This window comes from Microchirus variegatus (genome assembly GCF_963457635.1).
Source record: "Microchirus variegatus genome assembly, chromosome: 1".
In the NCBI taxonomy this organism is placed as follows: Eukaryota; Metazoa; Chordata; class Actinopteri; order Pleuronectiformes; family Soleidae; genus Microchirus; species Microchirus variegatus.
The window spans coordinates 46,491,481-46,563,569 of NC_139802.1; the positions used below are offsets into that span (position 1 = coordinate 46,491,481).

At 40.7% G+C, this 72,089-nt stretch overlaps 3 protein-coding genes across 3 annotated transcripts; 1 reads left to right on the forward strand and 2 right to left on the reverse strand.

Annotated features, from left to right (window-relative positions):
- Positions 1 to 2,397: 2,397 nt before the first annotated feature.
- gtf3c5 (general transcription factor IIIC, polypeptide 5) lies at positions 2,398 to 12,782 on the reverse strand. The gene is made up of 11 exons (XM_083900481.1): positions 12,423 to 12,782; positions 11,519 to 11,717; positions 10,418 to 10,613; positions 9,629 to 9,812; positions 9,428 to 9,532; positions 8,205 to 8,319; positions 7,959 to 8,039; positions 7,371 to 7,450; positions 7,187 to 7,269; positions 2,857 to 2,999; positions 2,398 to 2,627 (listed from the first exon to the last, which is right to left on the reverse strand). The coding sequence occupies exons 1-11, from the start codon at positions 12,627 to 12,629 to the stop codon at positions 2,443 to 2,445; spliced, it is 1,578 nt and encodes a 525-aa protein (XP_083756607.1). The 5' UTR covers positions 12,630 to 12,782; the 3' UTR covers positions 2,398 to 2,442.
- A 10,715-nt stretch (positions 12,783 to 23,497) lies between these two features.
- On the reverse strand, positions 23,498 to 27,656 carry gfi1b (growth factor independent 1B transcription repressor; the record flags this gene model as incomplete). Its single annotated transcript, XM_083910399.1, has 7 exons — positions 23,498 to 23,676; positions 23,979 to 24,144; positions 25,412 to 25,549; positions 25,673 to 25,902; positions 27,094 to 27,199; positions 27,305 to 27,321; positions 27,560 to 27,656. 7 exons carry the CDS (start codon positions 27,654 to 27,656, stop codon positions 23,498 to 23,500), a joined length of 933 nt encoding a protein of 310 aa, XP_083766525.1.
- Positions 27,657 to 35,037: 7,381 nt separating this feature from the next.
- Positions 35,038 to 57,448, forward strand: LOC310936057 (hamartin-like). The gene is given in 21 exon segments (XM_083900084.1): positions 35,038 to 35,147; positions 35,247 to 35,350; positions 37,925 to 38,077; positions 39,519 to 39,663; positions 39,761 to 39,915; positions 40,835 to 40,908; positions 40,993 to 41,171; positions 41,276 to 41,394; positions 42,507 to 42,672; positions 42,773 to 42,894; positions 43,805 to 43,898; positions 43,981 to 44,088; positions 45,430 to 46,063; positions 48,138 to 48,181; positions 48,313 to 48,479; positions 49,827 to 50,009; positions 50,087 to 50,197; positions 52,098 to 52,220; positions 53,681 to 53,915; positions 53,918 to 54,131; positions 55,036 to 57,448. Coding segments are annotated over 21 exon segments (3,990 nt in total). The 5' UTR covers position 35,038; the 3' UTR covers positions 55,787 to 57,448.
- The last annotated feature ends 14,641 nt before the right edge of the window (positions 57,449 to 72,089 follow it).

The window sequence follows — 72,089 nt, forward strand, 5'->3', positions numbered from 1 at the left end:
ACACGCGTTTTAGCTCAGTGGTTCTCAAAGAGTGGGGCGGGGACCCACACATGGGTCACGGGAGGTTTGTTTTTAGGGGTCTGCAAAACACATACGCTGTATTTTGCCATTTTAGTTCAGAATTTTGTGATAAATGTTTGTACAGATACAGTTTTATGTGCAAACAAAACAAACTATAATTAGTTTTACTCATTTAATTTCTTGTTATTTGTTAACACAAACTTGCACTGTATATTGTATATATATATTCAAGATATTTTTGCTGTGCACTCCTGGAGAAATTTCAAGTTAAATATCAAACAAACAACTCATCCATTAACTCACACAATAACAAAGCACTTAAAGACTGGAATTGTTAAAAAAAACAAAAAAACAGTTGAAAAGTCTCAGTACTGCTCTGAAAAACATCTGAACCAGAAAATGAGTTAAAAATGTACACTACTATTCAAAAGTTTGGGGTCACTTAGAAATGTCCTTAGTTTTGAAGGAAAAGCACTTTAGTTCAATGATTATCACAAATTTTGAGAAAGAAATTAAAATTTAGATTAAAAAAATACATTTTGAGAAAGAAATTCAATTTTTGGAAATATTTTTTTTTACAATTTTTGGGGAAAAAAAAATTTAGAAGAAAAAAATTAAAAATTTTAGAAAAAATTAAAAAAAAATAAGAAAAAAAAAAATTGTGAGAAAGAAAACATTTTTTTTTTAATTTAAATTAATTTATTTAAATTTAATTCAAAATTAAATTAATTGTGCAAAAAAATTAGAGATCATTTGAGAATGAAAAAGATCGTTTTCCTGATCTCCACTCTAGTATTGTACTTTATTATTGTATTATTTTATTGAATATTTTTTATTTCATTTCATTTAATTGCCCATTTATTGTTTTATTTATATCTGTATCTTCAGCTCTTGTTTCCTCGTGGTGTATTTGTGACCTACTTTGCATCTGGAACAAAAACAATCTCCCCCGGGGATTAATAAAATATTCTGATTCTGAAAATACCACGTATATCAGACTCAGACACTCACTCACCAACACTTTCACTTTCTCAGGGCGGTGGGCGTCGGCGGCGGCGGCGGCATGGGCGCTGACCCTCGCGGCGTTCCATCACCAGCTGGACCGGCTCTCAAACATGTTTGGCGTCAGATAAGATAAAAAATTCAGAAAAGAGACCAGAGTGAGATGATGATGAAACAGCAACATTTTTTCCCAGACAGAAGCAGTTGCTATTTGTGGAGTAAAAAAATCAGGCGATAACATGAAATCTGTTCCAATTTTTTTTTTTTTTTTGCCAAATTCCGCTTTATTTACTTATTATTTATCTATATTTTTGAATTTCTTCACTATTTACAGCGACGCATTGGTCTCAGGTGGCTGCCCTGACATTTTTGCGAAGAGTTGACGCCAAGAAAACTTTAATATATTAAAGAATATTTTAGTAGGGATGATTTTTGCAGTGTTGACAGGATTGGCTCTGCCTCTGTAATGTTGATACTGCAGTTTACAAAAGAGCCACAGGAGGGCAACTTTGAGCCAAATATAAGATTTGACAAGTTAAATGTTCAGGATATGGCCACAGACACTTCTAATGAAGAAAAATAATAATAATAATAATTCATTTTATTTATAAAGCACTTTTTTTAAATCTCAAAGTGCTACAAAGGCAGGTAAAATGCACACATACATTAAAAAATTAAAAATACAGAGCCTTAAGTGTATGATTTTCTAAAAAGGGATGGGGGATGGTATTTAAATATAAACATACATATATACATATATATATATACATACCCTGCTCCACACTCCGACTCTGGCCGGTCAGCTGCTGCTGTAGACAAAAGAAAAAAACAAAATTAAAGTATATCTGTATATGAATGAGCACAAAACAACATTTGTAAAGTAAAAGTTAAAGTAAATGTACACGTAATACCTCAGTGTTTGGTCTCCGTGACGTTTGCAGCAGCTGTAATGAAATTCCCTTCATGCATATCGTACATTTCATACATACACCTATTTATAACTTGAATAAAAAGCACATAAAAAACACACACACATAAACAAAGTCGCACAAACCTGTAGAAAAACTTCAGCATCGAAGATTTAATTCACATTTGACCAAAACGAATGATACAATAATATTACAGAACGGTGCTTTGTTAAAGGTGCCATATGTAAGAATGTGGCCAAAAACGGTTACTACATTCAAATTCAAACTGGCAACCCGTGGTTGCTCGGCAGCTGAGACTCTACCGACTGCAATGATTGGTAGACGGCGGTAGGTGGCGCCACATGACGGCAAAACATGATTTCAAGTCTGCAAAATATATTTTTTTAATGCAAATATTGTCTGTACTGTTGTTGTTGGTGAGTTCAGTTTGTTATATGAACATTATTCCTGAGTCTCTTTGAGATTTTATGATTTATTACATAATGCACCTTTAAATATAATCCAGGATTTCTGTCTCCATCTCATTTTCACTGCCCTCCGATGGCTGAAAATCTGCATCGTCAACATCGTTGTCTTCGTTCCCCTCTTCCTCGTCCTCGTCCTCATCGCCTTCCTCTTTATACGCATTCAAAGTTGTGCGTTTGCGTGTGCTTCTCCTCGGGGCTACGGGCAACACTGAGGGACAAAAGTATCATCAGATGACAGAACAAAAGCCTGAAAACTGAATTTCGTCTCTCCCACACCAAAGCCCATAGAGAAAACCAGTGATTTTAGCTCACAGGGACATTGTTACTTAGTGATGGAGGCAGCAGTGGATCAACAACTCCTGTGAACTCCTGTGTGCTGTGATGTTAACATCACTGATCACTGCAGCAGGTGGCGCCACACTGTCTGCGTGACTCACCTGGTCTCTGTGCTCGGATGATGGTCCTAATCATGGCTGAGATCATGTCCCTCAGTTTGTCCGTGGTGCCGTAAGCACACCAGCCGTCACGCTCGTAACACGCCTCCTCGTCGTCACTTTTCTTCTCAATCACCTGTTGGATACTGGAAACACAACACATGGTTTCAACAGAAAATATATTCTGCTACTTTACTTTGACAGTGAGCTGACTTTCTTCTCAAAAAACAAAAAGTATCTCGGAATGACTTGAACTTCACGGACTTAATAGTCGACATCGCCCTGAACAAGGATCCGTCGAAAATATCTGCAAAACTCTTAAGGAATAATTTTAATGATTTTTTGAAAATCAGGAAATGATCCATTTGCCCTGATGCACTTTGACAGTGAGCTGACTTTCTTCACAAAAACAAAAAGTATCTCGGAATGACTTGAAATTCACGGACTTAATAGTCGGCATCGCCCTGAACAAGCATCTGTTGAAAATATTTGCAAACGTCGTAAGGAATAATTTATATGAATTTTTGAAAATCAGGAAATGAGACATTTTCCCTGATGCACTTTGACATTGAGCTGTTTCTTCACAAAAACAAAAAGTATCTCGGAATGACTTGAAATTCACGGACTTAATAGTCGGCATCGCCCTGAACAAGGATGCGTTGAAAATATTTGCAAACGTTGTAAGTAATAATTTATATATTTTTTTAAAATCAGGAAATGAGACATTTTCCCTGATGCACTTTGACATTGAGCTGAGTTTCTTCACAAAAACAAAAAGTATCTCGGAATGACTTGAAATTCACGGACTTAATAGTCGACATCGCCCCGAACAAGGATGCGTTGAAAATATTTGCAAACGTCGTAAGGAATAATTTATATGAATTTTTGAAAATCAGGAAAAGATCCATTTTCCCTGATGCACTTTGACAGTGAGCTGAGTTTCTTCACAAAAACAAAAAGCATCTCGGAATGACTTGAAATTCACCATCATAATAGTCGGCATCGCCCTGAACAAGGATCTGTTGAAAATATTTGCAAACGTCGTAAGTAATAATTTATATGAATTTTTGAAAATCAGGAAATGAGACATTTTCCCTGATGCACTTTGACAGTGAGCTGAGTTTCTTCACAAAAACAAAAAGTATCTCGGAATGACTTGAAATTCACCATCATAATAGTCGGCATCGCCCTGAACAAGGATCCGTTGAAAATATTTGCAAACGTCGTAAGGAATAATTTATATGAATTTTTTAAAATCAGGAAATGAGACATTTTCCCTGATGCACTTTGACAGTGAGCTGAGTTTCTTCACAAAAACAAAAAGTATCTCGGAATTACTTGAAATTCACCATCATAATAGTCGGCATCGCCCTGAACAAGGATCAGTTGAAAATATTTGCAAACGTTGTAAGTAATAATTTATATATTTTTTTAAAATCAGGAAATGAGACATTTTCCCTGATGCACTTTGACAGTGAGCTGAGTTTCTTCACAAAAACAAAAACTATCTCGGAATGACTTGAAATTCACGGACTTAATAGTCGGCATCGCCCTGAACAAGGATCCGTTGAAAATATTTGCAAACCTCTTAACGAATAATTTTAATGAATTTTTGAAAATCAGGAAAAGATCCATTTTCCCTGATGCACTTTGACAGTGAACTGACTTTAGTCTCAAAAACAAAAAGTATCTCGGAATGACTTGAAATTCACCATCATAATAGTCGGCATCGCCCTGAACAAGGATCCGTTGAAAATATTTGCAAACCTCTTAAGGAATAATTTATATGAATTTTTTAAAATCAGGAAATGAGACATTTTCCCTGATGCACTTTGACAGTGAGCTGAGTTTCTTCACAAAAACAAAAAGTATCTCGGAATTACTTGAAATTCACCATCATAATAGTCGGCATCGCCCTGAACAAGGATCAGTTGAAAATATTTGCAAACGTTGTAAGTAATAATTTATATATTTTTTTAAAATCAGGAAATGAGACATTTTCCCTGATGCACTTTGACAGTGAGCTGAGTTTCTTCACAAAAACAAAAACTATCTCGGAATGACTTGAAATTCACGGACTTAATAGTCGGCATCGCCCTGAACAAGGATCCGTTGAAAATATTTGCAAACCTCTTAACGAATAATTTTAATGAATTTTTGAAAATCAGGAAAAGATCCATTTTCCCTGATGCACTTTGACAGTGAACTGACTTTAGTCTCAAAAACAAAAAGTATCTCGGAATGACTTGAAATTCACCATCATAATAGTCGGCATCGCCCTGAACAAGGATCCGTTGAAAATATTTGCAAACCTCTTAAGGAATAATTTATATGAATTTTTTAAAATCAGGAAATGAGACATTTTCCCTGATGCACTTTGACAGTGAGCTGAGTTTCTTCACAAAAACAAAAAGTATCTCGGAATTACTTGAAATTCACCATCATAATAGTCGGCATCGCCCTGAACAAGGATCAGTTGAAAATATTTGCAAACGTTGTAAGTAATAATTTATATATTTTTTTAAAATCAGGAAATGAGACATTTTCCCTGATGCACTTTGACAGTGAGCTGAGTTTCTTCACAAAAACAAAAAGTATCTCGTAATAACTTGAAATTTACCATCATAATAGTCGGCATCGCCCTGAACAAGGATCCGTTGAAAATATTTGCAAACCTCTTAAGGAATAATTTTAATGAATTTTTGAAAATCAGGAAAAGATCCATTTTCCCTGATGCACTTTGACAGTGAGCTGAGTTTCTTCACAAAAACAAAAAGTATCTCGGAATGACTTGAAATTCAACATCATAATAGTCGGCATCGCCCTGAACAAGAATGCGTTGAAAATATTTGCAAACGTCGTAAGGAATAATTTATATGAATTTTTGAAAATCAGGAAATGAGACATTTGCCCTGATGCACTTTGACAGTGAGCTGACTTTCTTCACAAAAACAAAAAGTATCTCGGAATGACTTGAAATTCACCATCATAATAGTCGGCATCGCCCTGAACAAGGATCAGTTGAAAATATTTGCAAACGTCGTAAGTAATAATTTATATGAATTTTTTAAAATCAGGAAATGAGACATTTTCCCTGATGCACTTTGACAGTGAGCTGAGTTTCTTCACAAAAACAAAAAGTATCTCGGAATGACTTGAAATTCACGGACTTAATAGTCGACATCACCCTGAACAAGGATGCGTTGAAAATATTTGCAAACGTCGTAAGGAATAATTTATATGAATTTTTGAAAATCATGAAATGATCCATTTGCCCTGATGCACTTTGACAGTGAACTGACTTTAGTCTCAAAAACAAAAAGTATCTCGGAATGACTTGAAATTCACCATCATAATAGTCGGCATCGCCCTGAACAAGGATCCGTTGAAAATATTTGCAAACCTCTTAAGGAATAATTTTAATGAATTTTTGAAAATCAGGAAAAGATCCATTTTCCCTGATGCACTTTGACAGTGAGCTGAGTTTCTTCACAAAAACAAAAAGTATCTCGGAATGACTTGAAATTCAACATCATAATAGTCGGCATCGCCCTGAACAAGAATGCGTTGAAAATATTTGCAAACGTCGTAAGGAATAATTTATATGAATTTTTGAAAATCAGGAAATGAGACATTTGCCCTGATGCACTTTGACAGTGAGCGGAGTTTCTTCACAAAAACAAAAAGTATCTCGGAATGACTTGAAATTCACCATCATAATAGTCGGCATCGCCCTGAACAAGGATCAGTTGAAAATATTTGCAAACGTCGTAAGTAATAATTTATATGAATTTTTTAAAATCAGGAAATGAGACATTTTCCCTGATGCACTTTGACAGTGAGCTGAGTTTCTTCACAAAAACAAAAAGTATCTCGGAATGACTTGAAATTCACGGACTTAATAGTCGACATCACCCTGAACAAGGATGCGTTGAAAATATTTGCAAACGTCGTAAGGAATAATTTATATGAAATTTTGAAAATCATGAAATGATCCATTTGCCCTGATGCACTTTGACAGTGAGCTGACTTTCTTCTCAGAAAAACATAAGGCACATTTGCATTGTGTCTAATGAGGTTGCACGGTGTTTGTATTGTTAGCCTTTACGTTCCTTATCATGCATTACAATAACTGGAAAATCTTCTCCAGCTCCCACTATAGGAATACATACTTCCAACGGGCACTGCAATAGTATCTTAAAATGGCTGTTCCTCAAATCTCTTATTTTGAGATTACTAAAATGAACTTGTTACATAATCATAATCTAGAGGGAATAACAACTTAATAAAGGAAGAAAAACCTTAAAAACATAAAACCAGAAGGTCTCTGTACCTGTCCACATGCAGATCACAGAGCTGGTAAAACATCTGTCTGTGAGGAGGCAACATTCCCTCTTTGAAGATGTACGCCGACTCCTGAGGAGGCGACACACACACACAAACATACACAGGTCAGTATCAGGAACACTGTCTGTCTGTCTGTGTGTCTGTCAGTCTGAAGCTGGACCTCCTCTCACCTTCAGCTGGTAAATGTGTGGAGTCGTTTCTCGACTGGTGCTCGGTCCTTGCAGATCCATCACGCTGGCCGCCTGAGGACCTGGAGGAAAACACACGGCAAACTAAAGCTGTAAGAAGACGACAAGATTAGAAAATAAACTGTATGAACGTTCATGTTATGTTATAAATTAGTGATTTAAGTTTTTCTACATTTTTCAGATGAAAAAGTGCCAATGTGTGACTTTTAACTTGAAAAATGTCTTTAAAAATGTCTGATTAATATTATATGATCATTGTCACAGATGTCTTACATAAAACCTCGTCAAATCAGGTTTTTATTGCATCTCAAATTTGAGAATTTTTCTTCCAGATGAAAAGTGAAGAGAAAGTTTTAAGGTGTGAGGGGAGGTGGAAACGCTCAATAAACATCAGATGCAAATGAGCTTCATATCACAGCCAACTAAACTCCCAAAGGCTGCTTAAAAAACCTTAAATGCACATTTGTGAAAATATGGTTAGAATTTGTGATTCCAGAAATGACAATAAATGACTTTAAGAAGCTTCTTGCAGCAGCAGTCGTGTACGTTGAAGAGTTTTCAGCCTCTCACCTGTCTTGTTGACTGTGATGGGCAGACTGTAGTTGAGAGCACTCCTCTTGGCTTTGACTGGCAGCTCAGCCGGTGTATAACCTGCAGCAGTGAGTCGAATATAACGTCACTAAAGGTTCTTTTCAAATGCACACCGTAAAGATGTAAGTGAACTACTGCAGGTTTAAATGTTGCTGTTAAAAACCTGCACAAACCACTCGAGTCGCTCTAAAAGTGTTAAAGTGGGTTCAGGTCTCTGTCTCGCACCGTGTTTGTTGCTGCAGCGGATCCTGAAGTCCAGCATCTGGTATTTCTTGGCGCCTCTTTCTTTTCGGGGGTCGTAGCCCAGCTTCACCCACAGACTCCTCCACGGTCCCGTCACCTGCCACATGGTGTTTCACTCAGGTTTAGGGAAAGTGGAGATTATCTCGGTGTGTGTGTGTGTGTGTGTAGGTAGAAGTGAGAGGTCTTATAGCAGATGGATTTAACATTAAGTGCCAACTCCTCTAATCATCAATCAAAGCAAGTCTGGTTGCTGTCCAAGCTTCTGTCGCAAAGTTATATCAGTTTAAAGTCATCGGAATTAGCTGCAACTATGTCGCCCCCTAGCGGCAGAACTGTGTAACAGTAACAAGGTTTCTACAGCTTCAAGCAAGTTAAATTAAAGACCTTTTAAGACTTTTTAAAATGCCACTTGTTTATTTCAGCATAAAACATGTTGTTCTGCTGTCCTAATCTACGTGATGCTACTGCAAGAGGCGTTTGATAAATGATCTTTTTACAAAATAACCGTTACCAATTATTTGGAGATTTATGTTCACATTTTTAAGTCCTTTGAAAGAGAGTATTGAAGACATTTTAATACCAATAAAGACAGAGAGCTTTGTTTTTGGTTTTATGAATTCACTTTTTAAGGATCCACAGGAACACGGAGTAAGTGAAGCTTTTGATAAGAATTAATCCTAATCTTGTCCGGACTCAACTGAATAAATTAAAAGTTGTCGACATCCTGATATATCGCCAAAATGGGCCAATAAAAACGGCTGTTTCATGCAAAATGGCTTCCTTCCTGTCGGGTTTAGGTTGGAATATTCGTAGGTAGTAAATATATATTATAGCACAAAACAATCAGACTCGATGCAGAAACGGTTGAATATCAACGTTATCCCTGAGGCCACGCCCCCTTCATGATCCGTCACATGACATCACAGATGACTTCTAGAAATCTGAACTATTGAAGCCACACATACAGTATATACATGTTAATATTTGTATACGATACGGTTTCTTTAAATTATCCAAAAATTCCAGTTCATACTCAACAGTCCCGAATTTGGAATAATTCCAAAATTCCAGGGTTTGAGTGTTTTATTTACTTTTGTACTACATTTTTTTCTAAAAACTGTTAATTAAAGTGTGTGGACAGTTGAGTTTATTGCTCTGTTGACTGTTGACCTTTGACCCGACACACCCTGACCCCCTCGGCTCACCATGTAGTAGGCGAAAACAGGCAGCAGCAGTTTCATTTTCTCGGGGTGGATGTTGACGTTGGCCTTCACGGCGTTCCTGGACCAGACGGGCCGACTCTCAAACATCTGGACACAAGGACGTTTGGTTTGAGATGAGACGGAGAACAGGCGCGAGGTCATTGTGTCACAAACGCAAAGACGCACAAACACAGACGCACAAACCTTTCTCAGCTGCTCCTCGGCCTCTTTGTCCGAGTCCTTGACGCTGACCCGTGTCCAGTTGAGCTTGGCTGCCTCCAGACACTCCGACGGCACCGTGGCCTCGTTGAAGGTGACAAAAATGGCGTTGTTGGGCCGACGAGCGCGATTCTGACTGATGAAGTTGTTCTTGTTGACGGCCGAGAGGCTACAGACCACAGAGGGAAGAGGAAACGCAGTTATTATTTTCCGTACTGTATGTCGTCAAAATAAAGATTATAGAGGTTCGATAAAAAAATATCTGGAAATATAAATGTGATTAGTGCAGTTTTTCGATTTTTGGTTGTAAGGGTTTAAACAAAATCATCCATTCATCGGTTATTAAAATAGGGCTGCAACTAACGATTATTAGATTAGTTGTTTGGTTCATAAAATCAGTGTTTGTCAAACCTGGAAATAACGATGTTCTCAAATGTCTTGTTTTTGTCCACAAACACAAAATTAATCCGTTTTAATGATTTCTTTGTTTTATGGAGCAAAGAAACCAGAAAATATTCACATTTAAGAAGCTGAAACAATCAGAAATGTTGTTTTAATCACGAAAAAAAGCTTAAAACCGAAAAATTGATGATTAAAATATCCGATATTTGCAGACCTGTACTAAACTATTACTGTTTACATTTCTTTTATTTACATAACACACTTGTGTGGTTTCGGCTCCTGGTTTGCGAAACGTTTCCCAAAGAGAAAATCAAAACAAAGTGCACAGGAAGCTCGGTGGACCTGAAGACGGCAGTTTTCCCACAGACTGACCTTTGGAGGACGTCGGGTCGGTACAAATAATCCACAGGCATGTCGAGGCGCGAGAAGATGGCCGGTGGTAGAAAGTGAGGCATGGGCTGATGGAAGAACTCCTGATTCTCCGACTTGCGAAGGATGATCTTGTCGTACAGAGAAGTGTGTTTTCCTGCTTCTGAATGAACAGCCAGGTACTGGAAGTCCGCCATTCCTGAAACAAAACACCAGGAAATGGATGCATGGATTAGGAGGTAAGGTAGGTAGGTAGGTAAGGCCGGTAGGACAGGAGGATAGGGGGCCGACAGCAAGACGTATATCCGCGAACTTGTCCAATCCTCAACTTTCCAATATACCCAAAGTATACGCACTCACACCTGCCACTAACTGTTTTAATTAATTATTAATAAATTCAACAAAATAACTGTTAAATATTATGATATAATGCTGACTACACTTTATACATGTTCAGTAAGTATCCATATAAACTCCATATTGAACACAGAATACCTGAACTCATAACTATTTTTTCTGTGTTCACTAATAAGTTAACCAGTTAACTTATTATGTAACTATTACCAATCATAGCCAAAGTAATAATGATTGTACTTGTAGATAGTTGTTACATGAATCATTGTACAACATTTGAAGGCAATATCTCCATCAGTCTGGAAGATAAAGCCCAAAATGTGTTTTTAGCATAATAAATTAATTGATTTGCTAATTAATAATAAAGCTACAAAGATAGGGATAATTCTCAGGTGGTATGTGATGATCATGCAAAATTTGAAGCTCATACCTGCAATACTTTGGAAGACACAGGCGAAAAATATGCTTTTTTTGTCATTAATTAATTAATTAACTAATTAATAATAATGGTGGACAGCTCAAAATCAATAGGGATCATCTACAGGGGGTATGTGACCCATAAAAAAATAAGAATCTCAAACGCCTTTCCAGTTATCGCGTTAACGGCTAAAATCTGCGGACGCGCGAGACCGATTCCATAATATCCGCGCGCGTTTCTCGCGGATATAATAAAGCAATATTAACATTGAACACTGCAGTTTTGTGCACAGTTCTAAAAGGTGCAGCGTTTTTGTCATATTCAGGACAAACCTTGGAATTTATATGTCGTCGCTATGACGCCCAGCAGATCCATGTGCACCTCCACATCCTTGGGGTCTTTCTTCCGCACGCGGCGCCTCACCCTGAGCAGGAGGTTACCGGACGGGAAGCGGTTTCCACACAGAGGGTGACAGAACGGGTCCTGAGGACGGAAACGCAGCTCCAGACGCCGGTTAGGGTGAGCGAAGATCTGTGGATTCAACACACCATTTATCAGGTAATATCAGGACAGAATCCAAATCACAACAGGACTGAGTGCAAATATACAAATCTACGAAAGACACTGCTGGTATTTCATTGAGACAACATTTACAGGGTATGTGCAGTTCATTTCAATACCTTTTAAAGACTTTTTCAAGACCTTCTCGCCTACACATATTATTTAACTTATAAAACACTTTTAGTTTGCAATTAAATCAATAGAGCACCACCATACAACAAACGTGAGGAGGAAAATAAATAGGGAAGAAAAAATGTATACTTTTTAAGGGACACATCATTTTCCAAAACTTGATTTATCAACTTTTCATACTTTACAAGACTTCGTGGACACCCTGATTTATGTATTATTGTTCTTTTTTTATTTGTCATCTGACTCCACAAAAAGCCAAATTAACATAAGGATTACTTTCCACGTGAAAAATACAAACATTATCAGCCGTACCAATTTTAGTCATACCCCAATTACAAGATAATAGTTTTTTTTTAATTAACTAATAAGATTTTCTATGATTATTTGCGGTATTTTACACATTTATCCATTTCCAATTATTTCCCTTCGCCCCACCTGCAGTCCCTTCGGTGCCCAGCAGGGGGCCTCAGCTAAAAGCTACCACCACCATAGCCATGAGCTACATCCGTGTCCCGGTGGGAACTTTATCCCGTTTTTACTCACTTTAGACACCACTTTTTCTCCACCGAGAGTCTCCATCATGTTGGCGGCGCTGTTCACCACCGCGGGATACTCCACGCACACCAGCCGCTTGTCCAACAGCTCCACCGTGGACGAAGCACCGGGCACGTCCTCGTCTCTGAGCGGACAGGAAGCAGCCGTGAGCTCCTTCAGAGTGAAGTCCAGCCGCGGCTTGTTACACTCCGCCATTCTGGCTCCGGGTTAAACCGCAGACACCGCGGGAATATCGGTGTTTCTGTTTTTAATCCGACAGACACACGGAGGGGGTGAAGAAAAGTAAAACTAAGCCCGCGAAAACATTCCACCGTTTGATCACACAGTGCGACGGCAGCGCGAGCGCGTGTGTCCGTGTCCAAAATAAGTCCGAGTGGAAACGAGTGTCCAGCACGAATAAAGTTCCGCGAGAACAGAGAAACACACACACACACACACGTTTAAAAACATGAAATAAAACGTCATTTTCTTATTTTATTTGTAAATTAGTTCCCCAATAGTTTCTTTAATTTACAAAAAACCCTTAATATCATGAAAATACGAGTTACAAGGAAAGTCATAGTTATTTTTATTTATTTATTTATTTATTTATTTATTTATTTATCTGTGCTCTTGAATGTACCTCCTGTTCCCTTTGGATCTTTAATAAAGAACGTATGCCATATGAATGTTTTCTAGATGAGTTTGTTCAATAAAAATTCAAAAAAATAATGATAACAGGAAAATGTCACAGTATTAATTAAGTCTGGGCGGAAATGCTGTTGCACCCATATTGGAATAATTACATAAAAGTCAAATAAATCCAGTGGTGTATTTGTTGTTTTATGGATATACTTTGTTGCTTCTGTCGTCACAATAAAAACAAAACACACATATTGCTGAAACAAATAAAGCCCGCTGCTACTCAGCATCTGGCCACACGGGGGCGGTGTTTTAAAGGTAATGCAGTCAAGGCTGCAGGAATACAAAAAAAAAATTTCAAAGGCCTACGTGTTTGTTAAAGGTTGCATAAGTGAATTCTCCGGAATTCACTTTCAGGACTTTAATTGACGCTACGCACAGGTCACTTCCTGGTTTACTTCCTGTCACGTGTCAGACAAAGATGCAGAGACAGTCGCGGTGTTTCGCGTCCAGTTATAGAACTTTGAGGAATGAACGAAACGAAAGACGACGCATCCTGGGAATTTTATTAATAATAATAATGATAATAATTAGACTGTTAAATGTTTCCACTTCCACTGGAAGTGAAGTGAAGTGGTTTATATCCCAGCGGAAGTCGCAAGTGACAGTTTGTGCATGTCGTCATTTGAATCTGAATCGACGTGTTGATGTTACGGCGTTTGAAGGCGGCCTCAGTGTTGTGAGAGTGAGAGCTCAGTAAAGAGGCTTTGCGTGCTGTCCCTCCCTGAAACTGTCAACACGCGGTCACCCCCTCAGAGCACGCAGACGATCCAACACATGTGTCACCGCGTGTTTACCCAGGAACTTAACCTCGCTATTATACAGGCAGTTACAGTCTGATGCGACTCCCCGTGTTTACTTTGATTCTCGTTCGCCTTCTTTTCTCGCGTCTTTCAGCGAGCGACAGAAGAAAAAATAACGACGCGAGATTTAACAAACGAGAGAGACTTTTCTGACACTTGATTTTAAAAACAGAGAGGAGAACGACGTGGCGTTCCGGTGAAGTTCTGGTGAATTATTATGACTGGTTATTATTGTCAGCTGTGGACAGAACAGTCCGTCGGTGTGTTGACATTTTCACGTTACATTTGACATTTGGGAAAATAAAATCCTCAGTTAAGCAGCCGCTTGTTTAGCATCACGGCAAATATTGACCAAATTATCAGACCGTCTCTGAATTTTACTTCTACACGGAGGAGTTTAGTAAACGTAGCTTTGCTTGGTTTTAGTTATGGTTAAAATCGGCTAATTCTGATGCAATATAAGTCATTTTCAGAGCCGTTTTTAAAGGGACTGTCCCCAAATGTCACTATCAACTTATGCAGATGACATTTCGATTTATTTACCATTTATTTATCAATTCCACATCATTTGCCTTCCAAAAAAATTAGGATATTATTAAATATTAGTTGTGATTATTTATGTAGTATTTATATTTTAATGAAATATTGACGTCACTGAAGTTCCAGGGACTGTATTCAAATGTCAATATACATGTTCTGTGGGTGACATCTGAAACATTTGCCTTTCAAAAACCTGACTAACTTATATATAACTACACTGTGTATATCTACAATCTACAGGATACATAGAGTGTGTATATATATATATATATATATATATATATATAAATGAGAGTAAACATTTGCGTTAGTTTGATGCTGTGTAATAATGACTTTATTCTCCGTCTTTCTCGCTCAGCTTCTTCAGCTCTGACTCTGTTTGTCTCCTGAGGGAAATCTCGTCACTTTTCCGGCTAAGTTAGCATCTGTAGCCGCCGCGTGTTATTTGCCGAGCAGGTGTGGCTTTCAGTGGATTTTTATTATTTGTCTTATTCCAAACCGTGAGCAGTGCTGATTTTGTTGGTTTTATTTAATTTTCTAGAAGGTGGTTTTGAGATATCACTCCCTCGTGGGAGCTGTTTTCCAAAGTTAGCCTTTTATAAACTATATATTTGTACGTTTGTTCACAGAAAAACAAACACCAGATGCTCATTGAGCCTCCAGGTTATTACGGCTTGAGGAAAAGGTCTTTGTGTTTGTTTGGAGCTGTGTCACAGTTTCACTCATCGGTCGTAAATCATGCTGCCTTTGCAAATTAAAACTGAAATTTTGAGCTTGTGAGGAGGTGTGAGGAGGGTGTGAGGAGTGTGTGAGGAGGTGTGAGGAGGTGTAAGGAAGGTGTGAGGAGGTGTAAGGAAGGTGTGAGGAGGTGTGAGGAGGTGTTAGAAGGTGTGAAAAGGTGTGAGGAGGGTGTGAGGAGGTGTGAGGAGTGTGTGAGGAGGTGTAAGGAGGTGTGAGGAGGTGTTAGAAGGTGTGAGGAGGGTGTGAGGAGGTGTAAGGAGGTGTAAGGAGGTGTTAGGAGGTGTTAGGAGGTGTGAGGAGGTGTAATGAGGTGTAAGGAGGTGTTAGGAGGTGTTAGGAGGTGTGAGGAGGTGTAATGAGGTGTGAGGAGGTGTGAGGAGGTGCAAGGAGGTGTGAGGAGGGTTAAGAGGGTGTGAGGAGCTGTGAGGAGGGTGTGAGGAGGGTTAAGAGGGTGTGAGGAGGGTGTGAGGAGGTGTAAAGAGGTGTTAGGAGGTGTGGGGAGGGTGTGAGGAGGGTTAAGAGGGTGTGAGGAGGTGTTAGGAGGGTTAAGAGGGTGTGAGGAGGTGTGAGGAGGGTGTGAGGAGGAGTGAGGAGGGTTAAGATGGTGTTAGAAGGTGTGAGGAGGTGTGAGGAGTGTGTGAGGAGGTGTGAGGAGGGTTAAGAGGGTGTGAGGAGGTGTGAGGAGGGTGTGAGGAGGTGTTAGGAGGTGTGAGGAGGTGTGAGGAGGTTTGAGGAGAGTTAAGAGGGTGTGAGGAGGGTGTGAGGAGGTGTAAGGAGGGTGTGAGGAGGGTGTGAGGAGGGTTAAGAGGTTGTGAGGAGATGTGAGGAGGGTGTGAGGAGGTGTAAGGAGGTGTGAGGAGGGTGAACAACAGGCACTGACTGACAATCTGTTGTTTGCTGTGGTGAAGATGCTGACGATATATATATTTTTGTTTTGTTTTGTTTCCTCCTGTGACCCTCGTACATATACATGTATCCCTGCAGCTTCAGGGCGACTGATATCTGGGTGAATGCTGTGTGAGCTCCTCCCTGTGTCTGCTCAGCCTGTTCAGCCGTTACATCGTGCGGTCGACGTGATAACGTTATCACTCCGTCGCTTCCATCACTGGGTTCACAGTGGAAGAGTCTGCTCGCCTCAGATTTCACCCTCACACCCGTCACCCTCACTCACTCACTGCTCTATGTACTGTTTGTATGCCCGTGTTTGGCTGTGTGATGTTCGACAATAGGCCACACCCACAAACCCCGCCCCCTAAATTTCTGTGAGTCAAAACAAACGATGATTTCCAGTGATTTCTGCACAGAGAGACTTCTTCTTCCTCTTTTTCTTCTTCAGTTAAATTTAGATTTTGTCATGTAATAAAATAATAATTTCCACCTCCCTAAGGGACGGTGTTTTCAGAATCCACAGAAAGTATTTTGTACCAAGTTCAAATAAATGGTGGGTGACGTTGTAACCAGTAATATGTCAATTTATATTGTGTGGATTAATTAAGTTTAAACTAAACCGAACCTGACGTCATATACCCCTTTTTTTTTTTTGAAGGAAAAAAAAGTCATAAAGATTTCTAATCTGCGACAGCCATACCTTTAAATTAATTGTATTTATTTATTTCAACTTTATTGTCCACAAAAAATGCAGAAACATGTGTTCCCATATTAAAAAAATGTTTTTGTAAAAAAAAAAATTAAGAAAGTCAAAACCTATCACAGGGAATTTAATATTCTAATGATTTAACTTACATTAAACTACATCTCTATGTTTATATATATATAAATATATATATATATATATACACACACACATATATTATATAAATACCAGAATAACAGCACTTTATAGGCGCAGCGTTCTCTACACGTCATCACTGCCCTTATCTGAAGCAGCAAAGTACCACAGCACAAAGTGAGTGACAATCACCCGATATCTCACCCTCACACACACACACACACACACACACACACACACACACACGCACGCACACAGCGTCTTCCTGTTTGCAGTCACAGAGAGGAAATGTCTCTGCTGTCATGGCAATGACTCGTTCATAACTGACTTCTATTTTAAAAACTAAGCCTGGTTTCTAATCATGACTTCATGTTGTTGCTCTGTTCCATTTGATCGTGTTGGACACTTTGTTTCTTCTATTTCGATAGTTTTATGACCTTTAATGTTCCACTGTATGAATAAAATGTCATATATATCTCTTTTAATAAGCTGTGTCAACACTAATGTTCCTTATAGACCACAACGACGCTGTTTATTTACTCTACATTTTCACAGAATTACATACAGGTGAAATCTACGGTGGCCCTGAGGTGCAAAACACAGACGCAAATCAAAAAACACAAACGCAAATCAAAAAACACAAACGCAAATCACAAAACACAAACGCAAATCACAAAACACAAACGCAAATCACAAAACACAAACGCAAATCAAAAAACACAAACGCAAATCACAAAACACAAACGCAAATCACAAACGCAAATCACAAAACACAAACACATATCAAAAAACACAAACGCAAATCAAAAAACACAACACAAATCAAAAACACAAACGCAAATCAAAAACACAAACGCAAATTAAAAAACACAACACAATGAAAAACGCAAATCAAAAAACACAAACGCAAATCAAAAAACACAAACGCAAATCAAAAAACACAACACAAACGCAAATCAAAAACACAAAAACATTAACTCAAAACGGAAACACAAATCACACAACACAAACACAAAAGCAGAAAACACAAAAACATTAACTCACAACGCAAACACAAAAGCAGAAATACGAAAACATTACGTTGTTGTTTTTTGAGTTGCGTTTCCGTTTTGACGTGCATTTCCGTTGTGTTGTCTGCTTTTTTGTTTGCGATTTATGATTTGCGTTTGCGTTGTGAGATAATGTTGGGTTACGTTGTGCACTTCTACATGGAACGGCAGCTCTACCAAGTGAGCTAAAGTGAGTTCATGTTTCTGTGTTTTCTGCTTTTGTGTTTGCGTTTTTGAGTTCATGTTTTTGATTTGTGTTGTGTTTTTGTGATTTGCGTTTGTGTTTTGCACCTCAGGGCCACCGTAGGAAATCAGATTAACTGACGCTGAAAAGCAGCGTGAACGCAGAAAGAATCTAAACCACGTAACTGTCAACGTGATTTTTCTCAGGAGGAGGAGGAGGAAGAGGAGGAAGAGGAGGAGGAGGAGGAGGAGGTGTACGTCCAAAAAGACCAACAGAAAAAAAGAGACAAAGCAAAGATAAGAAACGAGACGTTATGGTTGTTGTTTTTATGGCGACAGTAAATGCAGACTCAGATTTCCCTGGTGTTTCTTTGATGTGACAGACGACACAGTGAGCGTCTGTGGATGAGTTTTCCATGAACGTGTTTCTCTGCACGGCCTCAGGCTGAACCACGGCCCTGCAGCGCTTTCACACAACTGCTCGGCCTTCATTTGCATGGAAGCAATTTGCAAGACAAATTTCAGCTCAGTTACCTGCTGTGGGTGTGTGTGTGTGTGTGTGTGTGTGTGTGTGTGTGTGTGTGTGTGTGTGTGTGTGTGTGTGTGTGTGTGTGTGTGTGTGTGTGTGTGTGTGTGTCTGTCACTGTGTGTGAGGCAGGGAGAGTGTTGCATTTGGATTGCTGCGTGTTGTTTTGACAACAGCTCTAATGTTAGAGTCTTGATTTAGTGTTTTTTTCTTCTTCCTGTATTTGTCGATTGATGTTTTTCTGGATCACTGAGTCGTTCACGCAACAACGTGACGACATTGAAGCTAAAGCGTATTCAGTGATGCTGTCACCGTATTTTTTTTACAATATGTCTTCATACCTTAAAGAACTAGGCTCACTCTCAGGACAAACATGGCCGCCAAAATCCACTTAACAAAAGACTTTTGTCGTGAAATCTAGGTCAGACTTTTCCTTGTGTTAAACTGAAGTTTGTAAACCACTCACTCTCCCACACCAAAGCCCATAGAGAAAACCAGTGATTTTAGCTCACAGGGACACATGAGCTGCTGGTCCTCTGCTGCCTCGTGTGGTCACTTTGTGCCACTGAAATAAACCAAAATAAAGGTTTTTAGATGCCGAAGTGACTAAATCAGTCATTGTAAGTTAGTGATGGAGGCAGCAGTGGATCAACAACTCCTGTGAACTCCTGTGTGCTGTGATGTTAAAATCACTGGTTTACTCTATGGACTTTGGTGTGGGAGAGTGAGTGGTTTACAAACTTCAGTTTTAAAAAAAAAAGCAGATTTTAGGCCATATTTCAAAAGACATACATCACGTCTACGACGTCTTAAGAACACATTCACGTCTTTATCTTCACTGTTACACAGACTTTAACAACAGGAAACTGAAGTTTTTTAAACCACTCACTCTCCCACACCAAAGTCCATAGAGAAAACCAGTGATTTTAACATCACAGCACACAGGAGTTGTTGATCCACTGCTGCCTCCATCACATCCACCACTTAAAATTTCTCATTCCAATTTATTTCAGTGACACAGTGAGCTAAAATCACTGATTTTCTCTAAGGACTTTAGTGTGGGAGAGTGAGTGGTTTACAAAAGTCTGTCTAACAGTGAAATAAAGACGTGATCGTGTTGTGTTTCTGATTCTTCTTTCTGTGAAGACACTGAGTAAAAGCTGAACAGTTAATGATTTATTTTTTATTTTATTTTATTTTTTAAATCTGGTACACTTGTCACTTTCAGGATACCACATCACCTCAGGCTACACACGTATGCAAATGAGCAAAGGCCTCAAAAAAAACAAAAAACAACGTCATCCATCACTTTCTCTGACTCACGTCTGTGTTTGGAAATAAATCCAGAATCAAACCTTCACACACCTGTTTACCTGTGGAAGAACGTCACAGCTGCTGCAAACCAAACCACACTTCACACAACTTTTCTCCTGTTTTTCCTCAGGCTAACTCTAACCCCCCCACACACACACACTCACACACACACACACACACACACACACACACACACACACACACACACACCTGTGCCCCTCCCCTTCCAGGACCTGTGTCCTGTTTGTTCAGTCCCACCCATCATGATGAGCCTCTTTTCTGTTGGTTATACCAGTGTTTTGATTTGTCTGCCACCCCCCCCCCCCCCCCTCACACACACACACACACTCACACACACACACACACACACACACCAGGATGCAGCAGGTCTGTAACTGTCACTCAGGATGAAAACACAGACCCTGTTGCCACAGTAATATCAACAGATTTTGCATAAAGCTCACAGATTTGTTTGCCACACAGTAAGCTCACATGTTCACACTCTGCGTCTGTTCATTCATTTCTGATTTTCATGTTTCACGTTTCACGCGTTTTACATCAAAATTAAACCTGAACGGAAACACGGACGGTGAAAAAAGGTAAATGTAAACAGAGTAGAAACACAACTTCCTGTCTATGATATTTGTCTTCAACACTTACTGACTCTGTCAACACAACATTGTCTTCGTTCGCATGAAACTCCCCACGTACAGTGCAGTACATATGTCAGGCCTGTAGGTGGCACTGTAACGCTCACACGAGCTACAACATGAGCTGTACATACAAAGCAAAAATAGCATGAAATAAATGCATTAAATAAAGCTTTCTTTGAAGTCTACATGACAACATATTTAATATTTATCACCAAAATGTGGAAAACTGAAGGTAAAGCAGCGTGTGTGTGTGTGTGTGTGTGTGTGTGTGTTGTCCAGGTATTCCTCATGTTGTGGGGACCTAAATAAAAAAAGGAAGAATAATTCTTATTGTTGGACAGTCATCGTGCAGCCATTTTCTTCATCATTTTTAATATGAATATGAATAAATATCTTTCTTTGTGTGTGACCTTTGACCTTTGTCAGGACCGCTCGTCCTCATGGAGACCAAAACCTGCTCCTGATGAGGTTAGAACCTCATTTTCTGAGTTTAAGACTAAGAACTAGTGGTTATTTGTGTTTATGGTTAAGGTTAGTGATGCATCTTTGCTCAGTCCGTCCAAATAAATGGAAGGCGATGCATACAGTGTGTGTGTGTGCGTGTGTGTGTGTGTGTTGACCAGAGGAAGGGGCGGAGCCGTCACCCCTCTAAATGAAGTCCCTCTGACTGAGTTATCTCTTTAATGTGCTGCCGTTCACTGTGTGAAACAGTGTCGTCTCAGTGTTTGTCAGATTTAAAGAGGCTGAGATGAGGATGTGATTTGCCTGGAGCTGATTGTCTAAACATGTTTGGTGTTTGACGAAGGCGGCGAGTTCAAGTAAATCCAGCAGACGAGCTGTGGGTGTGGTGACAGTTGACTTAAGTAATCAATCCTCGTTTTCCAAAAGCCTGGTATTAATCCCACAGGACTCACTGTTAACTGCATCTGTGTGTGTGTGTGTGTGTGTGGCTGAAATGACCTGTTACCACACACTTTGTGAGATTGTGATTTTTCTTTAAAATGAGATTAAAGAGCAGGTTTTTAATCCTGTGAAGCTGCTGAGCGTCTGTTTTCTCCTCGGCTGTATTTGCATGTGACGTCACAGACCACCATAGACCATCACAGACCATCAGACCGCCTCAGACCATCACAGACCATCACAGACCATCACAGACCATCACAGACCACCACAGACCATCACAGACCATCACAGACCACCATCACAGACCGTCACAGACTTAGATCATCACAGACCACCATCATAGAGCATCATAGACTATCATAGACCATCAGAGATCATCAGAGATCATCAGAGATCATCAGAGATCATCACAGACCACCATCATAGATCATCACCACCATCACAGACCATCACAGACCACCATCACAGACCGTCACAGACTTAGACCATCACAGACCACCATCATAGACCATCATAGACCATCAGAGACCATCATAGACCATCATAGATCATCACAGACCATAACAGACCATCACAGACCACCATCAGAGACCATCAGAGACCATCATAGACCATCATAGATCAGCATAGATCATCATAGATCATCATAGACCATCACAGACCATCACAGACCATCACAGACCACCATCAGAGACCATCAGAGACCATCATAGACCATCATAGATCATCATAGACCATCATAGATCATCATAGATCATCACAGACCATCACAGACTTAAACCATCACAGACCATCACAGACTTAGACCACCACAGACCACCATCAGAGACCATCATAGATCGTCATAGACCATCATAGACCATCATAGATCATCATAGACCATCACAGACCATCACAGACCATCATCACAGACCATCACAGACTTAGACCACCATCAGAGACCATCATTGACCATCATAGACCATCAGAGACCATCACAGACCATCGCAGACCATCGCAGACCACCACAGACGGTCCCTGGTCCTGACTAAAGAGATTTTCCCTGGAGGGTTTTTCTTCTAGTCTGTGGTTGTTTGACATCCTGCTCCGACAGGAAAGTGACACAGGAAAACACACAGAAAAGAGGCGAACGTTGAGAAAACGCATGTTTGCGTTAGACTCGACCTGAGGCTAAAGCAAACTCTGTCTTCTCCCGTTTCACAATCATCACTTTTAGGCTGAACGTCTGTTTTTCCTCGACCGGCCTCCGACTCTGAAGTGTTTTAACATTTTAAATAAATCGAGATATCGTTTGGATAGATTTAGATCTAAATCGTGACTAAACTTGATGCCATTTTGTCCTTTCACCACCACCTGTCTTGGCAGATGCTGCACATGTTTGAGTCTGGTTTTGTTGTTTCTCTTCTTTCTTTAATATATGTTACTATGTAAAGAGACTTCATGATAGAGATAATGTTGTGTTTAGGGCCAGACAAATAAAACTGAACTGAATTGAAAATTGAATGAAATAGTACTTATCTTTATGTCTTATCTTTACCTTATTTGGTTTATTTTGGAGTTAGGGTTGATTCATTTATAATAAATTTTAGTTAATTAATATTCACGGTCAGGCCCCATAAAGGCTTGGGCCGGCCCTGCTGACTTAATCTGCTTTATTTGACAAAAACAACCAAACGACGTTTTAAATGTTCACTCCTCACTTTGACCTTTTATTTTTTATTTTTTTACAAAGTCTGATACAGTAGCAACAATCCACAATTTTAAATTAAATACAAACGAAACGATGAAAGCTTCAAAGACAAACACGGACATTGAACGTAGATAAAATATATTAACTTTGCAGTTTTCGTTGCAGCCACGGTTTTCGTGTACCAGCCACAGTTTTAGGTTCATAAATCATTATTTACATGAATTTGATAATTATTCTATAATACAGAGGGTTCACTTTAAGCCGTGCTGACTCTCGTGGTGTCGCCGCAGATCCACTTTGCGCTGGAAGCCTTTGGAGCAGATGTCACATCCGAAGGGTTTGAAGCCGGTGTGTTTCCTGCTGTGTGTGATCAGGTTGGAGCTCTGGCTGAACGCTTTACCGCACACCTGGCACTTGTGGGGTTTCTCACCTGCAAAAAAAAAAACAAAACGAGAAGATGATTAAAATCTATAAAAAGGCGGAGATGACTTCTTCACGCACGGCTGAAGAGCGCCGCCATTGTTAGGGTTTGTCGAACGTTTAGCGGACGACATGAATGTTCCTTTGACAGAGGCTCGGTGAAGCAGGAAAAGCAGATATGCAAATGACCCGGCACATTTGTTTAAGTTTCCTTTTTCTGATTTATCAGCACTTTTTATTACTCCTGGAAACAGTTGCTGCTCTCTGCACCTGGAGAGCAGATCACCACGGCGACGGCGACGGTGAGCTCACCCGTGTGAATGTACGTGTGCTTCTTCATGTCCGACTTCTGGTGGAACCTCTTCCCGCAGAACTGACACGGGTACGGCCTGGTGTCCGAGTGGATGAGCAGGTGTGTGGACAGAGTGGACGAGCGCTTGAAGGACTTCCCGCACATTTTACACTCAAAGCTTTTCTCCTGTTCAACGACAAAGACACAGGGTTAGAGTTAGAGTTAGAGTTGAAGCTAGAGATAGAGATAGAGTTAGAGTTAGCGTTAGCGTTAGGGTTATAGTTAAAGTTAGAGTTAGGGTAAGAGTCAGAGTTAGAGTTAGCGTTAGAGTTAGCGTTAGAGTTAGCGTTAGCGTTAGCGTTAGAGTTAGCGTTAGGGTTATAGTTAAAGTTAGAGTTAGAGTTAGAGTTAGCGTTAGAGTTAGCGTTAGAGTTAGAGTTAGCGTTAGAGTTAGGGTTATAGTTAAAGTTAGAGTTAGCGTTAGAGTTAGAGTTAGCATTAGAGTTAGGGTTATGGTTAAAGTTAGCGTTAGAGTTAGCGTTAGCGTTAGAGTTAGAGTTAGAGTTAGCGTTAGAGTTAGGGTTATAGTTAAAGTTAGAGTTAGAGTTAGCGTTAGAGTTAGAGTTAGTGTTAGCGTCAGCGTTAGGGTTAGCGTTAGGGTTAGAGTCAGAGTTTTCATGAAAAAAAATTACAGTACAAAATAAAATACATTTCAATTCTGCAATGTGAAATCCTCATTTTAGACCTAAAAGCAGAAGTTTAAAATAGCACATTCTTTGTTTTATGACTGGAATTGGTGATTTCATTTTCAGGATAATCAAAAAAAACTGAATACGTATCATACTTTTTAGCTCATTTAAGTATGAACAGCTGTGTGTATTATCGGATACTGGGGATATTTGTATACGTTTTTATCAGTCAAATAAAATCGGCCTCTTTATTCATTATTTAATTTAAATATGACCCCATGCCAAACCACCATGATTGTCCGTGATGAGGTGACATCACAGCTTCCCCCGATGTTTGTTAGCATTTTCAGAAACACAGAAGCTACTTCCTCTCAGACTTTTACTTTGTACTTTAATGATATGTTTTATTTTTATTTGTGTGTTTTTATGTAAGAGAATAAATAATCATATTCCTGGAAAAACAGAAAGGCTCAATCCTGCCTCTGTCACGATTCTGTCATTGCTAGCACGGAGACTGTGAGCATAGTTAGCATAGCATAGCGTCTCTACGTCGTAAAACACGAATAAAACCCGGGCTAACCACTGTTAGCGACAGCAGTCAATATCAACGCTCTACGTGGTTATTCTTAAAAACATCAACTTTACGACTGTGTACGACTGATTTACGCCAAAATGCACGCGTGGCGGCCATTTTGGAATCCTATTTCGGGGGTCTTGCGACAACTAACTTAACCAGAATCTAAAATTCCAACGTTGTGACAAACCTGAGAGTGGACGTTCATGTGCTGCTCCAGACTGACGGCGTGACCGAAGGTTTTCCTGCAGATGCTGCAGCCGAACGGTCGGGTGCCGCTGTGCGAGCGCCTGACGTGGACCTCCAGCCCGTGAGGAGTCGAGAAAACCTGGAAACGGAGTCGGACCCTGATCAGCAGACGCTCGGCAATCGCTCGGATGTTCGCTCTGTGCGTCTTAAAACACAGATCATTGTCCTTCTACACTGTGTGTGTGTGTGTGTGTGTGTGTACCTTGTCACAGGTGATGCAGTGGTAGGTGTTGGAGGACGGCGAATAGTGCGTGCTGCAGTCCAGAGGCTGCTGCAGCGGCGGGCTGCGGCGGATGTGCGTGCCGTACAGACTGCTGGCGTGCTGCAGCACCGTGGGGCTAAAGGTCACCTGGCGCAGATCGAAGGAGCCGGCCATGGGGTCCCAGGCGTACGCCGGTTTGTAGTAAGGAGGGAATTCTGCAGGGTGAGGCTCTGAGGACACACACACACACACACACATAGAGATTTTAGAGCCAATAGACAAAATGCTGCTTTAAAGGTGCAGTGTGCAACATTTAGGAGAGTTTCTAAATGTTGAAATGTTTGTTTTTGTAACTTGAGAGCTTTCTACGGTTCTTCTAAGGTTGTTTTTCAAATCAAAAAATTGTAGTTCACGTCACTGATTCTTACGCACTGGACCTTTAAGTCATTTTAAGAAGCTTTAAGAATAATAATAATAACAACTCTCTGTGTCCGCCCCTTTCCCAAAGGACTACGGTGGCCTTCACAGACCACAAAGGACGTCGCCATCAACAGAAGGTTTTATTCTAACGACAAACAAACACAGTGTTTCTATAATATAATCAGAATCTTCTGAATCTTTTACTTTCTGTTGCAAATGTTTGCCCAAAAACCGAGAAAGCAGTTTTCTGTTTTTATTAGTGTGTGTTTGTTCTTCTGTGAGCAACTTCCTGTTTGTTTGTTTGTTTGTTTGTTTGTGTTTGACGGTTTAATGTCAGTTTGTTTTTCAAACCAAAAAAAAGAATGACATCCCTTCTGGTCTGTGAAGGCCACCGTAGTTCACGTCATTAGATGTCACTGATTATTTTAAGAAGCTTTAAGAAGATTTCAGAATAATAATAATAATAATTCTCTGTCTCCGCCCCTTTCCCAAAGGACTACGGTGGCCTTCACAGACCACAAAGGATGTCGCCATCAACAGAAGGTTTTATTCTAACGAAAAACAAACACAGTGTTTTTATATAATATAATCAGAATCTTCTGAATCTTTTACTTTCTGTTCCAAATGTTTGCCCAAAAAGCAGTTTTCTGTTTTTATTAGTGTGTGTTTGTTCTCCTGTGAGCCACTCCCTGTTTGTTTGTTTGTTTGTTTTGTTTTTAAAGTATGTCGTCACACATCCCATTCTCTTATCATGGACAAAACTGTAAAAACAAACTAAAATAACATAACAGAATGTATTATTCGTGTGCAGGATCAGACAGAATTGAATCCAGATTTGATCCAGATTACAGATTTGGCGTTACATCAGGATGTAATTTTATCATGTTTATGTCAGATGTCAATGGTTATAAGCAGGTAAATCGTCTAAATGGAGTTTTTTCTGGGTTAATTAATCAAATGAATGGATTAAAATGAGTTTAATCTCTGCTGTAGAGACTCACCTGTGAGCAGGTACGGCTGCATGGGAGCTGCAGGAGTTCTGGCTGGTTCTGGGTGAACAGGTAAAGGACATGAAATCTCTGTCTCCTCCTCCTTGAATGATGAAGGCTGATGATGATGATGAGGAGGAGGAGGAGGAGGAGGAGGAGGAGGAGGAGGAGGGAGCTGCTCCTCTGACTCCTCATGTGTGTGTGTGGGGCCTGAGCTGTGAACCTCTGCTGCTGCAGCTTCTGTCAGAATATTAAAATAACACAAACATGAAATAAATCAATAACTCCTGCACATTTTACTGTTAATCAACATTTTTTATTCCTTATATTATTATTGTGTTGAAATGTTTCTCATGAAACAAATAAAGTTTTTTAAAAACTTTAAACACTCGCATAATTTATGCACAAATACAAGAATAACGACGACAGTCATAATAAATGTCATTTAAATCGTTTATAAAGAGAATATAAGAGTTACCTGTGGTGCGCGTGAGGGCCTTCAGCTCGTCCTCGTGCGGCCGGTGAACGTTAAAGGACGTGTTCCGTTTGTTTTTCACCAGAAATGAACGCGGCATGTTGTCATCCTGCAACATATTAATATTATTATTATTATTATTCATTGAATCAGCGACACAGTCACTCTTTATAATAAAATAAAATCGAACATATGTTCATAGAAACGTTGACGCGAAAGACTTTTCGTCCTAAAATGACGGATGTCATCATCCATATGGTAAAGTCACGTCTTAACACACGAGTCAAACTTCGTTTTTAACGCGCCGAAGTAAAAAATGACATTAAAGCACATATTTTAAAATAGTTTCCTTGATATTTTTCTGCGGTAAAAAAGTTTTTTAAAAGTTTTAAAGTGTTTCCAGGCGCGGCGGTTACTCACCGTTAACAGGGAAACTATCCCGGGAAGAAGAATGACAGGCGTCCGGGTAATACTGACGATAATAATAATGATATTAATGATAATAATGATATTAAGTCTAACAGAAAGGCTTCAGAGGCAGACGGACAATCTTCAATCCTGTCCTTAAAAGGGAGAAAAGCAAAGCTGCTGCTGCTGCTGCGTCTTTTCTCCTCCCTGATTTCAATCAGATAATTTCGCAGGAGAATCAGAGTGTGGTTTCAACCAATGACGAGGCCAAACGGCACATGGAAATTTGCCTAGAACAACACTGGGCCCTAATACACACACACACACACACACACACAGAGAGACCCTGCAGCAGCAGCAGTTATTACACCAAACAACAGGTGAAAAGAAAATCCAACCCCAATTTAATCCGATAAATTAAACACCTTTAAATACATTCAAACGAATTTTACCCAGAGATTTTATTTAATTTGGTTTTATATATATATATATATATATAATATATATATATAAACATTTTATCAAAAACATTTAATTTAAAATAAATAGAAAAAACTATATATATAGCAGTTAAGAATTTAAGAAAAATCCCACCGGATATTTCCACCTAACAACAATGTTTGATTTACAGGATTCAATCGAAGTAATGTGTGTGTGCGTGTGTGTGTATGCGTGTCACATCATATGAGAGTGCAGCACCTCCAAAGATACACACACCAAACCAGTCCGGGAGAGTTTTCTCCCACACACGCACACGCACACACACACGCACACACACACACACACACACACACACACACACACACACACACACACACACACACACACTTTAGGACACGTGTAAATACATTCATAAAAAAATAGAAACTTAAAAAAAAAAATTAAAATTAAAAAAATCACTATATAACATATATAATATATAACTGTCGATTTGTGACGTAATGTGTTGTGTTTGTTTTTTTAAAAAGTGCAGAAACTCATCAGAGACATAGATTTACTTCTTTAAAAAAAAGTGCAAGTGCGACACCTTGTGGTAAAAAAAATTTGCACCAGAATTGTACTTTTTAAATTAATTATTTATTTATCAGCTCTGTATCACTTACTAAAACAAAACACAGCAGCTGAGTAACTTATATAAAATAAATATTAAATAAATAAATAAATAAAATCGTAATACAGTCATTTACACATGAAACATTCGCTTTGAAAAAGAATATTGATTATAAAATCATATATATGTTTTTTTTTGCCGTTTCTTCCTGGTTGTGTGTGATTGTTGTCTTTATTGTCTTGTTTCAATAAAGTTTAATTCATTCAAATACAAAGTTTGTGCTAACTCTACGTTTTGCTATCTCGAATAATCTTTACTTTATATTTCTAACGAATACCAGCATTATTTTTTAAATATTCCTAACTATTGCTAACATTAATTCTAATCGTCTAAACTATTGCTAACTTAACCTTTGTCATTCCTGCCTGTTGCTAACTAATTAATTTTTAAATTCACAACTAATGTGAAATTACCTTTTCCTATTCCGGGTAGTTAGCGATAGTTGGAAATATATATTTAAATAATGTTAACAATGGTTAGCTGCAAAATAAACGTACAACCATTTAGAGTTAGCAAAAGTAGAGTTAGTAATAGTTAGTGTATCAGAATTATTAGCAAGAGCACGGAATACCAAAACTAATACTAATATTATTGTATTATGTTTTTGTATATATTTCTAACTATTGCTAATATTAATTCTGATCGTCTAAACTATTGCTAATTAAACATTTGTTATACCTGACTGTTGCCAATTCTAAGCTAACATTCAATTTTACATTGATAACAAACGCAAACTTATTCCGCATGATTACTAACATCAACTCTGACGCTTTTGCTGTTCTAAGTTCTATTAAAAAAAATATTATTTTTATTTTTTTGCTTTTCTCAAATATCGCTAACTTTGTTTTGACCTTCGTGGGCTTCCATACACAACAAAAACTGAAGTTTAATTGACGCATGCGCTCTTCACATGTGGGTCACGCGAAACCGCATCACTTCCACCAATGAGGACACTGTGGGAAAACAAGCCGAGACAAAAGCGTGGACACCTGCTGGGGACACGGGTGTGGATTAAACATCTGAGTCATGACGAGCGGTTTAATCTGACCCGTGTGAGATTATAACCCGGGTAAAGTGGCGGTGAAAGTGGCGGAGCGCTAACTCGCGGGGATTATTTCGCATGCAGCCTGACAGCGGAGGCACACGGCGGTGGGATGGGCTGTGAGGTGTTCAAGATGGCGGCGCCCTGTGGAGTGCAGCTCCTCTAACAGGTAAACAGCTTCGTTTATTAACATTTAATGTCCTTTTCTCACAGGAAACGCCGACGCATTCCGCTCGTTTCGCCGCTAACGACGCGCCCGCTGCGCTTTTTCGCCGGGCGAACGCGAACCGGCGGAGAAACGAGTCCCCGACCGAGTGTGCTCGCTGCTCCCAGCTAGCGTTAGCTCTCGGCGGCTTGTTTTTCTCCAGTGAGCCGCTGATGTTCGCAGCGGATGTCGGTGCTTTTTTTGTTTTTTAACGCATCGTGGTGAATTTCTGTGCGTGTGCTGTTCACGCCGGGTCCCTTTGTTTGATAAAAGCTGCTTATGAGTTTATATAAAGAGGATAAAGTAAAGCTAACCCTGCCCATTGTTCTCTGAGAGTTGTTTACGACAGTAAACGACAGTCAGCAGCAGCAGCACTGGTCACTACACACACACACACACACACACAGATATTCTGCTGTCCATTTACTGTTATTGTGGACATAATGTGTCCTCTAACACCTTTAACTTTCACATCTTACAGTCACATCCTTATCTGAATTATACATGTAAACCAAAATCCTGGACTAAACTCCTAAATAGTCCTTTTTAAAGACATGACAGACACTGAGGGCTAAATAAAAATGTCCTCTGTCTCCTACAACATCACATATTTCTGCCCAACCCTTATCTGAATAATAAATATCATCTTAGAACCTGGTATAAAGTCTTAAACGGTCATATTTAAAGACATGACAGACTCTGGGGACTAAATAAAAATGCCCTCTGTCTCCTATATTGTCACATCTTTCTGACCCATATCTGAATAATAAATATTAGGGATGTGAAACTTTGGGTGGCTCAAAGTCGATTCAAAATCGATTCTCGGTTCAAAAATGTATACAATGCATAGTGTGTTAAGGCAAATTATGGCATCAAAACAATCCAGTTTGTATAAGATAATGTGATGATGTGATCACACAAAGGCAAACTTAAGACAAAAGTTAACATTTATTCATTCAAAACAAATAAAAACTTACTGTACAACAAAAATAACTTAACATAAATTAAAGCGTAGGCTAGCTGCCTTTTTCTCCCGGAAGTTACAAAAATAAAGTGTACACAAATAACACAAACTGGTGTTTTGTGTGGTTTTTCAAAATAGAAATTTAATAAAAGAAATTCTAAGAACCTGGTCTGAACTCTTAAACAGTCATTTTTAAAGACATGACAGACTCTGAGGACTAAATAAAAATGTCCTCTGTCTCCTATATCGTCACATATTTCTGACTAACCCTTATCTGAATAATAAATGTCATCTATAAACCTGGTATAAAGTCTTAAACGGTCATTTTTAAGACGTGACAGACTCTGGGGCCTCCCCCAAAACGTCCTCCGTCTCCTATATCGTCCACTTCCCGTGGTTTATAAATCAAAAATGGTCTTTTAAGGACACAAGAATCCATGTGTTACAGCGTATGATTTCAAAGTCATCCTGTGTTCTGTGCGTCACTCGTGGATTGAGATTATTAAAAGTAAAAGACAGGAACTGTCAGAATAATGTGGTCAAAATAATAGGTACACGCTTGAATGACATTCATTCATTCAGTCTGAGTGAGAGACGCGTGTCTTAGTGTCCGACAGAAGACAAACATGTCCTTCTCTGTGAATTCTCACCAATGCTGCATGAGCAAGACAAAACTAGCTGTTTACGTCTTTATTTTTCATTTGTTGATTACTTATTTTTCCCTTTGAGCCACAGTAGCACACCTTGTTGTTGTGTTAAAATATAACACAGGCAGACGCTGATAATCTGCCAAATGCCTTAATGCCAGTTAAACTTCTAACATCTGTGTTTGTGCACATGTTCTTAAAACTTTCATTTCTGGACCAAATACAGAACAATCTCTCTGTATCTTGTTTATATTAAAAATTTCAAAAATGTTTTCCTGACTTGAGTGTAAGGTGAACTTATTTCCTTGTAAGGTTTCCTCGTAAACCTTTAGTCTTCTGTATGTTTAACTATTTGCGTAGAATCTATGCAAATGATTATTTAATTTGATTTATTTTGCATAGATACAGAGCAGCAGGAGGCAGAAAGTACATTTGACTTATTCAAAGCCTCCACCTTCGTATAAAATCTTAATAATATGTGTTCCAATAGACAAAAGCAGCACAAAAATAATACTTAAACATGTATAAACCACTCAGTGTGGCTGCAGCAACTAATAATCAATCACTAAATTAACTCTTTTGATCATCATGAAGTTTGAATGTTGTTTTTGAACATTTAAACTGTAAGCATTGAGAATTAATCCTAAAACTACTGCAGTTACACTGTTAGAAATAATCCTGATATATGTGGATATAAAGCTGCACACGGGTCGTTTCTCCGCTATGTAAATACAAATAACAAATAATCTACAGATTATGGTCTGTATCACATGTTCTTAAAATACACACTTATTATTACCTTTTCATGATAAAACCTGCTTTATTTTATATTTATTACAAACGGTGACATTGACCTTAAACTTCTGCTAATAATTCTGCTATAACACAAATAATTAGGCTTAACATGAAATAAGTTGTTATTCAGTGACTTTTAAATCTAATTTAGTTGATTCCATATATTTTTTATTCAATGCAACCTTTGCAATTCTCTGCAGCCTTTAAAACCAAGTCATCACAGATACTTCATATATAATAATCTATATTTGACCAGACGTTGAATCAATCACATAATTAAAAAACATTGGATTCACAAGGTTTTAACTCGAATCACTAATCCTGTTTACAGGACCAGGACCAGGACTTGGACCAGAACCAGAACAGTTTAACATTTTAGGGCAGAGATGTTTGTCTCTTTTATTTTTATCTAAACGTCCACAGGAGAAAAATCCTCCTGTTGGTTGGTTAAAAAACCAAATGTTATTTTCACTCTGTTCATACGTGGAAGTGCTCAGGCTGCTGCATAGAGCTCCTTTGTGCCCGCACACACACACACACACACACACACACACACACACACACACACACACACACACACACTGAGTGACCTGTCCCTGTAAGAACTGGGAGAAAAACATCCTGAGCTGAATCCTCCTCTCAGGAACCACATGACCGAGCAGTTAATTGATGATAAACAGGGAGACGATCGTGTTGTGATTCCGCACACGAGGACATATTCTCCTGCTTTTCTTTATTATTATTATTATTATTATTATTATTATTATTAGTAACAATTGAATAATAACAAAATTAGTGCTGCAACAACTCATCGATGACTAAATGAATATTTGACCTGATCCGTTTGTATGTGTATGTGCACACACACGCACGCGCAATATGTGAAAATAGGTCTTAAATTCACGATTGTCTGTTACGGATTTGAACAAAAACGTCTTCCTCTGGTGATTCTGTGGGTTTTCTTAAGGGTTAACCCTAACTGTGTCGTCGCTGCAGGGAGAAGAGCAGCAGCAGCAGCAGCTTCTTCTTCTCTGACGCATGACTTCACTGCAGATGACGTCACATCACATTTGTTTTTCCAAATTTTGCTGCACTTGTAAACGTCTCCGTTTGTAAATAAGCGACGCTCGTCTTTGTCTTTTGTTTTTTTTACTGAGCTGAATTCATCACTTTCTCCTTCACTGCTGCTGCTGCCGAGTGTTTCTCTGAGGGTTTGGAGGTGGATGATTGATAATGACCTGCTGATCGGGATTGTGATGGAGATTTTCATGGCTCCGCTGTAACCGGCCTCCGTTTAAAACCCCATAATAATTAGAAGCTAATATGCTAAAACCAAAACAAGTCTAGTTGTGGTTTATAATAGTGGGTAAATCGATATTTTCCACAAAGTTTTAGTTTTTAGTTTAAATTGTTTGATGTGTTTTTAAAGAAAAGCTTTTTTTTTAATTGCCAAGTACGATTTAACACATACAAGGAATTTGTTGTGGTGTCATTGGTGCATGACAAACAAGATCTCTCTCTATCTAAGATAAGATATCTCTAAATATAAACTAGTAACACTTAGAATCTAAAATATAACAATATAGATATAAGAACACAGATTTCTAAGTAAAGTAAAAGAGCTGTCGACAGAAGCTCTTTTACTTTTTTATTTCTACTGCATTTTATTGACTGTATTATTGCCCAGTCCTTATAAATAAAAGTATTTTTTATAATAATTGGCCAATTGATAAATAATAATGCAATGATTAAAGGTGCATTATGTAATAAATTATAAAATCCTCCTAATATGTCACAGAGACTCAGGAATAATGTTCATATAACAAACTGAACTCACCAACAACAACAGTACAGACTAAATATTTGCATGAAAAATATATTTTGCAGACTGCAAATCATGTTTATGTTTTGAAATCAGTAGAGTCTCAGCTGCCGCGCAACCACGGGTTGCCAGTTACGCCAGAAAACGAAACCTAAAAGACCTCGGTGTTTAGAATTTGAATGTAGCCACATTCTTACATATGGCACCTGTTAAAAATAGCATATATCATATATAATGTCACAGGCCTGTAGTGTTTGTTACTGAAGTGAATCAACATTTGTTTGTATTATTTGTGATCATTTAACAGTTGTATATGTTGTGTGATTTGACGCTTTCTCTTGCTGTGACACAGAGGTGCCTGGAGACTGTATTGGAGGGTGGGTCCAGGAGTTCTCCAGGCAGGCGGGGACGGACACAGCGAGAGAGACGCCGCCGCTGCCTCCACCTCCTCCTCCTGCTCCACCACCACCACCTCCACCACCTCCACCATGGCCAGGGAGCAGCCCAACGTGGGGGACCTCCTCCCTCTCCTGGAGACCTCTGACCGCCACCAGCTGGAGGAGATCAGAGGCCTCATCAACGAGCAGCTGAGCACGGGTAAGAGCGATCGGTCACGCTCGCGCAATCACTACCGTGTTATGAGACAAAATCGACTCCCTGCCGTCGAACTAAATTCGCGTTTAATTCCTCCCGAAGAGCGAGGGTCGATGTTGCTGAACAGCCTGGTCGACTACTTCCTGGAAACAAACTCCGCACAGGCCGTGCACATCCTCTCCTCAGTCAGAGAGCCACACGATAAGGTGAGAAACGCCACCATCACCATCACGTCTTTGTCGTCGTCGTCCTGCAAACACCAGCAGAACCTCTGTGTCAGTGAGAGGTGAATATATTCAATGTGACTGTTTCCACGTAGAAAGTCATGGACTCTGAGGAGATGATGACTTTGACTTTGGCCAAAGTGAGTCAGGGAAGAGTCGTGAAACAAAGGGTTTCACAGACGGTTTCTTTTCTTTTTTAATTCTCCTTTTTACTGAAGCATTTTAACATATTATGTTCGGCTCTTCCTCTTTGTTACCTCCCGAGATGTTAACCAGGGGATGAGGGAGGAAGACAAAGTCAAATATTTCCCGGGAAAAAGGAAACGACACGGAGATAGATCAATGTGTATAGAAATAATGATATTTATTAAAGAGTGAAACTAAAGTTGTCCCAAACTGACAACGCTGGTCAAACTAAACTCCACGGACCAGGTCAGCGCCACTCTCTGGGGAAAGATAAGCCACAGTTAAATAACTTTTAACAAACTAAAAGCGTCACCGCACCTCGGGGTAAGAGAAACCAAACAACTGTTAACAAGAAGATCTTTTCCACTGAAAAGAGTACACCACCACAGATAAATAACACCGCCAGCAACAAACAGAAACGGCCTCACCACCGATGTCCACGCTACTAACTCTCGCTGCCCCTTCTCTCGCACTGCACTTCCTCCTCCACCTTTTGACTTGCATCTGTTGATTAGCAGAGTGGAAACAGCCACGGATCGGAGGAGGGGAAGTCACCTGGAGGAGTAGATTGGACATCTGAAATAAAGTCTTACGTTTTTCCAAAGTCTCTTAAATGTGTTCTGAAAGTGAACTTTTTCAATTAATCATTGATTTTATTATTTGATTAATTTTGATTAAGAACCCTTTAAGTCCCGCAAGGGGAAATTTAATTCTGCAGTGAGTTAGTGAACACACACAGCACACAGTGAGGTGGAGAACATGCTAACCCAGCGCAGTGAGCTGCCATGCCAGTGAGCGGCGCTCGGGGAGCAGTGAGGGGGTTAGGTGCCTTGCTCAACAGCACTTCAGCTGCGGACTGGTCGGGGATTGAACCAGCTACCTTCCGGTCTCGAGCTCGAACCCCTAACCACTTAAGTTACAGGAAGTCTATTGATTCAGTGTTTATGCTTGACTGTGACGTTAGTTTCAAACTAACTTCACGATGAACTTACGTTTTTCTAAAGTCTCTTAAATGTGTTCTGAAAGTGAACTTTATATCTATATATATATATATATATATATATATATATATATATATATATATATATATATATATATATATATATATATCTATATTATGAATAACCTCATGCAGCACATTCTCAAAGTTTGTATTTGAAAAAACCCTGAGAACACAGCTGTCACTCATGTCCAGTGTTTATTAAGTTTCTCAGCCACATCACAAGGAAACCAGATTAGTCTGACCACTGTGAAGGGTTAGACCTCTGAGGACTGAGGACACAGCTGTCGCACATCGATCACACTGGTTTAAACAAATAAATACATCCATTTTTTATTTAGAGGATTTGATATCGGTCCATAAAATCCTTTCAAATCAGTCTTTTAGTGCGTGCTGTTTCCTGTTCCCGGTGCACTAATCTTGACCGTGATGGACTCATGTGATCTCACACTGGTCTCATGTGGATCTGTGACTCAGCAGATTTACTCATTACTTCACCGTCGATGATGTAGAAGCAGAAAAACTCCCCGAGCTGAGGCTTTGTTGTCGTGATTGTTGCTCAGGACACAAACACTTTAATGCGTTTGTGTCCTGAAAACAACACAAACATCTACTGTGGTCTTCTTCCTAGCAGAGGACATGGATACAGGCGACACTTACTGCTTTAAAATGTCTGATGGTTATCGTAGGCTGGATGTTTTCAACTTAAACAGGTTTAGAGTTTGAATTATGATCTACGACTGTACTGTAGTTACACTGTGTGGTCATTAATGTCCCTATAGTTACTCTTTTTAACATTAATATTGTTTAACGATGCATCTTTAGAGAGACTTAAATTTCAGATCTGTGAAACTCTCTTTCATAATCCAGAATAATTGGTATTAAAACTCAAATATGTCTAAATTTATTGAGATTAAGTCAAATCGGAATTGAATGGAGTCAAAGTTTCCATAATCCTTTATTCTGTGAATTCAACTGTTCAGAAACGTTTGTTTCCCAAACTTTTGTCGATGAATCGTTGATTTTATTACATTTTTAAGTTACAGGAAGTCGATTGATTCAGTGTTTATGCTCGACTGTGACGTTCGTTTCAAACCGACTTCACGATGAACTCGTAAATGTCGTCAGCTCTGCGTTTGAGGCACAGCGGAGAGATGCATTCAAGGAACCTTGTAAATGTCAACACTTCTGCCACCTTGTTGTAATAGATGCACTATTACCGCGCAATGTAGGAAGTTATTATATCATTGGAAAAGTATGGAAATACTTACTTTATTGAAAATACAAACTTTTGACCCCACCAGTAACTGCGTTAAATACGCGTCTAATCCTCCTCTTCTTCATCTTCACCCTGACTCCCTCACCACCAGCACCTTCTGGACAGGATGAACGAGTGTATGACCAAACAGGCCTGTCGACTGCCCACCCTCACCCTGCTCGGCCATGTGATCCGTAAGCAGCCGTCCTGGATCCACAAGATCGCCCGATACCCTCTGCTGCTCTCGCTGCTCAAATGCCTCAAGGTAACGATCGATCGGTTATAGTCGTATAATCACTTACCTGTAGGTCGGACTTCAGCGTCTTAATGATTACATTCATCACTGCGTCGTTGTTGGTCTTTTTCAAATGTGAGGGTGTTGCTCAAACTTGATTTGATTAAGTTTTTAAGCGATTCAATGTTTCTGCTTGACCTTGAAGACCCCAAACTAACTTCACGATGAACTCATAAATGCCGTCAGTTCTGTGTTTGAGGGGCAGCTGTGAGGTGCATTCAAGGAACCTTGTAAATGCCAACACTTGTGCCACCTTGTTGTAATAGATGCACGACTGAAAAAGTATGGAAATACACTAAAGCAATGCAATTATTGATAAAATGTTAATTTATAAAAAAAATTTTTTTTAAGTTTTTCTAATTTAATGCAGATTTTAACATTATTAAGGATCAGATTTGTCGTTATTTCATACATCCTGCCATACTATACGTTTTGAACAAAAACAAACATCTTTTCAATGTTGTTTTAAATATTTTTATTGCTAATTTTCTTTATTAATTTTTTGATTTTTGATATTGTTCTAGGGGTTAGGAAGCTTTTGTTATTCTATCTGGCTTTGAATGTCCATTATCAGGAGACCTATATTGTTATTCTATTTTTTTGGATGCTATTTGTTGTAAATACTGTGTTTTATATAACTTTAACTACATTTCTACCTCATTGTCGTTTGTGAAGCTGAGCATAAATAACTCCATGACTGATTCTGTTGTAACAACACGAGTCCACGAGCAGAAAGAATCCAGTCATGAGGTCGACTGGTCACTTAAACCATGTCGTCAGTCCTGTGTTTGAGGGGTAGCTGAGAGATGCATTCAAGGAACCTTGTAAATGCCAACATTTGTGCCACCTTGTTGTAATAGATGCACGACTGAAAAAGTATGGAAATACACACACAAAAAAAAACATTTTAAACAATGCATTCATTGATAAAATGTTAATTTATTTGATCTTCTTATTTTAATGCAGATTTTAACATTATTAAGGATCAGTTTTGTCGTTATTTCATTCATCCTGTCATAATATACATTTTGAATCAAAAACAAACCTATTTTCAGTGTTGTTTTAAATATTTTTATTGCAAATTTTCTTTTAACTTTTTCTTGTATATCTTTAGGGATGAGGAAACTTTGGTTATTCTTATTCTATCTGCCTGTGAATGTCTGTTATCAGGAGACCTACAGTATATTGTTATTGTATATTTTTGGAAGCTATTTCTTGCACATACTGTGTTTTCTATAACTTTAACTACATTTCTACCTCCTCGTCGTTTGTAAATCTGAGCATAAATAATTCCATGACTGATGCTGTTGTAACAACACGAGTCCACGAGCAGAAAGAGTCCAGTCATGAGGTCGACTGGTCGCCATGACGGATGATAAAGTGTAAATAAACGGATGAAATTCTCTGTCAGACTGACACAGATGTGGTGGTGCTGATAACTGGAGTGCTGGTGCTCATCACCCTCTTACCCATGATCCCTCAAGCCGGGAAACAACACCTGTGGGAGTATTTTGACATCTTCGGCCGCCTGGCTTCCTGGAACCTGAAAAACCCTGGTAAGTAAGATTTTCCTTTTTTCTTTTCCTTTTTTTTTCGTCGTCTTGTCCACGTGACGGTGAAGGTTTGACATTTGTGCGTTTCCTACGCGTTCAGGACACATCTCGGAGGTTTATCTTATCCACCTGCACGCCAGCGTCTACTCGCTCTTCCACCGCCTCTACGGCATGTACCCGTGCAACTTTGTGTCCTACCTGAGATCTCACTACAGCATGAAGGAGAACATGGAGACGTTTGAGGAGGTGGTGAAGGTGAGGACCTTTGACCTTTGACCTCTGCTGTCCATGCTCGTACTGTGAGACCAGATTACGTTTGGAAGATCTCGTCTCGCATGTCAAAATAGTTGCGATGACCGTGGACGTTGACATTTTAATGGTGTTATGAAATAAACCTAAACCTCGTCTAGTTTTATTCTCCCTCTTTTCTTGCGTTTACTTCCTCACTCACTTGTTTACCTCATGTTTAAAATGGTCTTGTACAGTTTTAGTCTGAAGTTGAAGAGAAGAGATGTAGAACTTTCAACCTCATAAACCCTGACATAAGATTTCAAGATAGTTAAGTTACTGTTAATTGCCCTTCCGTCTTGTTTTCTTCACGTTAAAGCAGTCGTACACATAATACTGCTTTATTTATTATTGACCTCTGCCAGGAGGTATATGTTTTTGCAGGAGTTTGTTTGTTTGTTAGCAACATAACTCAATAGGTCGCGGACGGATTTGGAAGAAATTTTCAGGAAATGAGTGATGACATCTTGGGCGTCATCCCGTAGAAGCTATCGCTATTTTTTACCGCTGTTTTGTGGGGGTTGGCTGAGCTGCCTTAGCAGAGTTCTGTGCTCCCCAAGTGATTTTATAGTTTGATATGTAAAACAAAAGGGACGTAAAGGAGAATTGACCAAAAACTCTGCAGCTGGGCTGAAAAGGCGTCGTTCTTCAGTATCTGAGATATCATAAATATCAGTTATATCATCGTGGACAAACTTGTTGCTCCAATAAACCCTGAAAACAACAACAAGAGGGTAAAACAAATGAATTATTATAGAACATAATTAGGGAAGAAAAACCCTCTGTTGTGGTCTCATGTTGTTGTTACGCTGTTACAACTAGTTTGCTACGTGTCTGTGAATATTCCCGTGTAACTAAATCTATTGTCTTTGTTTTCCTCTTTCAGCCGATGCTTGAACACGTTCGTTTACACCCTGAACTGGTGACGGGGACAAAGGACCACGAGCTGGATCACACCAGGTCAGTCACCTGCTGCTACACCTGCACACTCTGTTTAAACGTTAACTTCGACTCCAGAATAAACGTTCTCTTCACCGATTGCAGGTGGAAAAAGTACGAAATCCACGATATCGTCATTGAATGTGCCAAAGTTTCTCTGGACCCTAAAGAGGCCTCGTGTGAGGAGGGCTACGCCACCATGCCTGAGAGCTTTTACCCTCAGATCCACATGAGACCACAGGACTGCACCTCCAGCCCTTACACTGACCTCCACAGCAGCTACGGTCAGAGGAAATCTTCCTTTATCTTCAGTAACGACGTTGTTCAAAGTAGTTTTTTAAAGAATGGTGTTGTGCAGCTGACGTCCATTTGTCTCTTTGAACAACAGGAAGCTCTTCCTCGACCCCGTTCTCCACTCCTCGGCAGCCTCTGGCTCCTCCTCTGTCCTTGCCGCCGTTCTCAGGGACACAGTCCTCGTACCGCAGCCCCCAGACCTCCAGACGCCAGGTGAGATCGTCCGTAATCCCGTCATAATCCCGTCAGTGACTGACGCTGGTAGCAGAGCTTCTGTTTTGCGGTTGCACACAGCGTCAAGTTTACACTTCGTGTCACACCAGAGCTATTCCAACTAGCGCTGGGCACGTTAACGCGCTAACGGCGTCAACGTTAACGCATGACACTTTTCCATGAACGGAAAAAGACGTGTGTGTGACTTTAGGGTTTTTTTGGAAAAATCTGACAGTGCTTCAAAATAAATGTTTCTGGTAATCAATGACCCATCCCAGGGACTAATAATAATTATTATCAAATTCCCCTTGAAATGTATTTTATGGAAGTTATTGTGACCTAAAAAGTTAAAGTGACCTTTAAAGGGTTAAAATTTCAAAAATATTATTAATATTTGACGTGTATATGTCAGGCTGAAGTAGCTTTAAAAGACTGACAATTTAAAGTGGAAAAAAAATATTAATAGACAATGTTTTATAGCAGCTTTTGGGAATGTGGCTGTTTTCTGCCACGAGGGACACTTTAGGGATTTTTTGGAAAAATAGGGCACTGCAAAAAAAATAAAATTTCTTCAAAATAAATGTTTCTGCCAATCATTGACCCATCTCAAGGCCCAATAGTGAGTATAATCAAATTCCTCTTGAAATGTATTTTATGGAAGTTATTGTAGTGTTTTTGTTTTTTTTCAATAAGAAAACAGTGGAGTTGTGACAACAAACTGGCCTTTAAAGGGTTAACATTTCAAAAATATTAATATTTGACATGTATATTTCAGGCTGAAGTAGCTTTAGAAGATTGACTCATTTAAAGTGGAAAAAAATATTAACATATAATATTTTTACAGCAGTTTTTGGCAAGGGGCTGTTTTCTGCCACGAGGAACACTTTAGGGATTCCTGAGGGTTAATAAACAGACCACTCCAGTTCCACTGTAGGCTAACGCTGCTAAAAGGAGCTAACTCAGCTAACGGGGCTAACTGGTAGACAGATTATGAATGAATTATGAAACAGCTGTAATCTGGGTTGGACGTAGTGAACTCAGGGATTATGTCACTCGCATAAAAACAGCAGCGTCTTCTTATAAACATAGTCTTTTCACCTGTTTTTCACCAGAACTCGACCTGTGAACTCAACTCCTCCTGCGGGGGGAAGGACCCTCTGTGGAGCCCCTCCTCTTTGTGCGGCATGGCCACGCCCCCTTCCTCCAGGGGCATGTCGCCCAACCTGGAGCTGAGCCACAGTGCCTCACACCTTCCCGGCCGCTTCCACTGCACATCGGGTACACCAGCGTACACATGATGATGTTGTTGTTGTTGTTGTTGTTGTGTGTGTTTGTGTGTGTGTTTACCAGCTGATTGTTGTGTGTTGTTTGTGTGCAGGAGGAAAAGGAACGCCTGCCTCCAGCACTCCAGCCACATCCTCCCCACCTCCCACTCTGTCAGATGACTTCCCCATAATCTCATTACCAAGCAACACAGTCCAGTCCAGTCCACCCAGGAAGGTATGATGCCCCCCCCCTCCATTTTAAACACACACACACACACACACACACACACAAACAAACCACTGGTATTTTATTTAACTCAGCCTGTAACTAAAGAGTTGTTCTGTGGTTTGAGTCCTGTCAGGTCGTGGAGTTGTTACCTCTGACTCCCCATTGATTGGTTAATTGGACTTTCTTAATTGATTTATATTTAATTTATTGATATTAATAATATAGTGTGTGTGTGTGTTTTTTATTGCTTTTACTGCCTGATGAGGTCATTCATATGCACAGCATGAGTCCAAGACAATAAAGTAAATATATGGATTAATATTAGTGCTGTCAAACGATTAAAATATTTGATCGCGATTAATCGCAATTAATCTCACATTTTTATTGTGTGTGTGCGTGTGTGCGTGTGTGTCTTTGATGGGTGTGTGTTTGCACGCATGTGTGTGTGTGTCTGTCTGTCTTTGTGTGTGTGTGTGTTTCACAGTCTGTAGAGGATTAGGGACACGGAAAAAAATATTTGAGTTCTGACTTTATAACTCAGAATTTCTCACTTAATTCTGACTTTATTCTCAGAAGTCTGAGTTTAAAGTCAGAACTTTAAATATTTTTTTTGCTAACCCTCTCCGTAGAACACACACACACAGAAAAACCTTTTTATACTGTGAGGTAATGCTGTGTCTAGTGTTAGAAAGAATGTCTTTAGATTTGTTCTCGGAAGTAAATGAATCTGAGTTTATATTAAAACATTTATATTATCACTGATTCATAGTTGAAGTGTAAATGTGAAGCTTTAACAGCGTGTTATTCATGACACTGTGACGTTAAACATCAGTCACACAGAACTCTGTAGTTGACCACTGACTCACTCTTCGATGAAGTTTTCTTGAGAAACGATAATGTTGTGATGACGTTTCAGGATCGTCGACATGCAGACGGTGGAAAACCTGCTCTGGTGAGACAGGAGCCGGTGAAGGACGTGGAGAGGAGTTCAGAAATAACAGCCAACAGAGGTGAGTCATCATCATCAGTTTTTATTTCTTTATCATCATTATTATTATTACTATCAGTCACCGTCTTGTGTTTCTGCGTCAGACTCAGGAGTCGCCGAGAACGTCTCCATGACTTTGACGGAGCTGTCGATGTTCATGAAGAAACAGGAGCTGGAGCTTCAGCTGAGGACGGAGAAGGAGAAGGAAGAGGGTGAGTGACGCACACACACACCTGGAAATAATCCTCAGAGACACGAGAACAATAGACTTATAACCAGAAATGTGGAGGAAAACTTTGTGACTGAGGCAATTTCTGATTTTTGAATGTGAATGATTTTGTTGTGAAAATAGATATAAATCTATAAATCTGGTCAAATTCTGCTATATGTTGGTTCTGTGTATGTGTATGTATATGTATATATGTATGTATATTTATATATGTATATGTATATATGTATGTGTATATATATATATGTGTATAAATATATATATATATATATATATGTGTATATGTATATGTATAAATATATTTATATGTATATATATATGTGTGTATATATATGTATTTGTATGTGTATATATATGAGTATGTATGTGTATATATATGTGTGTATGTGTGTGTATATATATGTGTATGTGTATATATATGTGTGTATGTATATATATATGTATATATATGTGTGTATATATGTATATACACACATATATATATATATGTATGTATGTATATATATGTGTGTATATATATGTGTGTATGTATATATATGTGTGTATATATGTGTGTATGTATATATATGTGTGTATATATGTATGTATGTATATATATATATGTATGCATGTGTATGTGTATATATGTATGCATGTGTATGTATATATATGTATGCATATGTATATATATGTATGCATATGTATGTATATGTATGTATATATGTATGTGTATGTATTTATATATATATATGTGTATATATGTATATTTGTATGTGTATATATATATGTATGTGTATGTATGTATGTATGTATTTATATATATATGTATATTTGTATGTGTAAATATGTATGTGTGTACATATACACATATGTGTGAGTGTGTGTGTATATGTATGTGTATATGCATATATATGTATTTATATATATATGTATATGCATGTGTATATATATATACATATATATATATATATATATATATATATATATATATTTATTGATGTTTCAAGCTTTACAAACTTAAACACACTTAGAGATTTGTTCTTATTAAAAGCTTTATTCTTTTGTTCCATATCTGAGTTAAAAAACAAGAGAAACAGCGTGAACAGAGAAGCATATTCTTATGACAGAGTCCGAGGTCTGAGAGTTAAAATAAATAATTGGATAAATAATAATGATATTGATAACTATGTCTAAGTAAGATTGAGTAGGGTTACCATGGTGATTGATACTTCAACAAAAGCAAAAACACACCCTGTCGGTTTCCTATATGATGCTGAATCACCTATGTGATAAATATGCTGATTATTCCTTGTTGCATGCGTTGATTTCCCTCTCTCCGCTGCAGCTGCCTTCACAGAGGAGCTGCTGAAGATCACTGAGGAGAAGCAGGAGCCTCAGAGTCTCCGAGGCTTCGACTCCCCGTTCTTTCACACCACGGAGACTCTGACCGGCTTCCAGGCGCAAGACAAGACGCACTCCAACATCCAGACCGGAGGCTCGCTCAGAGACGCCCACCGCGTCAGCTCCACCCCGGACAGAGCAGAGAACACGGTGAACAGTGGAGGAGGAGGAGGAGGAGCAGGAGGAGACAGCAGGAGCTCCGCCCCGGGTCTGGAGCAGTCCTGGTCCTTCCACTCCTGCTTCACGCCCATCGACCACCACCTGCACCGCAGCCCCTCCGCCCCGGACGACGAGGTGTCCAAACTGGGCCCGTTCTCGCCGAGCCCGTGCAGTAAGACGCCGGCGCCCCCGCCCTACGAGTCCTTCTTCGACCTGGCTCTGCCCCGGGCCGCCTCGCTCTTCGTGGGACAGAAGACGTCGGAGGCGGTGCACAAGGCGGCGCTGGAGAAGCTGCTGCAGAGGGAGGAGGGGCTGGAGGACGGCGAGGAGGAGGAGGGCGTGGTGTCCGCGTCGCCACTGGAGGTGCTGGATCGCCTGGTTCAGCAGGGGAGCGACGTCCACGATAAAGTTCTCAAGAGGTGAACGTTTCACTGTTTATTTATGGAATAATGATAATGATAAAAAAAACTTTATTTATATACACTACTGTCCAAACGTTTGGGTTCACCTATACAGTTTGTTTGTGATTTCCAATTAAAAGTCAGACTTTTATTATCAAAAGAGTTGCAAAATGAAGTCAAGACATTGACAAGATTAGAAATAATGATTTTTATTCAACATCACAAGTGTTTTCAAAGGTTTTCTAATCATCCAATAGGCTTCTAACGCCATTAGAAAACACAATGTACCATTAGAACACTGGAAATGGGCCTCTATACTGCTATGTACATATTCCATTTAAAAACAGACGTTTTTAATGTCGTACAGTGTATTTCTGATTAATTTAATGTTATATTCTTTGAAATAAGGGGCCTTTTCCCTCAAAAATAAGGATTTTTTTCAAAAATCTCAAAATGTCAATTTTTTTCTCAACATTTATTTTTTTTTCTCAAAATTTATTTTTTTTTCTCAAAATTTATTTTTTTTCTCAAAATTAATTTTTTTTTCTCAAAATTAAATTTTTTTTTCTCAAAATATTTTTTTTTCTTTCTCAATATTAATTTTTTTTCTTCTAAAAAGTAAAAAAAAGTCTCAAAATTTCAACTTTTTTCTCAAAATTTTAAAAACATTTTCTCAATTTTTTTTTCAAAATGTAAAAAACTTTTTTTTTCTCAAAATATTGTTTTTTCTCAAAATGTTTATTTTCTTCTAAAAATCTTAATTTCCTTCTCAAAATAATTTTTCCTAAAAATTAAATTTTTCTCTCTCAAAATTTAAAAAAATAAGGACATTTCTAAATGAGCCCAAAACTTTTGAACAGTATTGTAACACTTAACAATGTTACAAAGTACTTGACAGTCAAATCAAACCACATCAAATATCGTAGGCAGAGAAAAGTCAGGAAGGAAGAATTTTCTGACCTGCCTCGGCCGGGTTAGGGTGAAAGGAAAAATTAGGGTTATAGTGACTATAGAGTGGTTCTGATTTATTACTTCATTTTCACTACTTCAAAAATCAGTTTACCTGTTTCTAAATGTGCTCATGCAGTGGTTTCATCTGCTCTGGGTTTGTTTTCACTCCGTTTCTGTGGCTCAAAGGAAACGCCCAGAAGAGAACAAGCATGACATTGTTCACGAGACCCCGCCCCCTTTCTTTACACACACAGTTACACAACAGCAGACACAGAGTTAGAATCTGAATCTTAACTCGTGTCATTCACTCATCATCTCATCATCTCCACCATACTCACGTGTTTTTGTCACATTAGTTCATCTGTTTCTGTAAACATTCACAACATTCTCTGAAAACTTAAAGCTGTACGACTGAAACAACGTTAGATTATCGATCACTCTCAATTAATTTAGTCAGAATAATTATGAGGAAATCTTCCCATCGTCCCATTTCTACTCTTCACACTGTTTCTGAAAGATGAACTGTGATTATTAGACTTTATTACAGGGTATCCGCGGGGTCTTAAAAGTCTTCAATCCAATAATTTGAATTTAAGGCCTTAAAATGTCTTAAATTCTCCTAAAATCTCATAAAAGGTCTTCAATACAATTTTGAAAGTTCTTAAAAATCTATTAATGTTATTTTTATTTAAATCATGCGTAAACTTCAGTCTCGCGTTGAAATGTTTATATTTTTGAAGATGCGATAACAGAACTACGACACGGAACTAAAGTATAAATATCGAGCAGCACTAGCTGTGCGCGCGCCGCGGTGTGTTGCAGCTTAGCTTAGCATAGCAGCGGGGAAAACTTAATGAAAGTCCACAGCTAAGCTGAATTGCAAGTTCGACGATTTGTGGCTCCAATTTTCCTTCATGTCTTTTGTACTTTTTTTGCCAGTATGGATTTGAAATGGGTCTTAAATCATAGTGTTCATTATGGTCTTCAAAAGTCTTAAAAAGTCTTAAATTGTTGAAACCTGCATTAGACCCTGGATTAAAGTCAACATCTCAATCACGTTCATCACATAAAGGAAACCTCTCGTCTTCTTCTCTTGTTCCTGTAAATAACGTACAAACTGTGTTTCCTCGTCTCTTCTCAGATTACCGTTGCCAAGTAAGTCTGCTGACTGGACGCACTTTGGAGGTAAAGCACCACAGATGATGATTGACTCTGCAGCTCAGTGACTCATCACGTCAACAACACGTTAACATGCTACACACAGTTTCCCACATCCTTATTATAATGATGTTGATGAACCGTTACGTTCTCCCCAGGCTCGGCTCCTCTGGACGAGCTTCACACTCTGCGCAGTCAGCTGCTGCTGCTGCACAACCAGCTGCTGTACGAGCGCTACAAGAGGGAGCAGCACGCCGTACGCAACCGACGCCTCCTCAGACGCATCATCAACGCCACCGCGCTGGAGGAGCAGAACAACGCCATGGTGAGTCCACGCCTGCTCCTCATCACTGTTTTAACTTTACTCATCATCCAGGGTTAGGGTTAACTCCAACAAGACTCTGGTCTCAGGGGGCGGGGCTTTAACTTTGTCCTTCTGTCAGCTACTTCCTTTGTGTGTCTGTGTGTGTCTGTTTCTCTGCATGTGTGTCTGTTTCTCTGCATGTGTGTCTGTTTCTCTGCATGTGTGTCTGTTTCTCTGCGTGTGTGTCTGTCTGTGTGTGCATGCGTGTGTGTGTCTTTGCATGTGTGTGTCTGTCTTTGTGTGTCTGTGTGTGTGTGTCTCTGCGTGTGTGTGTCTCTGCGTGTATCGCTGTGTGTGTGTCTCTGCGTGTGTGTGTCGATGTGTGTGGCTGTGTGCATGCGTGTGTCTGTGTGTGTGTGTGTGTGTGTGTGTGTATGCGCACGTGTGTTTGTGTCTCTGTGTCTGCGTGTCTCTGTGTGTGTGTCTGGGTGTGTGCATGCACGTGTGTGTGTGTGTTTGTGTCTCTGAATGTATGTGTGTCTCTGAGTGAGTGTGTGTGCATGTGTGCGCATGTGTCTTTGATGGGTGTGTGTTTGCACGCATGTGTGTGTGTCTCTGAGTGTGTGTGTGTATCTGTAAGTGTGTGTCTCTGCGTGCATGTCTCTGTGTGTGTATGGGTGTGCGCGTGTGTGTATGCGCGCATGTGTGTTTGTGTCTCTGTGTGTGTGTGTCTCTGTCTCTCTGTGTCCGTGTGTGTGTGGGGGTGTGTGTGTGTGTGTATGTCTCTGAGTGAGTGTGTGAGAGCGTGTGTGTCTTTGATGGGTTTGTGTTTACACGCATGTGTGTGTCTCTGAGTGTGTGTGTGTGTGTCTGTAAATGTGTGTGTGGGTGTCTCTCTGTGTGTCTGTCTCTGTGTGTCTTTGTGTGTGTGTCTCTGTGTGTCTCTGTGTGTGTGTCTCTGAGTGTGTGTGTGTGTGTCTGTAAATGTGTGTGTGGGTGTCTCTCTGTGTGTCTGTCTCTGTCTGTCTTTGTGTGTGTGTGTGTGTGTCTCTGTGTGTGTCTCTGTGTGTGTCTCTGTGTGTGTCTCTGTGTGTGTCTCTGTGTGTGTCTCTGTGTGTGTGTGTCCATCCCTGATGTCATTTTCCTTTCTGAAGAAAAAGTTTCACACTCTGATGCAAACTGACGAAAACATGGGAGACCTTTATCACCTGTGTGTCTGTGTCTGTGTCTGTGTGTGTGTGTGTGTGCGTGTGCGTGTGCGTGTGCGTGTGCGTGTGCGTGTGCGTGTGCGTGTGCGTGTGCGTGTGCGTGTGCGTGTGCGTGTGCTTGTGCGTGTCTGTGTCTGTGTCTGTGTTTGTGTGTGTGCAGAAGGACCAGCTGAACCTGCAGAGCGTGGACATCTTGTCTCTGAGGGACAGTCTGCAGGTGGAGCAGCAGAGATACAGGCAGCTGTGGGAGGACAGAGAGACGGTGGTGACCAGGCTGCACAGTCAGATCAGACAACTGCAGCAGGGACGAGACGACTACTACACCAAGAACCAGGAGCTGCAGGTACACACACACACACACACACACACACACACACACAGGAAACAGCAGAGTCACCTGTTCTAATCTGCTTCCTCCAGAGTAAACTGCAGGAGTGTCAGAAGACCATGGATGAGCTGGAGGCGGAGCTTCAGAGAGCCAATAACAAAGTGTGCCACACCGGTCACCTCCTCAACCAGATGACCATCAAGGTAAAGACTTGGTGAATGTGTAACAGGCAACTTTATCAAATCAAATAAAAACCAATTATGCGTTTAAAGGTCCAGTATGTAAGAAATAGTGACATCTAATGGTGAGACTGCAGGTTACAACACATTATTTCATTTTGCTTGTTCATTCAAGAAAAAACATGCCTTGAAGACCATGAAGATGGGTTTTGTTGTTTTTCAATCACTTTTCACTGTAGTCATACGTTTATAAACCACTCACTCTTCCACACCAAAGTCACTCACTCTTCCACACCAAAGTCACTCACTCTGCCACACCAAAGTCACTCACTCTCACACACCAAAGTCACTCACTTTCACACACCAAAGTCACTCACTCTCCCACACCAAAGTCACTCACTCTCCCGCACCAAAGTCACTCACTCTCCCGCACCAAAGTCACTCACTCTGCCACACCAAAGTCACCCACTCTGCCACACCAAAGTCACTCGCTCTCCCACACCAAAGTCACTCACTCTCCCACACCAAAGTCACTCACTTTTCCACACCAAAGTTACTCACTCTCTCACACCAAAGTCACTCACTCTCCCACACCAAAGTCACTCACTCTCCCACACCAAAGTCACTCACTCTCCCACACCAAAGTCACTCACTCTCTCACACCAAAGTCACTCACTCTCCCACACCAAAGTCACTCACTCTCCCACACCAAAGTCACTCACTCTCCCACACCAAAGTCACGCACCCTCCCGCACCAAAGTCACTCACTCTCCCACACCAAAGTCACTCACTCTCCCACACCAAAGTCACTCACTCTCCCACACCAAAGTCACTCACTCTCTCACTCTCCCACACCAAAGTCACTCACTCTCCCACACCAAAGTCACTCACTCTCCCACACCAAAGCCACTCACTCTCCCACACCAAAGTCACTCACTCTCCCACACCAAGTCCATAGAGTAAACCAGTGATTTTAACATCACAGCACACAGGAGTTCACAGGAGTTGTTGATCCACTGCTGCCTCCATCACTAACTTACAATGTCTTTTGTCAATTTGGCTTTAAAAATCCTTTGTTCAGATTGACCTCAGTGACACAAAGTGACCACACGAGGCAGCAGTTAGACCAGCAGCTCCTGTGTCCCTGTGAGCTAAAATCAAACGTTTACAAACTTCACTTTCCTGTTGTTAAAGTCCGTCTAACGGTGAAGATAAAGACGTGAACGTGTGACGCAGACGTGATAGACGCCTCACTGTGAATCTTCAACACTCTGACTCGAGCAATATGCAAATACAGCGTGATGATGTCACAGATATTCTAATTAGCTTCAGTCTGGCTTTTGTCTACTTTTACGTTAGAGTTTGAAGACGCAAAGAACCGAGAAGGACATGAAGAATCGTGGTGGACACTTGGCTCACGCTGGGGTCTTCACCCCCCCCTCCCCTCCCCACTTCCTGTCACCTCCCTGTAGACACACACACACACACACACACACACACACACTGTCCCAGGGCTCCGTTGCCTTGGAAATCTGCTCCGTCCCTCTCTATTTTTAGGTGTTTGATGTGGAGGAGGCTCGGGGTGTTGTTTCTGAAACACTGTTTTCCTCCTCCTGACCCAGACTGAAGCGAAACCCTGTCAAACACCGAGCCAGTGGTTCAGGAAACGGCCTTTTTTAGATCACACACACACACACACACACACACACACCGTCCTCACACTCGACCGGAACGTTCCAGACGAGCCGAAACACACACAAAGTTCAGTTACACACCGTCAGAGCGGATCGTTGTCACGCAGCGCCGCTATCGTCGTGATGTCGTGATTTCTCGTTAGCTTTGACCACACGCGCGCGTGTCAACATTTAGCTGCTGAATGTTGTTGTGATTCTAACCTCTGTCATTTGTCTGGTGTGTCCTTCAGCTGAGCAACAGTGAGAGCACACAGCAGCAGATGAGCTTCCTGAACAAGCAGCTGCTGCTCCTCGGGGAGGCTCATAAGCTGTCCATGCAGGAGCTGCAGCACAGCGCCACCGATAACACAAAGGTACGCTGGAACTGTGTGTGTGTGTGTGTGTGTGTGTGTGTGTGTGTGTGTGTGTGTGTGTGTCGGAGCGCTGCACAGACCGCGTACTGAGGTGAAAACAGGGACACTAATTGGGTTTGTTGGGCGTTGAGTCAAAACTGTGCAACACTGAGGCTTTTGTTTTTGGTTTCACAGGAAGTCACAGGAAGCTTCATCCCAAATATGGCATTAGAAATGTGTGTGTGTGTGTGTGTGTGTGTGTGTTTCACACATTTATGTTGTTAAATTGTGTGTTTTGGCAGGTTTGGTTCTGTTTTTTTTGCCCATAAACAAAGTTCAACTCTCAGGTTCTTATTTCATGATTGATTTAGATTATTCATGGTTATCTTTAGTGTCTATATCCTGATATATGTGGATATGAAGCTGCACACAGTGACAATACACTGTACAACTAAATATAATCTAAGTTATTAAGATATAATCTCTTATTGTTACCTTTCATTTCAGATAAAACCTGCTTTTTTCTTTTAATAAAGTATATTTACATGTTATTGACTCTAAATACGATCAAATTCTGCTCTAACACAAATAATTAGACTTAGTAGTTGAAATAAAAAAGGTGTTTACAGCATTTCTCTCATTTCCATATTGATTTAGATTATTCATGGTTATCTTTAGGGTCTATATTCTGATATATGTGGATATGAAGCTGCACACAGCTCATCTCTGCACTAAAGTGTGAAAAAACACTGTAAAATGAAATATAATCCAAGATATTAAGATATAATCTCTTATTGTTAGCTTTCAGTTCAGATAAAACCTGCTTTTTTCCTTTAAATAAAGTATATTTACATGTTATTGACTCTAAATACGATCAAATTCTGCTAGAAAACAAATAATTAGACTTGGTAGTTGAAATGAAAAAGGTGTTTACAGCATTTCTCTCATTTCCATATTGATTTAGATTATTCATGGTTATCTTTAGCTTCTATATCCTGATATATGTGGATATGAAGCTGCACACAGTGACAATACACTGTAAAATTAAATATAATCTAAAATATTAAGATATAATCTCTTATTGTTAGCTTTCATTTCAGATAAAACCTGCTTTTTTTCTTTAAATGAAGGATATTTACGTGTTATTGACTCTAAATTCCATCAAATTCTGCTGTAACACAAATAATTAGACTTAGTAGTTCCAATCCAAGCCAACTTTATTTATAAAGCACTTTAAAAACAACAGCTGAAACAAAGTGCTGTACATCAGAGATGAATAAATGAAATATATTGTAGAAAATATAAGAACATTGCACATAAACTGTGTTTGAAAAGTGTAAAGTGAAGGTTTCAGTGAAATGAAAAACAGCAGAGCTCTGTGTGCAGACTCTGACTCTGTGACTCAGATTACAGGAAAGCGAGCTGGATTATTGAAAACCAGGAAGTGAGTTTTTACCTCTCTGTAATCACTCGTCACTCAGGAGACGCAGATGCTGCAGGTGTCTTACGTGAAGGAGGTGGAGACGCTGAGGCAGAGTCTGGTGCTCCAGGGTCAGAAGCTGGAGGCGGCGCAGCAGAGGGTGTCCGAGCTGGAGAGCCACCTCTCCAAGAAGGAACACCTCATCGCCGAGCAGAAGAAGTTCCTGGAGGACGTCAAGTGTCAGGCGAAGTCAGTGTGGGGTTGTTTCACCGAGACTGCAGCACGTGAGCGTCTGTCCTCATCGCGCTCATGTTAACCCTCTGCCGTTCTGTGTTCAGGGCGGAGCTTCAGGCCTCGGACAACAGGTACCAGGCTCAGAGGAGAGTCACTCAGCTGCTGCAGACTGAACTCCTGCAGCTCTACAGTCGAGTCGAGATCGAAGCTCCCGCCAGCAATGCTGCCAGCTCACCACCAGGGGGCAGAGCTGACCCACACACCCCTGCTGACACCAGGTCAGGCTCGGAGCGAAAACACTCTCACTGAGACTCGGATAATCATTTAAAAGCACTAATACAGTCTGTGTATTTTAATTAACTTAGAATCAGCTCTTTACGTTTGTTTGTCGCACCAAAGCCCATAGAGAAAATCAGTGATTTTAACATCACAGGGACACAGGAGCTGCTGGTCCTCTGCTGCCTCGTGTGGTCACTTTGTGTCACTGCGGTCAATCTGTACGTTGGATTTTAAAAGCCGAATTGACAAAATCAGTCATTGTAAGTTAGTGATGGAGGCAGCAGTGGATCAACAACTCCTGTGAACTCCTGTGTCTCTGTGATGTTAAAATCACTGATTTCCTCTATGGGCTTTGGTGTGGAAGAGTGAGTGACTTTGGTGTGAGAGAGTGAGTGGTTTACAAACTCCAGTTTCCTGTTTCTTGAACCTTTTTTATTTGTTAAAATCAACATCAAGACAAGTCTATGATATGTTAAACACATGATCACGTCTTTATCTCACTCGTTAAACAGACTTTTCCTTGTGCAAACTTAAGTTTGTAAACCACTCACTCTCCCACACCAAAGTCCATAGAGTAAACCAGTGATTTTAACATCGCAGCACACAGGAGTTCACAGGAGTTGTTGATCCACTGCTGCCTCCATCACTAAGGTCAAGTGTCTTATTTTGTCAATTCGGCTTTTAAGATCTTTCAGTCAGATTGACCTCAGTGACACAACGTGACCACACGAGGCAGCACAGCTCCTGTGTCCCTGTGAGCTAAAATCACTGGTTTTCTCTATGGACTTTGGTGTGGGAGAGTGAGTGTTGTTATCATGGATTTAGCTTTTATTTTAGTGACATTATAAAGCCGTCATGGCGATGAACTGTCAGTGTTAAATGTTTGAATTCTTTCCTCCTCAGCAGTGTCCCGGTGCCAGATGGACCCAGTAAAAGTCACAAAAACGAGGCGGCGGCGGCGGCCAGTAGATCACCGCGCGCCTCCCCCCGGGGCAACGGCAGCACTTTATTGCCAGGGCAACCGAAGGCGAGCAACTCTTCCAAGTCATCGGCCGCCGCCGTCAACGGCAGCCAGGACCTGGCTCCTCTTCTGCTGGTGGAGCCGCCGCCGCCGCCATCCTGCCGCCACGTCGGCCCGCGGGCGCCGCTGCCACTGCCGCCTCACGTCGACGCACCGCTCACCGTGGGCTCGTACCCCAGCGCCAAGAGCTTCCTGGGCATGAGGGCGCGCGAGCTGTTCCGCAACAAGAGCGAGAGCCAGTGCGACGACGACGACGAGCAGCAGCCGCCGCCGCCGCCGCCGCTCCTCGCCGGCCTCGCTCACACTCTGAAGACTGAGCTGTGTGTGGAGCCGCAGCAGCAGCAGCAGAAGCAGCCGCAGCCCTGCCCGGGCTACACCGCCACCGTAAGCCCCGCCCCTTCCCTCGGCCTCGCTCCTCCCCCCGCCGCTCCTCTCACTGTGTCCACGAAGCAGCCGCAGCCGCCGCCGCCATCAGAACCACAGCGGCAGCAGCAGCAGCAGCGAGGGTCCAACCAGGAGAGTCCCCGCAGGAAGTCGGGCGCCGGAGGGCGGGGCCAGGCGGGGCCGGGTCGCCCCCGGCAACAGCATCTAAAGATCATGGACTATAACGAGACGCATCACGAGCACAGTTAAGAGACACGGACGTGAGTGGGGGATAATGGAGAAGAGCTACAAAATCAGCCAGAGTAACATTTGTGCTACTCTGGGGGAAAAAAAATGTCAGTGTTATTTGATCCATTCCTCAGAGTGGACAACAGGATTTGACCTTTGACCTTTGACCTTTTCTTTTTCTATTCTATTCCACACCGATTCATTCCTCTGAATAATGTTGACGGGGACACGGAGGACAGTGGAGGAGGCGAAGTTCGTGAATTTGATGTTGAGACAAAAGACGCTCAGAGATCCAGAGTCCAGAAATATTCACATTTTTAAATAGTAAGATCAAATAAATGACTGAATATGTAAATCTGAGGGAGTTCTGCAGGAATTCAGCGGCCACAAAAAAAAAAATGCTTTGTTGTATAATTGTATTTTAAATTCTTATCACACATTTCAGACCATACAGCAACGGCTTCTTAAATGTGAATATTTTCTGGTTTCTTTGCTCCATTTAACAAAGAAATCATTCAAACCGAATCGTTTGGTTTGTTTGACAAACACTGATTTAACATTTTATGAACCAAACAACTAAGAGATTCATTCATCGATTTAAGCGATTTGTCGTTAAAGGCTAAAAATGTTGAAAAGTTCACGGCTTTTAATGATTTCTTTGTTCTATGAAGCAAAGAAAACAGGAAATGTTCACATTTAAGAAGCTGAAGAATCTAAAATAATATTATTTTTAAAAACGCTCTAACTGGACCATTAAAATAGTTGACGATTCATTTAGTAATCTAGACTTAGAAAAAAGTAAATAAGTATTAATTGCAGCTCTTTTTAAAAACCTGTATAACAGTGAATATTGAACTGAAACTTGACTTTTAAAAACATTTCAAATCAATCGTTATTTCCAGGTTTTGGATAAACATCGTCCGACCTCACACTGAAGAAACGATTAAATCGGCAGCAGAGCAGGATTATGTTGTGACTCTGGATTAACTCGAGTGTTTAAAGCAGAACAAACTCTGAGCGTCTCACTGTTTCTGGACTGAATTAGAAGAATTAACATTTCCATACAAAACTCTACTTTTTATTTTCCATAATACTGTAGTATAATGTGTTTTTGTTGTTGTTGTTTTTGCGGGTGTGAGAAGGTGAAGGACACGGCGCGTCGCGTCGATCCTGGTGAAGCTGCAGACGGGAACGTGTACGAAATTAAGGAATTGATGAAGTTTTATTCATTTTTTTTTTATGAATTCCACATTGTGTTGTTCCTTTTTTTTTTTTTTCTTAACTCAGCGGTCCACGAGGTTTTCCTCACAATTACATATCCTGAATTCAAATATCGACATTCTTCTTCGGCGAGTGTGTGTGTTTTTTTTGGGACGTGCCATGAGAACATTTGGCCGATTTCAGACGAAGGTGTTGTCGTTCGCGACCCCGCAGGCGTTTCCCTTCCTGCAGGGTCCGATAAACGCCGCGTTGCCTCCTTCCTTTCGAAAGTATTAAGAAGTAAACTCTAGAATCCTGTTGTCCACCGGGAGCTCCTGCTGTCATCTCCTTCTGCCTCGCTATCTAAAGCATGTTCAACAATTCCACGTTAAAAAAAAACGCCGACCGTAGTAACTACAGCAAAATCCTGACAAGAAGGTACAATCAGCACAAACGACGTGAAGCGCAGACGCAGAACCTGGGACTCGATGGCAAAAAAAAAAAATGAAGTTCTTAAAGCAGTGGCTTGTGTTTAACTGTGAACAATAAAGATCGTCTTCAATGTTTTGCACTACATTTACTGACTTTTGCTTTTCTTTTATTCCTGAATTAACCAAAATTACTCTTGGGCCTCAGCACACGTTAAAGAATCTATCAAGAAAATGTCTTTAACTTTAAAACTAGGTTATATGTAGGACTTATTATTTAACGTCAGTACTCTAATAACATGTCAATTAAGTTTATTATTATTGTTGTTATTTTTAAGGACATTGAAAATGTTAAAAACAGACTGATGGAATGTTTTGAAGCCAGGAACATGTTAGCCTAGCTTAGCCTAGCATAATACTAAAAAACAAACAATAACAAAAAGAAAGGGAAAGCTATTTTCCCTTAGTGAAAATGTAAATCCACCCAAAAACAAAATAAACGATTAATTAAAGTCTATTTTCTGTGTAAAATAAGCGTCTAACGGCTGTGGTTTACGTTACATCCGGGACTTTTTCTGTTATTGGCGCAGTGATTTTTCTTTTTCCCCAGGTGTGACGCTGCTAACAGGCAGTGGAGCTAATGATGTCAAGCTAACTCCTCATTCTTACTCAAACTTAGACCACGATAAGAAGTAAATTAAGTAAAAAAATAAATAAATAAATAAATACCGTCTTCTAAACGAGGATCGACAAAGTCAAGGTAAAAACTTAATAATACACTGAAAACCAGGTTAGTGTGAGTCGTAAATGTAGCTAGTTAGCCTGTTAAACACAAGCTAGCTTCATGTCACTCATGCTAATGTTAAAGTAGCACGACACGTTGTTCAGTGTTTTATATTCAGTTATTTATATTATATTTAACTTTATTTTAGGTCAGAAAACCGACCTTATCTTCGTCTTCACTTAAAAGGTGAGTGTTTTATTCATAATGATAATTTTCTTGTCAACTTCTAACATACACGAGTTTATAACTCATAATTTTTTTCACTTCTTTCATACAAAATTACCACATGAAATGTATGAACGGGCTTATATTTGTTATATAATTGAACAATTATGTGGGTTTTTCTACCGCTTGTTATGCAAAAAAATTATGTTTGTAAAAGTATTTTTTCTTTTAGACCCTTTCGTCAACAGTACAAATATGTAAAATATATTTTACACGCTATTCTTTAGTCCAATGTTTCTAAACCTTCTGTGTAAATGACCCACAAATTTACCAAGACTCAAATCCAAATACAGTTTATATCTTGACACGAACAAATTTGTGCATCATGTCATGAATAATTTACACCTGTATCTATAATTTTCAGATGCATCTCTGACCCCTGATGTCATTTTGAATTGGTAAGGGAATCATTTCCAACCGATGTTCTCTATAAAATGTCTTAAAACTGTCAAATGTAGTTTATTTTATTTGATGCCGTTATTTAAACACACAAATCTTAACCGAAAGGGTTTTAATATATTATCAAATTTATCATTTTCAATATTTTCAGGTTTCTTTGCTCCATATAAATGAATTATAAGACATTATTTTTACCGATCAACATTTTATGGACCATACAACCAATAATCAGATTATGAAAATCATCATTGTGATTTTTCTTTTCTGTGTCTGTCCACCAGAGGTCACTGCTGCTCCAGAAACAAACTGCAGCCATGCTGGGGATCAACAGGTAAGAGTGACAGACTGTAACCACTGCTGTAACCACTGCTGTAACACAGTCCTCAGGCTGTTCGTGGTGTTGTTAATGTCAGCGCAGTATTGATCGCATTGATAAAGTCATGTGATCAGTTTCCCCCGTCAGTCTTGACACTGCTCATCTCTTGTCTCAGTGTTTGTAAATGAAAATATGATACAAAATTGGGACTAAAAACAAAATATAATGCACGATTTGCATAAAAAATCAACAATTTTATATGGATTTGTTGACATTTTGTCACAAAAGTAGTTCTTGATGTATTTATTGTTATTGTAATATGTAGACGTTCTATTTTCTCCTTTTATTTCATCTGTTATGCATCGTTTCTTTTAACCTTATTTAATCTTGTGCAGCAGTTTGTTTTTAAATATCAGCTCAAGTTGACCTTGACAGAATTTTAGACAGGGACAGAAATTCTCTGTTAATTTAATGTTAATAATTTTTTTTTTACAGTTTTACCACGTGTGTGTGTGCATATGTGACTGTGTGTTTTATCATCACCCAGTTTCCCTGGGACTTGTTTCTGACTCTCATCCCACTTCAGGGACTGGATCTCTCTCTTTTTGTGTGAGCATAACCGACCAACTATGATTAGTTTATCAAACGTGTGCATATGTATTTCATGGAAAAAGAGAAAGTGGTATGATTAATTTACCAGCGTTCCGCAGGGTCAAGGAAATTGATGCAGGATAATTGGGCACACAGGGAATCCGCGGCAATTTGTGCTTTCAGACTCGACTTGAGAAATTAGATGTCGGTGCAAATGTGAAATTGCTCCTCAATGTTCTCAAAGATTCCATGAAAGTTTAAATATAAATCTTAAGTATTTCCAGCAAAGGGATTCTTTCCCCCCTTTATTTCCGTGCCAACTTGAAATGAAGCGGCAGCGAAAATGATCTGAATGAAGTGTGCGAGGAGAGAGGAACGAGGCAGGAGGAGGAAGGAGACATCACGCGAGCTTGTGTTTTAAAGTTTGGGGGCTGCACTCGCAGGAGGATGTCGAGGCTCTTGCTCTCAGTGAAATCCTCATACAAGAATTCATTAGATTCTCTCTGACAGGAAGTAAAGTTTGAATTCATCTGAAGACGTGTAATTATCATATTCCAGATATGTTCACCTCTAATGCAGGAGATAACTCAGACGGAGCAGAACTATAGTCTACTTTATTTTCTCCCCGTCGCTGTCGGAGTGACGAGGTACAAACGTACGACACGTGTGTGTGTTCGTAAGAATGAGAATAAATCACACGCCGGTGAATAATTGATATAAAGGAGCTTATATACAGTTATGTGTTCGTGGTGTTCTGAAGGTCAGTGATTGATAAAGTTGTTGTAGTTTGAACAAAGTTGGACGATTTTATTCAGCGGGAGGAAGAAAAAAAAAGCCTCAAGCGTCGTGTTGTTTTAATTGAGCCTTCACCCATATCAGTATTAGGAAATAAGTCAGAATGTTAATGGGAAAACGTATAATATTATGTGAAAACAAGTTTAATTATTCTTATGTGATTAAAAAGTCATAATATGAGGAAAAAATTATCTTAGTATTGTGAGGAAAAACTGTCAAAATGTCAAATATTACAAGAAAAAAGTCATAATACGTGAGGAAAATTGTAACATTGCGAGAAAAAGTCATAATATTAGGGGAACAGTCATATTATTTTGTAAAATTTTGCAATATTACGTTAAAAAAATGATATATTGCGACAAATAAGTCAATATTAAGTGGAATAAAATCATAATGGTACAAAAAAAAATTTATTTTATGAGAGAAAGTTGTCATTTCATGTGCAAAATAGTCCTTATACTACAAAAGAAGTTATATGTATTATATGTATACGCCTCATTCAAGTATTTATTTGTTCACCAACTGCAACTAAACCTCAATTATCAGTAAATTAATAAATCATCATCATCATTATCATCGTTTGGTCTGAACAGCACTCTTTTTGTATATAAATATATATATATGTATCTATGTATATATTCGTCAGATTAAACATTTGTTCACCTATAATTTCAAAGATAGTAGAATGAGAAGTAGTAGTTGGAACAAAGTCCACATTCAACCATTAATCAATTATTCATGTGTTTCAGCTTCTTAAATGTGAATATTTTCTGACAAAGACGTTTGAGAACGTCATCGACGACCGATCGATCGATCGCTGATAATCTGAGAAAAGAATCCACGGATTGATCCGTCCGTCGCGGCACGTCGGATTCTTTTATTCTCAAAAGATCCGGTCTTGTTTTATTGGAATTCAATGATCACCAGTCACAATTTAGCTTTAATTAGAATTACTGTGAATGAATAAATAAATCATCATCATCATCATCATCATCATGAAACAGAACTTGAGGGAAATCAAGACAAACCGATTTTTATGAAGCTATATTTAAATGTTGGTGTTTATTCCACACGGACGCAAAGATAATGCTAAACAAGAATATTTTTATATTTATGACGCTCAGGAAAACAGCTTCATTTGTCCTCATTAAAAGCTTAAAAGTCCATGAATAAATAATCCTTAAAAGTTTGCTTTTAAAGCCGTGGCCTGACGCAGAAACGCACCCTTGACTAAATAAAGAGTGTTTAGAAAGTGGCCCCCTCCTCCCCCACACACCTCCAGATCACATGCTTCTTTAGATTGGACCTCCGAGAGTCAACTTAACACAATTAAGCGAAGATGATGAGTCTTTTTCTGCGCTTCTCTGTGTCTCTGTGCTCGTCCAATCAGCAGCCGGCATGGCAGAATCAAAGCTTAAAGGCAGAAGAAGAAAAGAGCAGCCAGCTCCCAGCGGTTTAATTATTTTAATTATCTCTATCGCTTTCAGCTTTCCCTAAAAAAGAAAAAAAAAAAAGAGAAGAGAGGCCATTAAAGGAAGCCCGTTTGGGTTAATCTGATTAAAAAAAAACAAGATGGAGGCAGAGATGAAAGCCTTGCACGTGTCAGTGTTAATCAAGGCACAAGGTAACGCTGCCGTTCGTGAACCCGGGTAGAAGAAAAACGCGCCGAGCCGGTAAACTCTTCAAACCCACGCCATGTTTGATTGTGAGGAACCGCGCTGGCAGCAGGTCGAGCTAACGCGGCGGCGGCGGCGCTGCGAGGGGAGAGCGCTAAAAGTTTTAACTTTCACTCCCCGGTGGTTTGTTGGTTAGAGAAGTGAAGGCGGCAGCGATGAAAGCGGCGTTATCAATTAGCGGCAGACTGGGCGCTCACTTCCACTCGCCTCAGACTGGGCCAGTGTTTTTCCCTTTTAATCCTCGTCCAAAAACAGCAACATTAACTGCTTTTTAAGCAACTTATTTCCACCCACAGCGGTGTCCTCGCACATTTACGTCTGCCTCTGAAAACACCGCTTCATTCCTCCTGAGTTCTGGTGGAGCTCCTGTCTCGTCTCGGGGTTTCCAGACTCCACGTTTTACTGTTTTCAGGACTGATATCAGTCCAGAGCTGCAGCCAAAAATTATTATTATTATTATTATTATTATTATTAAAGGTGCATTATGTAATAAATCATCAAATCCTCCTTATATGTCACAGAGACTCAGGAATAATGTTCATTAACAAACTGAACTCACCAACAACAACAGTACAGACTAAATATTTGCATTAAAAAAAATATTTTGCAGACTGCAAATCATGTTTATGTTTTGAAATCATGTTTTGGCGTCATGTGGTGCCAACTACCGCCGTCTACCAGTCATTGCAGTCAGTAGAGTCTCAGCTGCCGAGCAACCACGGGTTGCCAGTTACGTCAGACAACGAAACCTAAAAGACCTCTGTGTTTTGAATTTGAACGTAGTAACTGTTTTTGGCCACATTCTTACATATGGCGCCTTTAATTATTATCATCGATTCGTCTACATATACGTATACATCAATCGAGTTATTGTTTTGTCCATAAAACCTTGATCAGTGTTTGTCAAACCTGGAAATGACGATGTTCTCGAACCAAAAATGATTTCTTTGTTTTCATGGAGCAAAGAAACCAGGAAATATTCACATTTAACGAAGCTAAAATAATCAGAAATCTTTGTTTTAATCGTGAAAAAATGCTGCATGTAGAGCTTCTACCGTCTGAGTTATCACTGATACTCCAGGGCAAATATAGAGATATTTTAACAAATAAATAAACAGTCTCTGTCAGTTTCATTCACCGGGCGTCACTACCTCATGTCCCCTCACGGTGGCGCTGCTAAAAATTAACTGGGGAAAAAAGAGGGAGTTTACAGATGACGCGATAGCGGTGGAGAAAGCTACGCTAACAGATGCTCCGTCCGCCGATCATGACCTTTGACCTTTCTCTATGTCGCGAATTAATAAATAAATAAATGAATGAACTTTTCACGCAGACAGATATCGTCATGTATCGATATATTAATATCGACTATGAGCGAATCGTCGTATCGTGATATTATTGGTGTCATGGATTCACACGCCCAAAGGCATTGTGGGTACGATAACGTAGATGTTTGTCACAGACTCATCGATTAAAACCATTAATTATTATATAATTGTTACAGATTATTCATTATTGTCTTCAGGAACGTGATAAATGTTACAGAGTCACTAAAAAAGACTTAATATTTAGTTTATGCTTTATTGGAGTTGCTTTTTTTTGTCTTATCATTAAATGTTTTATCAGATAAAGGGAAAAAAATTGAAATTCATCAGCATCAGGTTCACTGTTGGTTAATTGTATTGTGTTGTATTCCATCGTTCTGATGTTAAATATTCATAAATGACTTTAGACTATTATAGTTTGTTTGTACAGAGTTTATACAGAGACACGGACGCCGTGTAAATAGAAGACAACGTTTGGAAAAATGACAGACATGAAAACTCAGAGAAACTTGTTGTGTTGTCGTAGTCATGAAATCAGAGTTATTTATTGGGTTTATTGAAGACTGTAAACTGTTTTTCTTTGAACATATAAAATAAATCCAGCTTCAGATATATTCAGAAATCTAAATTGAAATTCCGTCACCGACGTCGAGCCGAAAACTATTATTGATGTGCAAATAGAGCCGGTGTTTAGGAGCCATATGCATGGAGTCGACATCACTCAGCAGGCCAAACGCACCGCTGTCACGTTCCATAACGCGGCCGGTTGTTAAAGTTGCCGCGACTGCAGAGCTTGACATTTGTTCGGGAAAAGAATGAGCACAAAACCAGCACAGGTGTTGAGCCACAGCGTGGAGAGAGAGAGCGAGGGAGGGAGGAGGGAGGAGGAGGGCGAGAAAAAAACAAAAACCCCAACAACAAAGATCTACTTTCAAACTAAATCAAGCAGAAGGAAATGTCCTGAGTGTGTACAGAGATGGACGGGAGCCCATGCAATATTAAAGCAGCGTGTCTGCCCATGCCAGCCGTGCCACTCCTCTCCGCGGCGCCCGCCCTCCCGGCTTCCCGGCCATCGGCTCTTCCCTCAAGGTGACACTTCAAAGCGGGCATGCAGACGTGGCAGGCCTGGCTGTCGGCATGGAGCCAGCCCTCCACCCCCTCCACCTCCACCACCTCCTCCACCTCCTCCATCCTTCTCTTTCTCTACCCGCCCCACCACCCATTCTACCCACACACACACCATCACCACCTCAAAGACTCGGCTCCTTCCCCCCCCCCCCCCCCCGCTGGGCCAGGTCAGCGCCAAGATCCACACCGCTCGCCCGCCTCGGGAGCCGCTGTCAAAAAACTCTTCCCCACAAGCTTAATTAATAAAGGGCCATTCCTAATGCAAACCCTCTGAATCCACCAGCCTGTTTCCCCGCGATCCCGCTGCTGAGTTCTGAGGCCTCGACAGAAGGCAGACAAGGAGAGCATCCAGAATCATTTGAATTTCCATGATGAGGATTCACATGCATTATTCTGCCCGCCTTTAGAACCTGTTTTCTGTTTTTCCTTTTTTGAAAAAGATGTCTCTCTTCTGCGGATGATTGGAGACGCTGGAACCGGCAGAACACACACGGCTGCTCCGCCGTGGCCTTGTCTGACAGGTGAGCTTTGGAAAAACACACTGTAAATGTGCACAAACACACACACACACACACACACACACACACACACACACACAGCTGGGTCCAGCTCCTGTAATCACCTCTCAAACTCCGGAGGGAGAATTTTACCCGGCTACGCCGTGATCGATATTTGCCGATCTCCGTCCGCCCGCGTCCTCCTCAAATAAAGGCGTAGAGGAGGAGGAGGAGGAGGAGACGGGGACGGGGGGCGGGGTCGCGACGAGGTCTGCGGCGTTTGATGTCTGCGAAAGCGCTCATCAGTGTGTAGACGCGGCCTCGCCTCGGCACGCCGGGTCACCGCCGCCTCACCCCGAGCAGAACACGGCTGATTGTCTCGCTGTCGGGGCGAGCGGGGTTGTTGTTTTCCGATCTTTTCCAGCAAGCTGGGCTTCTTTTCTTTTTCTTTTTTTTTCTTTCTCTTTTAATAAGGCCTCGGCTGCAGCTCCTCGCAGGCCGACACGCTGATGATGAGGAGGGGAACTCATCCAAACTCACTCCTCCTCCTCCTCCTCCTCCTGCCAGTCCTGGACTCATGTTGTTACTGTATTCTTATTCACGGCGTGTCTCCTTTGCCTCATGCGTTGCATTCATGATGGGGATGAGCCTTGGAGACAGAGGGGGAAGAGACAGGGAGAGAGTGCAGGCTAAACAACCCGGTGAGCCTGGAGGAGCCGTGGTTAAATGGTACACGGCTCGGAAAACATAAGGTCTGCGAGTACGAGCGCAGCCACGAGAGCATTGTGGCATTTAGGCCAAAGAGCCGACACGCTGAAATAATCAGGTCGTAATAAATAAGAGAGACAACGGGTGGCGGGGGAGGTGTGTCTCTGCGGCGGCGGCGGCGGCGGCCATTTACAGGAACTAACTCGCGCACGCGTTCCCTCCGTGTCCTACTTGCAGAGCGTCGTTTCACAAAGCCCAGAAGCCTTGGTCCGTTAAGCGAGCACAAAGCAACTCAAACCAACCTTAATTAGTTGCACTTACTGCACACACAGCGAGGGCAGGTATGGAGGCGAGCCTCGGCGCCGCGCTCTCCCTCGCATTAAGCCCCGTTTAGCCGAGGCAGTAACCTCCCACAATGATGCGCTAATTAGCTTCATTAGCTTCCCCCACCCCCCCCCCCCCCCTCCTATTCTGTTCTTTAGTTTTGGCAGAGCTGGGCCGAGGCTTAACGTCGAGATAATAGTCGCTGAAATCGTCTACTCTCGTCTGTCTTGTGTGTGTTTTTTTTTTTTTTTTTAATCTCCGCCAACGTTGCTGCGATTTCACGCGTTCTACCTGCTGTTCGTCTTGGCGACGGCGCGCGAGCGAGCGTCGTAATGAGTCAGGCATCGGGTTTTAATAAGCAGAGCTTTACCCGCAGATCCTTCTGTGATTTGCATCCATGTCGGACACGAGGCGTAAAGCGGGGGTGATTGATTCATGGCTCGTCCCATATTGGAGAGCGAGAGAGAGAGAGAGGGGGAGATAGAAGAGGGCCGTAGATTTATTATCAAGCTCAGCGACAAAGAGAGGAAGAGAGTGTGCATATGTTAATCCTCTGGCTGAACGATGATCAAAGACTGGAACAAGCTGAGCTCTGCCGATCGCCTCGGGGCACACCGCGCTCTCCAAGCAGCTGGGAAAGTGTGCAGACGAGGAGTAAACACATAGTTAGAAAAATCAATAAGCGAGGTTCAGGCCGGAGCGCCGCGTGAAGGTCAGAGGAGGCCGGCGTCCGCGGCGCGTTAGAGACGAATCCAGAAACCAGAGGCGTTTTTAGGCCAATTTAAGTGAAGTGATGTGTGTTTACAGCTGAGCTGTGTCCAGACCAGGGTCAGACATTAGCGGGGGCTCGGGGGCAAAACGCCCTTGAAATATCTAAAATTGCCCTTGGCTGTGAATGACCCCGTGAAATAGAGAGTTAACTTTTGCAACGCCCAAGTCGAAAGTGGCCATGCAGGCACCCGTAGCACACACGACTCCCCATTTGTCCCGGTTTCCTCCTTCGTATGATCATGCAGCAGTTACATATATATAAAGTCCAGTGCTGTCAAACGTTGACGCGTCAACGGCATTTAACGGCATCAACGTTGACGCACGGCGCGTTTCCATGACGACTGACCGGAAAAAGACGCACGTGACGTCATGTTTACGTGAGTCCGGATTGTTAAAATGAGTCTCTAAAGTAACGCTGACCTTTAAAAACAGACGCACACATACGCAGTACACAGGTACGCTAAGGTTATTTGTCAGCGCTGCTCTTTTCCTTTAATAAACAGACTGCTCCAGTTCCACCGTAGGCGCGATAACGGCGCTAAAAGGAGCTAACGGAGCTAACCGGTAAACGGTGCCTGGACTCCGGTGTCGCGCTGCGTAAACATGACGTCATGCGCGTCTATTTACGGTCAGTCGTCATGGAGACGTGTCATTTGTGCGTTAACGCGCGTTGACCTTTTGCACAGCACTAATAAAGTCATAAAATCATCAGAGATTAACCTAAAAATTCTGGGCTTCAATGGTTTTTTTCTTGCCGTGTTTGATTTACGTCGAAATACGGAGGTCGTGGTCGCCGACGTATCTCTATTTACGCTATTTTGTGTGAAGTTTAAAATGAAACAGTACTTCACGAAACAAACACGTCAGAAGTGCAATTCACTGTAAAAGTTGCTCCGAGTTCCCGGAGCTAAAAGTCAGAGTCCCTGAATGCAAACGGCGCGTAGAACTTTTATTAAACTTGAAAAACTTCATTAGTGCTCTGCTCTGAAAAGTGTCTCAGCCAGAGGAAAAGAAGGAGTTGCAAGAAGCATTTTTACTTTGAACAAGAAAACAAAACTAGCTGATATTACACGCTATAATTCTTTTCATTTGTCGTCTCCACATCAGGTGATAATTCCCTGCTGCTGCTCGGAGCAGACGCACCGTCACACTTATGAACACAGTGTCACATGGAGTTCTGCAGGTGGAAACCAAAGCTCTCAAGGTATATATACATATATATATATATACATAGATATGTGCCATTTTTTAATATATAAAATACTACGACTCAAGCCACATCAGGTAGAAACAGCCACTGCTGCTGCTCCAGATCCTTCAGTCTCTCAGTGATGATGTTGTTCGTTGTTAGAAGGTCAGGATGAACGTTGATGACGGTACAGGACATATTTTAAATGTCTGTTCCTTAAACTGTTATGAACGTTTCATTTCATTGTATAAAATCACCCTGGAAATGAAACAGAACTCCCGTGAAATATATTTATTCTCCTATTAAAAGTGAATTTACTGACCTGCGCTCTTAGAAATAAGGGTTCCAAAAGGTTCTAACTGGAACCATTTGAATCAAAAGGGATCTCCCATGAGGACAAGCTGAAGAACCTTATATGGTTCTACTGAGCACTTTTATTTTTTATTTTAAGTCTGAGGTCGATGACGGCTTCAATATTCATTATTTCAACATAAAAACTAACACAAACACGCGAACGACCGTCCTCACGAGCCGCGTCCACAAACCTCACGTCGTCTCATTTGCTTTTCAAAGGAGGGAGAGTTTCCTTTCGAGTGTCAAATCGCCCGTCGCGGGTCCGTTCGCTGCGTTCTCCGCGATTTCACCTCCTTCATCGCGGCGACCCCTCACTTTTCCCACGAGGCCTCAGCCTCGGTCGCCTGCTCTGCTTTGGGGAGTTTGTTCCCTTCCCGTGACCCCGTCAACAGAACCTTTGAATTTAAAACACTCCCATCATCACATTGTCATTTTTGTAGATGATTTAAATGTGCAGGGGTTTTTCTTCCTCTTCTGAGAAACGAAAACATTACCTGTCATTGCTCTGTTAGTTATGGATTCATATCTTTGTTTGCCCATAACTGAATAATTAAGATGACTTAGCTTTTTAGCCCCGAGCTTTGGCGTCTGTTGACTTCCTCCACTTCTGAGGCGGATTGTTTGTGTGATTAGTCACTTTGTTTAATCTGGTAATGACGGCATCCCCTCAGGCTAAATGCCTGATTCCTGCTTCACCGGTTTATTTATTCATTTGTACTTTTTGACGTGTTAATCTGCATAAACGCGGCAGCGCAGCTCCACCAGGACCCCGAACATCTCTCTCTCTCTCCGCACCTGTCAGTTACAACAAATGTGAAACACCGGGAAGCAGCCGCCGCCGCCGCCGCCGTCGCTGCTGCCGCCGCCCTGGTGGCCGCACCTTGATCAGAGCTGACGTCTGCCTGTCGATCAGCAGCGAACTAAGCTGAGCTGTCAAGGCTGACGCTCCAGTCTTCATCTCCACCTCAGCGCTGCTGCGCTAATTGAGCAGAACTGCGGCTAATTAAGAATGATGAGAACACACACACACACACACACACACACACACACACACACACACGCATGCAGCTCCTCTGGCAGTGGTTACGTTTATATTTTTGCAGGTTTTAAGAGTCTTTAGAGGACTGTAGATATTAAACTACGGAGCACAAGTATTGATCTGTAAATGCATCAAACGTGCGTCTGACTCTTAGTTAGACGCAAACGTCCAACGCTTCATTTAACAGCCTTCAATCCTCTAATCAAAGCCTTGGTATCGTCAGCTCCTCCCTGTGCCGTAGTTTGAGCAGGAATTCATTTAGAATTTGTTTTATTAGCACACAAACCAAATTAGTGAACGTGAATTTGACCTCGGGGCCGGGAATGTTTCGGTACGATCACGATTCTTAAAGGTTTTATAATAAGTCTCTTGCTCTCTTTCAGGAAACGCAGCTTGAGTTATGCCGGGATTACACGACACGAACTCAGGACGATTTTCAAAGAGATTTGGTCGCAGCCGACACCGGATTATGGACGTCGGAAACGATGAACGTGACTGAAGAAACTGAAGAACAGAGATGTGGCGGACGAGGAGTCTAACATGGTAAATTTGTCTCTTTTTCCCGGCCTCGTCTTTCCAAAGAAAGCCAATTTAAATCCAAAGTCTGTTCAAACAAGGACGATCGATGCCAAAAAACAACAAACCAGAACTTCTCTTTTCAAACCTAATCTTACCTGGAAACGGAGAGTAAATTAGGGGAAAACTTACCTAAGCAGAATGGCTTCTCTCTCCTACTACTGCAACCTTTTCCCAGACATTAATACAATTATTATTTATCTTAAACGAAAAGAAACTGGAAATAAAAGTGCTAAACCAGCCCAAAACTTGTTCTTAATGCTCTCTTATGTGACCAATAGGAGAGCGGAGAGCTCTGACACGTTTAACAGTAGCCCCGCCTCTAAATCGATTACCGCGACAGAGTAAAAAACCAAGTGTGTGCTCAGTGAGTCATGATTGACAACCTCCTCCCCGGTGACCTATGACCTCGCACAGTGTCGTGAGTGACGATTGGTCGAGACACGGCAATAATCCTCTGTGATTGATAATCTGAGAGTGGGGACCGTCGGGGGGGAAAAACAACATCATGGTGTCGTCTAATCCCAGCGTTAGGGATCAGTAACGACACCTGGTGGTAATAGACGGTAATGCTGAAGTTAAAGGGCGCCATATGTAAGAATGTGGCCAAAAACGGTTACTGCACTCAAATTCGAAATACCGAGGTCTTTTTGGTTTTCGTTTTATCCGCCTTTGTAGCGCAGACGTAACTGGAAACCCGTGGTTTGCTCGGCAGCTGAGACTCTACTGACTGCAATGAGCGTTGATACCTCGTAGATATTTTTAAATCACATACTGTCTGTGTCGTACATCTATCTGTCGGAAAATCATGGAATGCTAGTTCACTTACGTTAATGCGTACTTTACGGCAGTAATCAGTGAATTACGGGCGAAGTTGCTTTGACATACTTCATTTCAGCCCCTGTAGATGCTAGCGTTTATAATGAATTGTAATTAAACCTCTTTCACTTATCAACTGTGTGATCTGGAGCAGATTAATTCAGTATTTAAGCTGTTTAAGAAATCTGTGATAATTTGTTTCAGGTATTTTACTGTGATGAATGTCGTGTTATTAAAGCACACGCGCCAGTCCACTGTACGTAGGTTAAACGGAAGAAAAGGTGTTAATGAAATAATCGTGATTAGTCGACTAATCCAAAAAATATGATGGATAGATTAGTCGACAACAAAAACAATCGTTAGCTGCAGCCCGAGTGTTGTTAACAGGATTGGACTCAATCTCCTTGTTTGCTGTTTCCAGTCCTGAGCAGAGGTCTGTGTCTGACTCTCATTCCTGGACATGTATTCCATCCATTGAGCGTAGAACAATTCACCTTTAGTGAAAGCCTAAACCTGCGTGGTGACCGCGGTGACCGTGGTGACCGTCGCAGCGGCAGAGGCTTCACATCTGTTTGATCAGCTGACTCAGAACTCTCAGGCTCTGACCCCTGAAACTGTCGGACTGGACGAAGCAGCAGCAGCAGCAGCAGCGTTGACGACAGCCTGGCCATTAGTGAGTCCTGCGCTCTGCTGCGGGACAGTTGGAGACCTATAATTTAGCCCTACAGCAGGCCCTCTGGTTATCTGATGCAAATGTTCCCCAATGAAACGAGTGGGGAAATATCAACAAGCCCTGAGTAATTGCGTCTGATAAAAAATGCATGGGGGCTGTGGCGCCGCGCTCGCTTCCCGCAGAAGCTGGGAAGTTATCTCTCATTACCCGGACTGTGATAAAGTGCGCCGACTCCTCCCGTCAAGCCAAAGCAATGCAATTCAGCTCCGTCTAATAAAGGCTTGCCGCCGAGCACGCGCTTCGCTGGCGAAAATCCATTTGCAGCGGTTTGTTATGGAGGAGAAATATTGTTCCTGGCTGCAACGATTAATTTCTCTCTCTCTGTGCGTTTGACGCTTGTCTCCGTAGTTAAAAAATCCCCCGCACATGAAGTCGGGATGTTTTATTCATCGGGAGGAAAATTAATTTATATACAAGCGGATGTGGATGTTCTGGATGTGAAGATTT

Bases quoted from the DNA above. Each gene is read 5' to 3' on its own strand.
- gtf3c5 (XM_083900481.1), bottom strand. From the start codon at position 12,629: ATGGCGGAGTGTAACAAGCCGCGGCTGGACTTCACTCTGAAGGAGCTC. The intron at 7,270-7,370 runs GTGAGAGGAGGT...TCGCCTCCTCAG, and splicing joins CACACATTTACCAGCTGAAG to GAGTCGGCGTACATCTTCAA. The intron at 3,000-7,186 runs GTACAGAGACCT...TTGTGTTTCCAG, and splicing joins TGTGATCTGCATGTGGACAG to TATCCAACAGGTGATTGAGA.